We start from the raw sequence: 69,107 nt of genomic DNA, 5'->3' as shown, positions 1-69,107 counted from the left end.
CAGAACACTTTTGTCCCAGGTTGAATGCTTACCTTTTTAGTTTCCCACAACTTAATTGTATTAATTGATGCAATATTAACTTTGCTTGCCATCAGGGTTGATTGATTTTGCCATCCAGAAAAACTGTTTGATTGGAGGAGATGACTTCAAGAGTGGTCAGACCAAAATGAAATCCGTGCTGGTAGATTTCCTTGTGGGGGCTGGTATCAAGGTATATCAATGTCATATCATGGGTGTTTTCTTTACTAGTACAATCTATCCTTTCTATGTTTGGTTTAGAATTTATGTATTGTGCTAATTTTATGTGGCAAAAAAGTAGGAATAAATTGATTTCTTCAAGTGTTCTCTGTTTACCATTGACAGCCAACATCAATAGTTAGTTACAACCATCTTGGAAACAATGATGGTATGAATCTCTCTGCTCCACAAACCTTCCGTTCCAAGGAAATCTCCAAGAGTAACGTTGTTGATGATATGGTCAACAGCAATGCCATCCTCTATGAGCCTGGTGAACATCCCGACCATGTTGTTGTTATTAAGGTAAATGTTGTTTCACCTATTTTTCTTTATTTCTTTCTCTTGTCAGGTCTTTGATTCTGTCTGCTTTGTTGTTTCTATTGCAGTATGTGCCTTACGTTGCGGACAGCAAGAGAGCCATGGATGAGTACACTTCAGAGATATTCATGGGTGGAAAGAACACCATTGTGCTGCACAATACATGCGAGGATTCTCTCTTGGCTGCTCCTATTATATTGGACTTGGTCCTTCTTGCTGAGCTTAGCACTCGTATCCAGTTCAAAGCTGAAAAGGAGGTCTGCATGCATTGCTAAATTTAATTGCTTGATTGTGTTGGTCATTGTATTATTTGTAGCTTTTCTGACTTCGGAGTTCACTGTGTTGTGGTGGTTGCTGCAGGGAAAATTCCACTCATTCCACCCAGTTGCTACCATTCTCAGCTACCTGACCAAGGCTCCTCTAGTGAGTTTAATCTAATCTTATTGAATGTTGAGTCCACATGCTTATTTTTTAAATAGAAATTAAGTTTAGGGAAACATATGTAGTAAGCTCATTATGGAGATACAATCCCTCCAATTTCGAAGTTTGTTAAAGTGAATTTCCCTTTTATCCCGTGTTCATTTTCCTCAAAAAGTTTGCAAATTAACTCAAGAGATAACTATCACAGGTTCCACCGGGCACACCAGTGGTGAATGCATTGTCAAAGCAGCGTGCAATGCTGGAAAACATTATGAGAGCTTGTGTTGGATTGGCCCCAGAGAATAACATGATTCTTGAGTACAAGTGAAGCGTGGGATAGAAGCATCACTTATTGGGGTAGCCAGCTTGAATGTTTTCTGTTAATATGTTTGGTTATGTTTTCGCAAGTGTAGTTGATTGCATCTGCTTTCGAATGCTTTAGAGCGGGGCATGTTCTCTTCTTTCCTAGGTACATGAATGGATGTATAAATTTCTGTCCGTTATCCCAAATTTGTGTTTATTCTCCTACTACCCTTCTTCATTTTTATTATTTTTCAGAGGCAATCCCCAATATAATAATAACCTTAAAGCATTTTCTTATAAGAAAAAAAAATTCAGAGTTTACAAATTACTGTGTATTGTGTGTTGTCAAAATGGTTCTAAAATATGAATCCACATGCAACCACACTTTCACCATACTCATCTACTTCAAAGCATATTCTCACTTGACTCTGAATGGCCCAAACCCCTCCTTCATTAAAATCAAAGTATGCGCCATGCCACCTCCACCGTCACTGTTTCCCATTCATAAGGGGCTGGAATATTTCTGTCACAAATTTTGGTGCTTGGATTTTCCTATATGCCTAAGTATACAACATGTGTGTGGTGATAATTGACTATTTGGACCTTGTACATTTCATGGCAATATTACCCTTTTAGCAAATTGTTGGAGGACAATCCTTGAATTCTGACCAATCTGAGGAATCATGTGTTTTTTTATCCCTTTCCCTTTGTTTAAAGTTTATATCAGTGGATCCATTGGAACTGAACTATGGTTTTCAGAGATATTGAGAAGAAACAAGGTCAAAGTGAACTGTGTAGTGAAAGTGAGCCACGAGGTACAAACAACAAAAATAATTATTTAGGCTCTTTTCCTTGTGTCAACATCCATCACTGGTTGGTAGCTGTCACTGGCATCGAAGTCAAGAGCACAGAGGGTTGGGTGATAAATAAATACTTTTGCTTCCACCACCCCAAAACTTCCTTATTTGAAAACTGTTCCTTCTTCTTTCACAGTTTTCTTCCGGAAAGAACATTTGAGAGAAACAAGAGAGAAACATAACCAGCAAGGCGTCGAAGTTTCTGAGAAGCACCTTCAATCAACATTTCAACCAGAAAAAAGTCCCAGTTGTGGTAGTCATAAATAATTATCAATATGTTGTGGACAATTTTCTTAATTTTGCTCTTTCAACAGGATGATCGATAAAAAAGAAAAATTGTTCAAAAATAAAATAAATAAAAAACAGAAAAGAGAGAAACAAAATGAACGGAAATAAGTAAGAAATAAAGTGTATATAAGAGTTTCGTGTGAGAGAAATAAAATCATAAGTGGGGAATAAAAATAATATTGTTTTAATAAAGAATAAATTATTTTTTGCAAAAAACAGTTGTTTTGTAAAATATTTGATTGTTGAAATAAGAAAAACAATAAACACAGACCCAAAAACTAAAAAAAAATGGTTAATTTGATTAAATGCAATAAGCAGAGATTAATGTGAAGAAGAAAAGGGATAAACTTGATCCACTTAAGTGAAATTCTGTTATTAGTTTTGAAATGAATTCTTCAGAATGTGTTTTTCATATTTGAAAAGGTCCATTATAAAATGAATGAGAGGTGGTCCGCACGAGAGAAAGGAAAATGGGTTTTGCTTTCTGCAACCCCACATTACTAACTGCATCTCATACGTTGAAAAGACTAAAACATCCTCCTTTGCTGTACCACGCCCCCATTGCCGCCGACATCACACTACACCTCCGTTCTCCATGGCAGTTCTGGGAATTTCAGAAAACTTGTTTGGAAGATTTCACGGATAATCTCACCTTTTAAGAAGGGTTAAAATGGGAGTGCAGAAAAAAATAGGTAAATTTAAGTTGACTGCTTCCTGCACCTCCATACTTTCTTGTGACACCCCATAAATTTTTATATTACAAAAATATCATTCTTTAATATTTTGAATTATGTAATTCAGAAGTGTTTTGTTATTAGTTTTTGGATTATGTAATCCGAAAATCTTTTGTAATTAGTTTTTGGATTACATAGTCCATAAGTCTTTTCTATACATGAAATTAGTTTCTGGATTATGTAATTTATAAGTCTTTTTTTTTTCAGATGCTTAATTAGTTTCTGGATTACATAATTTATAAGTCTTTTCTGAATTGAGATTAACTCCGGATTATGTAATTTGGAAGTCTTTTTTTAAATATGTGATTACCTTATGGATTACATAATCCATAGGCTTTTCTAAGATCCAAAAAAGACTTTCAGATTTCATAAATCTAAAGAACACTTCCGGATCTAAAAACATCTTCGAAATTATGTATGAGAGATTATATGGGGGTGACACAAAAGGATAAAAAAGTATTTTCACATTTGGTATGAGATGGCACAAGAAAGTATGGAGGTGCAGGAAGAATTAGTCATTTAAGTTGGTCCAACAAATCAGTGGCCTGTACAAAAATTGGGCAATGGACCACAGCCCGTTTACACACGTCGACTCCTTCAGTGCTCCAATTTAATAGCACTAATGCAGAGAAACAAACACATCCAAATGATTGTCTCACGTGTAGAACTCTTAAGATTGTAGCTAAAAAGTTTATTTGTATACAAAAACATGTTTCTAAGGGTAGTTAAAGAAGATAAAAGGAAGATACATTGGGTTAAATGAAGCACTCATGAAGAAGTTATATGAAAATAGGAAATGAGGGAGTTGCATTCTGTAAACTCTGCATATAGGCACAAAATTGGAACACAGCTGCAAGACCCTACCTTCAAGGCTGCATGAAACAATTAACAAGATATCATTGAAGCTAGAATCTCTCATGTGGAAGCTGCTATAACTGGCTGCCAACCACAGACAGTTTGAGATGAAGAGAGATGGCCCAAGCAGAGGAATTGGTTTGTCCTTTTTGCTAGCAGGCGTAGGAATCTCAAAGATATCTTGTTTTGTCTTCTTCTGCAACTTATGTTATAAATGCCTTCATTTTTACTTTTCCTTCTAATTAGAACATGCATTTTTCTCTACAATGGTAATTGTGTAGTTGGCGTTCCGATGTACAAAGATTATTGTTAAGAAGGGACAAATGAAACAGGTCATAGTTTTTTTCTTTCCAGTTGAATGAAATCTGAGATGGATTCTGATGAAAAAATGTTGAAGGTTGTAATAGGAAGAAAGAGACAGGGGGGTGGAAAGAGAATCTGGGTGAATATTATTAGGAGATTGTGTCTGTGATTGAAGTATGAGATGATTGGAGTGCAGTTTAAAATGAGATGATGGGGTTTTTGAACTAGGTATCTCCTTCTCCTGTGTGGGCCTCCTAAAAAGTGAACCCTAATTTATTACCACATCTAGTGCGCTTCACACTCACACCTTTTCCTTTGCTACCTCGTTTTATTTTTTCACTTTTCAGCCACGATACAAACCATCACTCATCATCATTCATTAACACACTTCAATGCATTATTCCATCATCTCAAATAAACCCAAATGGGGGGACCTCAGCCTCAACTATGGCCAATTAATGTGAGACTTCTTCCTCCCATTCTGACAAAAAGACCTGTGACTTTACATGTGTTGGAAAGGACCCCCCCCCCCCCATGTCCCTACACCCTTGCCTTTCACCACAAAACCCCATTTCAGTTTTAATCATAATTCCACACATCTTGTCCTTTTCTCTATTTTCAAACTTTCATATCAATTCCATGGCCTCCCATATTGCCATCACCATCATCAGCTAAATTAATTTAACTAAACATACCAAACTACATTAATCTCCCCGGTTACCAACTCTCATCTATAATTGTTTACTATTATTACATGGCTAAGAGGAAGGAATTATTAGAAGTGGATTTTAAGTCTAATTTAATTTTATAAAATCGATTTATAAGATGATATTTGCATCTACTTATATAAATTTGAGATCTCCAATACATTTGTCTCACGTTGAGTTGAGATCTCTACCTCAGTGTAACTTGTGCATAAGACTATATGTTTATGAGTAGTCTGATAGTGAGTGACACAATAAGTCTAAAACTCTAAATGTTTTTTATATCATACTAAGAAGTAAATTTTAAGTTTAACTAAAAATTTATGTACACTCTATATATCTGTAATATCATGAAGTAAAATGATATTTTAAGATGTGAAATCTTCAAGTTTAAACACAAGGAATGTTGTCCACAAAAGAAAAAGGTAAGAATAGGAGAACCACGGGGATTCCATAACTTATAATGTCCATATTGCGGGGCACTAAATAAAACATGTAAGAGAAGAAGAGAAAATAGAAAAGAAAACACACGTTTTCATGATTTCGTGACATGATTAATTAAGAGGAGGAGGAGAGTGGTGGCACTTGGCATCACCACCTAACCAAGTTCACGCATGGATCTACCTTGTTATGCTTTGAGTTGATGTACCATCAATCTCCTTCATTCCTTCATCAAACTATTGAACTTTTTAATTATTTTGGAGAGAAAAAAAGAAGAAGAGAGAACATGCATGCTTCCGTGCCCCTCAGATCTACCATTCAAGCAGAGGAGATAAAGTAGTGGAATAAAGAAACAAATAAATAAATAAAAAACTTGAGATTCTTGTTTTTGTTTGGTAGCTTATGTCCATGGCTATTACGAATTAAAAGTGGGTCCAACATTTATGTCAGTATTGTTTCATTTATTTTTGTCAACTGCCTCTCCATTAGGCTCACCACTTTGAAAAAGTAGAGCAATAAGTTTATACATGCTGTTACCGTACTACGTCATAAACACTCAAATAATATTCTTCCCACTCATTCAATATTTACGATTACTATATTCAAACGGGATATTAATTGCTTTCATTCGTAATTAATATGGGGTTGCTTTAAAAAACAATGTTTCAATTAGTTTATGGGTTGAACAAGTAAACTCGCGTTTAAAGGGATAAAGTTTTTTAAGACCTATTCATAACTTCAATACCTACGCCACTTTATTCAAATGAAATTAAGTTTCTTCTACTTAAACCAACTTGCATTATTGAGACGCTATTATTATGAGCATGGAATAAGAAATTTCTTCAAGAATAATATATGTACATAATATTGGTTCAACTAATTATTTCGAGAGTGAAATAAGAAAGAACTAGTTTCCCCCTAACTATATAAATAGCTGTTCCAAACATGCTTATATAGAAAAGAATATCCTTTTTTTGTTATTGTATATATACGTGTACTTAAATCGGCAACACTATATATATTATTGTAAGAATTAATAGAGTGTTTCCATTTGCTTGTGTTGAGTTAAATGCAACAACAAGCACACCAAGGAAAAGCATGTACGTGATGATAGGGAAGATTTTAGATTGAAAGATTGAAATTGCATAGGCCATAATAGAGCAACATGTAGCACACCTTTTGTACAATTTGGTATCAGAAGTGTGTGAATAAGAACTAGTACCTTAGGTGTGAAATTAAGAAGAATATATATGTATGGAGCACCATGAGAGGTACGTTAGAAGAGGACATGATTAGGCACCAGTTAGCTCCTTCTTCAAATATATATATCACCTTAATTAATTATGTTTATTCTGTAATCACGTTCAATTACACGCAGCCGTTTCACTGTTGTTGGAAGCCTTGCGCGGTGGCGATGCACGGTGGTGCTCCTTGTTAGACCCTGCCTTCCACTTTTCTTTTCTCTGGTCTTGCTTCATCTGCTTCTCCCTGCACTCCAAACTGCAAAATGCCGTATCCCCCCTGAAATTAAACAAACCATTTTCTCAAATTCACTCACAAAACTAATTAATCAACAACATCCTGTAAACAAAACATTCATTAATTCACACCAATTTGATTTGAAAGTAAAGTGAACAAAAATTAATCACCAGAACCTCTGAATGAGCACGCAATTTAATAATCTGAGTATTTGAAGTCCTTCTGCCATTAAAATTGAAACTTTAGTTAAGAAGAAAAAACCTAATATACATACCTATACATATAGATGTCTCGTCGATCAGGTGCCAAGAGACACTTGCAGAGGCCACAAGTCCGAAGAAAGTGCGAAGTGTTTGACGTAAGGTTGTGACTGTGACGAGGATTATTTGAGGTTGTTCGGGAAAGTGGTATGACCGTGGCCATGCCCTTCAAAAGTTGCTCATATTTTTCATACGATGGCGCTTTGGCCTCAGAAACATTTTCCAGCAATTCATTATGTCTTCCCATGGCAACAAGATCAAGAAGTGGATCGAGTTTGATGTTGGGGTGATGATCATGGTGAGGAAGAAGTGGATCAGACACGAGTTCCTCGTCGGTTGTGGGCAATTCCACGGCCAAGCCACCACTCATGCTGGTAGTTCTTTTCATAGTTGGTGGGCGAGGGCGCTTTCCAAGCAGCATATCTTCTTCTTCCTCCTCCTCCTCTCGTGTTGTTTTTGTGTTAGAAAACGTTTGCCATGGAGAGATACGAACACCACTGCTTCGAAGAAACAATGAGAGAGAGAGAATGGAGTTGAGTTCAGACTTGACACAAAACGCACGAGTGAGTGAGTGAGAAGCAAAGACGGAAGATGAGTTTAGATGAAATGCTTTTAATCAAGTTATAAGAAAAAAAAAGTGGAAGATCTCATCTCAACCGTTGATTGTGGGGATGAACTTGTTATCATGATATACATCTTTTATATATCATTCCTTTTTTCATCTCTCTTCTCTTATTATAAATTTATTATTTTTTTTTCTCTCTATAAATTTCTCATCTCTTTAGAATACGAGATTATTTAGGATTTATAATATACGCTAAGGGTTTTTTTTCTATATTTTACTTAAATAGTACGAAACACAACTAATTAAGAAAGTCTAGGCCGGTTAATATCTTCTTCAATATAATACATGCCTAAATCAATTATCATACTAAAACAATGATTAATCAAATATTAAGAGTGTGATAATATATGCAGCAAAATCAAGACATTGGTTACTAATATTATTATATTATTATAAGAAATATTGATGTTAAACTCCTAAAAAAAACTCATAAAAAAATAGAAAAAAATACATTAAATTAAATGATAATTAGTGTGAATTTAGTATTTTTAATTTTTTTTTGAGATTAACGTCAATATTTTTGTAGTGTATATTTAAAATCTCAATGTTGGGATGTCGTCCACACGTTGCTTCTTTTCTATCAATCACTGCACAGTAAACCAAGTAATACAAGGATTCAAAGTCAAAAGAGAAGTGAAAAGAATGAGTTGACACAGTATTATAGAAGTTATCTCAACCTTCTAAAAAAGTGTAGTATGTAATTTCTTCTTTCCCATTTTACCAACCAAATAAATAATAATAATAATAATAATAATAATAATAAAATATAATGAGCTTTGTTAGCCACATGATGAGGTACATTAGGAATATACTAGTTTGGAATGTTACTGGTAATGGTGTTAATAAAGTAGTATTCTAATATTGCCAACATCAGAGGAAAAAGAAAGGGTGAGAACTGTCAATGAAGATAGTAAAGATTGTTAACAAAACTGAGAACAAGTTGGTTTCATCATGAACCCAATTTAATCTGACTGCAAAGTATGATATAAAAAACTTAACTAAATTTATTTTTTAAATTATTTTCTAAATATATTTCTATATAACTAAATTTATTCACGTCAGCCAAATTTAATATAGAATTTTCAGTCAGTTTTTAAATTTAAATAATCTCGTTTTCTTTTTCCATTCCATCTTTTTTTTCTCTCTTTCTCCTCAGCCCAAACCATAAATTCTAAACCATGAAAAAGTTAATTTTGTAGTGTTGTTTATGATTTGTTGTTGTAATTTTAGGGTTAGATCATGTTTAAGATTTGGCATTGACACTAATGAATGTGGTTGGACCTCACTTATTTTGCTTGTTTCTATACCTAAAAGTTAGTTACATTTTGATGAACATGAAAAGGAGAGTTAAATTAGTTTGATTGGACATAGGAGGATTCATGTTCTATGAAATCCAGATATTTTTGCATTCCAATCAAACTCATTAGTTATGCTGCTATTTCTCCACCCAAACAATATAAATATCATTACTTGTCTTTGGAAACTCACATTCCAATTCTTGCTATAATCAACTTAATTTGCTGCTTCACACTTTTTTTCTTCTATATTTTATTAACAAATATATGTGAAAATGCTTCACACTTTCTCTTTTCTATTTAATTTGATTTTAGTAATTTTTATTTCAATTTTTTTAAGGTGTGAGAAGTTTTGGGAATACTCTCGATCACATTCTTTTAAAAACATTTTCTTTCATTGGTTAAATTTAATGAAAATAATAAAATCTGGTAAATCTTATAATTTATTTAATAAAAATATTTCCTAATTTTATAATATTCAATCAATTATAGTAAAAAATAAAAAAGAATAGTAGAAGCTATATTATTAAAAACACTTTTTTTTAAGAATATTGGGCTTCCCCTAAATTTCAAAGACCAGAGAAAGAAGCATCGGCCTCCTAAGCCCATAAGAACTTGGGACGCTATTCTGTGGGAAGTTGGGTTATGAGGCCCAATTAAACACCGAAGGCAAAATAATTAGAAACAGGATAGTGAAAGAACCATTATACCTCGTTCATAAAATAAAATAAAATAAAATAAATCACATACGAGAGATTTTTTTTTTATTATTAACGACACTGCGAATGCCATTGTTTAAAAAAGGTTACTTTAGTGAATGAAACAACATATATTAATACAATAATTTTCTCTGAAATATATATATTTTTAAATAAATTCATTCTGAATATAATATTAAATAAGTTACATTAATTTTAATTAAAATAATATCTTGAAAAATAGCTTGTATTATTTATCACTAATATCATAAATTTAGTTATATATAAATTCCTAAATTTTAATATTTTTTTTATCAATATACACCTAAATTTTGAATTTTATTCTAACTCATCTTCAAATCTTTTAATTTTTTAATAAATATTTTTTTTTCTATAAAATAGTATTGAAAAAATTTAATCAATGATAAATATTAATTAGAATAAAATTAAATTTCTTAATGTCTATTTGTAGAAAAAGTGGAATTAAAGGATTAATTTGAATAAAATTAAACTTAAAAATGTGTACTAGTAAATGAGATAAAATTTGAGAATTAATTTAGACAAAATTAAAGTTTACAAGGGTTAAATATACTCTTTCTTTAATTTTAAAGTATAAGATTTTGATTTAAGTTATTGAAACTACAAATATGAAAATAACTCATTTGACAAATTATAGTGAAAAAAATTAAATTGACGTGAAAATTATTTATATTCTCATTTTATCAAAATTAAACTCAAATGATAGATATAACAAGTTAGGTTATCGAGTTTCTAATTAATTATTTTAATTATACTAAATTTAGAAGCTACTTAATTGAATTTGAAGAAAAAAATAAATTAATTGTTTATTGAACGTAAGTGTCTCCTTAATTGCTTAAGTAGGCAGATTCACGCACCACAAATTGAAATATAGATTAATATTTTTTTATGGACCTTTTTTCAGCATCTAGAACGGACGTGCCTTCTTTTTCTCTCTCTTTTTTAATGCGATAAATATTTAGATTCATATTAAAACTTAGTTTATTTTACTATTTACAGATTCATTTTTTTTGCTTGCAACTAGAAAGTTTTTTATTTCTAAATTAAATGACATTTATTATTCACAAATGTTGATTGCCTTTTAATTTCGATTATTTTAATTTTAATATTAATTTAACCAGAAACGGCTTGTCAATAAGTGAGAAGGAAAATAAGTTTTAATTTAATAGATAAGTGATATTTTTCTTAATGCGAGATTCTCTTTTCACTTGTTGTTGGGTCACACTGAATTATTACACATTTCTTAAACATTACTTATAATTTCAATTGATTTCCTTAAGTTATTCAAACTCTAGATTCTCAAAGTAATAATAAAATATCTATTTTTTATTTAAAAGCTTTAAACAAAACGCATTTTCTAGAAGTGCTTTTGAAAATTTTGTGGTATCCTTCAAATTTTCACGTATGATATTTAACTGTTTTGATAATTACTTTTAAAAAATCGTATGCTGTCGTATTAAGAATAGGAACTATCACTCGATTTTGTCGACTATTAATTACTTAAGTAATCATTTATAATAATTTATTTTCTCAATATTACACTCTTTTTTTTTCATATATAAGCCTCAGTTTCACAACTTTGGTTAAATTTATAATAAAATAATTAACATTTAATGTAAGGAAACTTTTTTCAGTAAAATAAATATATACTGTAAACAAAAAGAACACGGTTCATAATATAATAACATATGCCATAAAGAAGTTAGAAAGAGTGAAGAAGTGAAGCACTTCTCTGAGAGCACTAGGTTCCTGAAATGTGCAGGAACTCTAGTAACTCAGAGATGGTAGCTTCAAAGAAAAGCACGTTAGAGAAAAGCACGTTAGAGAAAATCACGTTAGAAGAGGTTTTGGACATTGAGAAGAACATGAGTCAGTGGGTGGTGAATCCTCCAGATCCACCCTCCATGTTGCGTCAGGTCGTGGACAACATCAAGGACATCCTCGTACCGCATCCACATCCAAACACATTCTCTTCTCTCAGGAACCAACCCTTTTCCAAACGCGCTTTTGCCTTCTTCAAGAACTTGTTTCCCATTCTTGCTTCATTCCAAAACTACAATGCCCAAAAGTTCAAGTGCGATTTCATGGCTGGCCTAATCCTCGCAATCTTCGCCATTCCTCAGGTTCACAATACATCAACAATACAATATTACACTTCCTCATGTCAAACTCATTTCATTTCTTCTCCTGCATTATTAGTATACCTATTATGTAATACTGAGTCCATTGAAATGATGGGTTTAATCTGTTACAGTGCATGGGAAATGCAACATTGGCGCAGCTAAGTCCAGAATATGGCCTCTGTAAGTTGCATGAACAGTGATTTTATTTTGTTTGATGAGTTGTTGAAATGTATCATTAAGAATGGATGATGATTGATTTTGACAGACACAGGAATTGTGCCACCTCTTATTTATGCTCTGCTAGCGAGTTCAAGGGAAATGGTGATTGGACCTGGATCTGTAGATTCACTGCTACTTTCCTCAATGATTCAGACATTGAAACTTCCAATTCATGATTCTATTGGATACACTCATCTTGTTTTCACTGTAACTTTTTTTGCGGGCATCTTTCAACTTGCTTTCGGCCTCTTTAGGTCAGTCTCCTATGCCATATATCCTCATGCCTTCTTAATTCATTATTTCCCTATTAATCAAGAGTCAAAAGGGTTATATGTATATATATAGTTTGTGATTTGTTTGTGGAATGTGTGTGACAACTAGATAAAAAAAGTTTGATGAAATGTATTTTTAACACTACAAGAAAATCATGAAATAGAAATAATTTTTAGAGATCAAAATAATTAGTTACAATAGGAATTAAAATAGAGACCATTTTAGAAATTAAAAAAAAATTGGTTTCTAAATTAGTTTCTATTATTGTTAAATAGTTTATTGGTATCTAATTAGCAATTAAGGTTTTAACTACCAATTATTTAATTTCTAAATTTAGTAGAAAAACCTTGGTGGCTAATTAGATACTAATTTAGAAATTATTTAACAATAATATAAATTAGTTTAGAAACGAAATTTCTTTTTAGTTTCTAAAATGATATCTAAGTTAGTTACTATTGCAACTAATTATTTTGTTTTTTATAAATTAATTTTTATTTTATGATTTTGTTGTAGTGTAGATAAAATAAACATTTTTAATGGTTATTAGTAAACAATAGATATATGTATTTTAATTATTTATTTGTTAGTCGGTGAGAATGAATATTATGTTTTCAAATTTTCCATGTACTGTTATTAATTTTTATTTAGATTTTGTTTTAAAAAGTAATCAAAATAAAGTTATCAGTAAAAATAATATATACTTTATAAATTTATGTTTCTTTCTATACTTACTAAATTAATTTTTTTAAATATTAATTTTTCAAAATTAAGATAATTATTTTATTTATATTAATTTTTTATTTTTAAATAATTTAAAACTAAATAAATGTGTAGATATCCATATCTACTCGTAGCTATAAAATCTCGTAAATAATTTTATATAAACGAGGCAGATACGTACTAGGATAAACTTTTGGAAAACAAGAGAAACTATAACCTGTTGTCACCTTAATTACAAAGTTATAAAATGCATGATTAAAAAAAACTCTAGAAAGTTATAAGTATCATAAAAATATATATTTTGAAACTATTCAAGTGCACCTAAAGTCAATATTTTCTACTAACGTTTTATTATGTGTCTTAACATGAATTATTATATTGTAGTACTATTCAATTTTTTTTTAAATTGTTTTTACAATATATAATAATAAAGAACTTGCAAAGGGTAAACTAATTTTATTTTGATAACCACTATATATCAATTAGAACACTGGATTCCCTATATTCTTCTAAGGGTGCCAGTCTGTAGATTCTAAATAAAATAAAGAAAAACTCATGAGTTATTTTGTACGACGTTATGGACATGAACTTTCGCACCTAAAACTGAATTCCAATGAATTTGTAAAGTAAAATATAAAAGGACAAGAAAAATGAAATATTGGATCTTCAACATAGCTCTTCACATGTCGAGAGTGACAACTCGTAAGTTGCCCGATAGCGGATGACACGATAGAATCAACAAGTACTCGCTAGGATAGACTTTAAATGACTCTGATACTATATTACGAAGTGAAGTTTAAGTCTAACTCAAGTCCATAAAATCGACTCATGAATTAAGGTTTGCAGTCACTTATATACAATAAAATATTCTCCTTTCTAATCGAGAGGTGAAATTTCAAATTGTTTATGTTTGGAAATTCATGTTGAAAAATTTCTTATGAGAAAACTATAATAGTTGACTAATTAAAAATGTGAGAAATTACTCTGTGAAACCAAATAGGGCATTAAATTATTATGGTATGGCTGAACCTCTGACATTTTACAGGTTTGGTTTTCTGGTGGAATATATTTCCCAATCCACGATCGTAGGGTTCTTGGCAGCAGCTGCTGTGGGCATTGGACTACAACAATTGAAAGGATTATTTGGGATCGATACCAACAAAACTGCTTTATTTTCTGTGCTCAAATCTCTTTGGACATCCTTCAAAAACCAAGTAATAATAAGATATACACTTCCATTGCAAATTAAACAAACCATTCAATTTAATTACAACTCAAAGTTCATTTTCCTACTTTTGCAGTCATTGTGGCATCCCTACAACTTCGTTATTGGATTCTCATTTCTATGCTTCATCCTATTTACGAGATTCCTGGTTAGTATTGCTGCTACTTTTATTTTATTTTATGAAAACTAACTAACTCTTACACTAAAGTTAACCTATATATATTGTTGCATATCCAAATAGGGTAAAAGGAACAAGAAACTTCTCTGGTTGTCACACGTTGCTCCTCTCTTATCTATTATTGCATCCTCTATTATTGCCTACAAAATAAATGTTCATGAGCACCAAGTGAAGGACTACAGAGTTGAAGTGTTGGGACCAATTAAAGGAGGAGGTAGCTTGAATCCAAGCTCTTTCAATCAGTTAATATTTGACAGCAAAGTTGTGGTTCATTTGATGAGAATAGGCTTGAACATTGCTATTATTTCATTCACGGTAGGTATCCCATATATATTCATGTTTTTTTTTAATCAATAAAAAATAATAAATAAATATGAATCAATTAAAGCAACTTAACTCTTATATAAAATAAAATAAAAAAATATAAATTGTTACGCTTCAACCTAAACTAATCTTTCAATAAAAGTTGTCGGCTAACTCAAAACTAAAAAATGTCGTTTACACAGAAATCCACCTTTAACGATAGTTATAGTATACTTTTTTTTAGCAAAGAATTAAAAAGTCAGAATATACTAACACATCAAAATTCAAAAGAGCACAAAATTATAAGTAAACCGCAAACATAAATCTTTAACAAATAGAGAAATTTAAAGAACTTAACAAACCTCTCTTTACAACTAACACAGCAATCTGATATCCCATTGCGTCAACACAAAATGAAGGAGAATCCTTTTTCAACACAAAAACTCCTCCTCTTTAGAGTTACTTAATCCAAAATTCAAAAGAATGCTCAAAACTAATCTATTTCTTAAAAGGAGTTAAATAATCAAACAAATTTAATTCATTGTATTATATAGTGTTTTGAATTGTATTAATATAGCTTATTTGGTGCACAACAATAGGGATCTATTGCTGTTGGACGATCATTTGCATCTCTAAAAGGACACAGTATTTATCCGAACAGAGAAGTGGTATCCTTGGGCATAATGAACATTGTTGGATCCTTAACTTCTTGCTACATTGCATCAGGTATAAACCGTAGCGTATTTTGGTATGTATTGAGAGAAATTTGGTGATGACGAAGGTTAAATTAACGATGCAGGGTCTTTGTCACGTAGTGCCGTAAACTACGATGCTGGGTCAGAAACAGTGGTGTCGAACATAGTGATGGCACTCACGGTGCTCTTGTCACTTAAATTTTTGACAGGGCTTTTGTATTTCACTCCCAAAGCAATGTTAGCAGCGATAATTCTTTCGGCTGTACCAGGACTCATTGACCTAAAGAAAGCACGTGAAATTTGGAAGGTCGATAAAATGGATTTCCTTGCTTGTGCTGGAGCCTTCTTCGGAGTCTTGTTTGCATCTCCGGAAATAGGCCTTGCAGTTGGGGTACGTATATTTTTCTTTTTTCTTCAACTTCAATTCAATCTTCAAACATAATTCATAAAACATTGATAAACACAACAATTTTTAGGCTAACAATTTTCTAAGACAGTATGCAGTATTATTGGTTGATGTGAGTACATAAATTGTAGCGCAGATCACGATATCATTCGCGAAGATAATTCTAACCTCAGTTCAACCAGCTATAGCGGTTATTGGAAGACTTCCAGGAACGGATTCATTCGGCGATGTTCAACAGTATCCAATGGCACTCAACATTCCTGGAGTTTTCATCGTCTCTTTAAAATCTGCATGGCTTTGTTTTGCAAATGCAAATCTTGTGGAAGAAATGTACGTATCTGTTGTTCATATCACCACCTTTTGCTTCTTTTAAACACAACTTTACAATGAAATTCTGAGATCACATTGTTGAAAGGATTGAGAGATGGGTGAACAATGAAAAAGGAGGAGAAAGCACCTTCCATCACGTCATCATAGATGCCTCAAGTGAGTATACAGTAACTAACCTTATGATCTTGCACCAAGTTTAACATTGTTCTACTGTAATAATGTGGATGAAAAATATCTGTCATGAATAGGTCTTACGAACATTGACACCACGGGAATTGCTTCTCTGGTGGAGCTCAATAAAAATATGACTTCACGTGGAGTAAAGGTTGGTTTCTCAATTCATTTTTGTTTTCTTTGCAATTGATAAATCTATTTCACGTGATATTGCTGTGTATTAATTCCTCTTGTCACTTTTACTTCAGTTAGCTATCGCTAACCCTAGGTGGCATGTAATTCACAAGCTAAGATTAGCTAACTTCGTCAGCAAAATTGGAGGAAGGGTTTTCCTTTCTGTGGGAGAAGCAGTTGATGCTTGTGTTACTACTAAAATGGTTGCTGTATAACCAACAACAATTGGTTTTCTTTGGATTCATTTTTGTTTATCTGGAGCAAATGGTCAAACGTTTGTTAGTTATTAATTTCATCACAAATATTTCTAAATTTTAACAATGTTAACTAAGAAACTATGTAGCACAAATATGGATACGGATATTGACACGACACAGAGATATACGATATACGTATAATCTTTAAAATGCAGGACACGGGAACACAAATTATATAAATTGATAATACATATTTATGTGCACAAGTATGTTTCAGATTTTTTTTGGGAGCAGAAAAATGTTTTTCATGACTGGTTCAAAAGAATTTGTTCCTTATTTTTATAATCATAATAAAAATTTATACAATAAATTTGAGTTTTTAAAAAATTATTGTATTTATTTTTTTAGAATTGTGTTAGAACCGTACTATAATTGTTAAAAATTCAACAAATATTTTTTGAATTGAACACTCCACTAGTAAGTGCCCTATGAGTGTCGACATTGATAAGTGTGGACAGACCATCATTTAAGAGAAGTGTCTAAGCTTTATAGCTAACAAATATTTACTATTAATTTGTAATTTTCACTGATCTTTCGTATACAAAATATAAATGAACCGTGATACTATATTTATAACTATTTTTTTAAACCTCAATGTATTAAGAAAGTTTTTATTTGAACTCAATTAATCTCTTCTCATATGGAGTTAGCAGTCTTAGAGTTAGAAACAACCTTTATAAGTAACAAAAGTGATCAACAACTTGCTCTTAAAAACTTTTTGATTTTTAAACTATTATTTAAATCATAATAAGACTTTTTTTTTTGTAACATCTAAAACCAATATTATAGAAAACATAGTATAATATTAACAAAATCCTTCAAATACATTATATTTAAAATAAAAAATATAGAAGTATAAATATTTAGATAACTTCTCGACGTATGTTTTAATGCTATAACGCTCGTGTTACAATCATCATAGATTTAAAAATAACATATAATATAACTAAAATTAATCAATGTACAAAAATAAATAATTATTCAAACTCATTTGAGGATGTAACTCATTTCATTAACAACATTTACATAGATATGGATAACATAAGATTGCATTGAGTATTAACATCATATTAATATGTTTATTTACTAAATATGTTTATTTACTAATTTGTTTGACCATTGTGTGACTTCTTATTTCAATACTTACTCACAATTTTCACAAAACACGACACTTATTTAAATCTCACTTAGTTAATAGAAACACTATTTGTTTTTCATACCTATATCTTCATCTACATGATTACGATTATAAATGGAACTTGTGATTACGATTGTAAATGGAATTTGAAATCTCACTATACTTAAAAAGTAACTTAATGTTTATACATTAATTATTACAAAATATAACCTTACCTCCGTAGTAATAGTCAAATAATATAAATTACCTTATGTGATTTAACGTCATATACTTAGTTGTAATCCTAACACTCAATCTCTCACCAATGATGATGTAAGTGACATCAATTGTCTCATGATGGATATTAAGTAAATCAAGTTATAATAGAATTGTGTCGTTTTGTTTGTTCTACTCTTATAGTGTTATGGTTAAAACCCGATCTTAGTAGTATTTTTGGTAGGTCTTAACCAACCATAAAAGTAAGGTACAATAATTAAATTCATTTAATCGATGAATCTCAATAATATTGCATCATGAGATTAACTAGGTGTAATTAGGAATATATGTAATGAGTGGAGACCGAAAAATGAATCTCATAAGATCACAAAGAAAAAGAAAAAGAAAAGTAAATAATAGATAAAACAAACAAACTAAATACTTTATCTTGAGATTTCCATACTTTCTAACTAGAATAATTCTTAAATAGAAAGAATTTCATTTTGATTATAGTGATAACTTTTAACTTAGTAACTTTATTATAGTTGTTTAAGGAGACAATATCCTAATAAAACTCAGGAATGAGTATGTAATCTTTATGCAAAATGTGGCTCCGTGTCATTCACTTGCTACTTCTCTCTTATTAAAATTTAGAGTTGTCTTGAAAACATGTCTGCATTCAATGTATCAGAATGATCTAGTGTTAGAGGCTACCTTAGTGGACCAAAACCAAAGACAAAGTGCTTGCTCAGATGCTTTAGCTCATTCATTTTTAATCATCACTTTTTACTTAGTTATATTCAAATGAGTGGCGTTGACAGAATAAAGCTCTAGGGAGAATATATGTTTTATTTTACCCTTTTGCGATCCTTCACACATTGCCTCTATCATGCTTTCTTGTGTTAATTATAAGTACTACCTGCTGATATCATATCATTCCACACGTGTCTCACTTTTCAAAACCTTTCTGCTTCTTTAATAATAGCAATAATAATAAAAACTCTACTCGCTAAGATATATGAGAAATACCAAAGTTAGAGTAAACAAATATTTTTAATGTGAAAAACTTTTTAATATAAGATAAAAATCATGAGCTTGTGTTGCAATTAGGTCCTGTTCGTCCAACACTTAGTGAGTAGAGCAAAACTGGATTGGTAGAAGATTGTTAAGCTGAAAAATATCAATTTGGGTGTACCTTTGAGCATGTATTTTGTAGGATGGAGGCAGGAAAACTGTAGAGGAAATCTAGGAGTACAGAGCACCAGTGCCACATGTTATGCAGGTACAGTTTTGCTGCATAATTTGTGTGCAGTTTGCTGCAGAATTATGAATGCAGATGCTGCTTAACCTGCTAAAAATCAATGCTAGTGTGGATCTGCCATAGAAGCATAGGCTTTGAGATGTTTTTCTTGTTGTTTTTATCCTTTCTATAAGGGTTGAGACACATACAAGGTGTCCCTTTTATTCATTTATTTTTTCTGATAAAAAAAACTTAAAAAACACTTTTTACATAATATTTATGCTATAAAGTATTCTTTTTTTTTTCACAAAATTTTGTTTGTGGCTTTTATATTTTGAAAGATTCATTTTGATTATTATTTTTAATTCTAAGTTAGTGTTATCCTTATAAAATAAGAATAGTTTTAGATTTTTGGGACACGATTTTAAGTTTTTTTTTTTCACTGTTTCAAGACATGAGACATATCCCACTAAAATCAAGAAATTCCAACGAATGTTTGAACCGAAAGAAGTTATAACTTATAAATGTGATATAGCTATAATGCTCCGATACTTTGCCACCAGTAACTTGGTGACAGCGACAAGACAAAAACACCTACGCACCAAAATGTATTGGTAAAGCAACTAACACACCAAGTACAAGTATAGATCCTTCGTATTCAGAAAAACTGTTTGTATGAGGTTTGATTGGAGAACCAACTACAATTGAACTAACTTAGCATTATCCTTTTTTTTATAGGCAAAAAATAAAATAAAATTAAAAGGGACACTTGTTTAGACCCTTATACAAGAACTAACATAAGTACAAAGATATAAGCAACCAAAACAACATTACAGTTATGAATAGAGCAGGTATTTGAGTTGCTATAGTTGCTGCATAATTATGCAGCAAAAACTGCATAAATCCCTTTTGACAGCAAATCTTTGCATTAACTGTGTTCACTTGTTTTCCATTCTCTCACTTTCGATTAATTAGGTAATGCTTACACCTTAACTAATGAGAACTTTACGTGTGTTCTTCACAGGCTCAAAATCCTATAAGGCAAATTAATTTTTCTTTTCGCTCATTATTTTCCATATAATTAAAAAGAAAACTGTTAGAAAATTTTCATTTTTAAATATTTATTATAATTGTTTAAACACAGATTCAATTAAAACAATTTAATGTTAACTGTGACTTGATTAGTGGTGAAATTTTTATTTCACAAGGTGAGAAACTCTCACTCTCTAGCCATTAGGAGTGTTGAATTGATGTCACTCAGTAAACTGTGAAATCTGTATCCAACTTGACTTCACGAATCCCTTTGTTGATCTCTTATTACATATTTTATTTGGTGAGAAAGTGACGCAAGGCTTTTTGTTGCTCTATATAAGTTTCTTTCTAACACCAAGTTCTTCAACTTCAGCTCTTCAATTCACAGGTAAGTCTCATGAGAGTGTAGTCGATCAGTTTTTCACGAGACAAAGTTCTCCCAAACACTTCAACATGGCTTCTTCAGCGATGGAAACCTGCAAATCAGAGGATTTGCACATGCAGGTGGACATTGAGAAGAACGCACAGGATGTAAGGTCTCAGTGGGTTCTTAACGCTCCTGAGCCCCCAAGTCCATGGCGTGTGGTTGCAGATTCTGTGAGGAAAACCATTTCCCACTATAAACAAAAGTTTTCCTCTCTCAGAGATCAACCCTTTACCACACTCCTCCTGTCACTTCTGCAGCTTGCTTTTCCTATTCTTGCTTGGGGCAGAAACTACACTGCTACTAAGTTCAGGAAAGATCTTCTTGCAGGCCTCACTATTGCTAGCCTCTGTATTCCACAGGTATGCATATCACATGTTATTCTAACTAAATTCTAACTATCTTGGCTTCAAATAACACTACTTCTACTTGTGTGGTGTTTCCAATTTTCCACATAGAGCATTGGATATGCAACCTTGGCACATCTTGCTCCTCAATATGGGCTTTGTAAGCAATTTCTTTTTTCCTACTTATCATTCATTACAACTTTTTAACATGTTTGATATTTGATTTTGGTTTCTTACTAATATGTAATTTAGATACAAGTGTGGTGCCACCACTTGTATATGCTGTGATGGGAACTTCTAGAGAGATAGCAATTGGTCCCGTGGCAGTGGTTTCTTTGCTGTTATCTTCAATGATGGAGAAATTAGTAGACCCTGCTTCTGATCCAGTGGGTTACACAAAGCTAATTCTACTTGCTACCCTCTTGGCTGGTATCTTTCAGACTTCCTTCGGACTCTTCAGGTCATCAATTATACCATATGCACATGTTTTTTCATAATTTTTCTAATCAGTATATATAGTAAAAGTCATTTACAAAATGGGTGATTGGTGATTTTTTTGTTCATTATTGGCTTTGAGAATTAACATTTTTGAACAGGCTGGGGTTCCTTGTGGATTTCCTATCCCATGCTGCAATAGTTGGATTTGTGGCAGGAGCAGCCATTGTTATAGGGCTTCAACAGTTGAAGGGACTCTTCGGAATCACTCATTTTACGACCAAAACCGACATAGTCTCTGTCATGAAAGCTGTCTGGGAAGCATTTCATAATCCTGTAAACTACTTCTCCTGTCCCTTTGCTTTTTCTTTCTTTTCCCTATAAATTAGAGCTGCTGGGAAACTAAGAATAAAGATCATTTTGGGACACCAGATTCCAATTCACTACACTTATTATAATAGATAATAAAAAAAAATCAAATATCTATCTTCATAATAATAATTTTAATTATTGCAAAAATATAGCACAATATTCATTTTTCCTATTTAAAAATATCATGAATTCGGATTGCGTTTACACAGGCCAAGGACTCATTTTAAAATTTTTAAAAACACTCTTCATTTCTTCTAATTTAGTAAATAGAAGCACTTATCCATATACATTTATTAGAAAAGGTAATAATAATAAATAATGCTCCTGCTAATTTCATCTATCCAAGCTTCCAAGCACAAAATTTCCATTTAAGAACTAATTCAATATAATTTGTTAATGCTTAATTAATGCTAACATATACATGTTGAATTACAGTGGAATCCTCGAAATTTTTTCATTGGATGCTCGTTCTTGGTGTTCATCCTAACAACGAGATTTGTGGTGAGCAATAAATGGAATGAGCTTTGAATTCCCTCCCTCTGATTGGGTTCTGGTTTGAACATTCTAATTGATTATTCACTTGGCAGGGTAAAAAGAAGAAGAAAGTGTTCTGGTTGGCATCAATTTCTCCTCTTGTATCTGTTGTTTTGTCGACTCTATTTGTGTTTTTGACAAAAGCTGATGAAAATGGAGTTAAAATTGTGAAACATGTGAAAGGAGGATTAAATCCAATCTCCATCCACCAGTTAGACTTCAGCAGCCCCTACATTGGAGAAGTGGCCAAAATTGCACTGGTTGTTGCTGTCGTTGCCCTTACCGTGAGTAACAAATTATAATTATATATCAAACCATCAACTTGTTTGCTTATTTTCCAATTTATGTTGATGCACTACAACTGGTGGCTTACCCATTATAGGAATCTATTGCTGTTGGGCGATCTTTTGCATCCATCAATGGATACCAACTTGATGGAAACAAGGAGATGATGTCAATAGGTTTGACAAACATCATAGGATCTTTCACCTCCTGCTACGTTGCAACTGGTATATATATAATTCTTTTACTGCACATATGAAAAAGGAAAAAAAATGGAGTAGAACATTTCTAAAGTTTTTTTTATCACTAAATTAAATAAATAAATATGGTTCGTAGTCCTGAAAACCAAAGCATAGTGAAAAACATACTACTCACCCTATCAAAACATATCTCAAAAAGGTGTCTGCACCTACATACCAAACAAACAATCCCAACCAAACCGTTAAAATAATAAAGCGTCTTCTACTTAAAGTTCCCTCAAACACAAACTCTCCTCAACAACACAAGAAAGACCATTCAACCGATCTAAATCGGTCACAAGCTTTTAATCCAAAACATATATACCATATATTCAAGTTACCAATCAAAGAAGGAGAAACATATTGAATAATCTTTAGAAGAAATACGCCCAAACCTTGAATTAAACCGAGAAGAAAAATTCAAAATATTCAAAACTTCACCTGTAAACATACATAGAGTGAAAGATTCTTATAATACTCATGATGAAATGTTTACGTACTCACACGTATGTTGAATTTCGCTTACCAGTCTTTTATCACCATTTTTGGAAAGCATATATGACAGCTACATTCCAAAATCATTGCATAATTGAATTAACCAATTCATATGACGCTCTCCTCTTATTGGAAAAACAAGTTAAGTTGTTTTTGTTTAGTTGATTAAGCAAGATTAATTTGTGGCAGGTTCGTTCTCTCGCACTGCTGTTAATTATGCAGCTGGGTGTGAAACTCTGGTTTCAAACATTGTGATGGCCATCACGGTGTTGGTATCGCTGCAGTTTTTGACAAAGCTCTTGTACTACACTCCTATAGCTATTCTTTCTTCTGTGATCCTATCTGCTCTCCCAGGACTTATTGACGTCAGTGAAGCTTACAAAATCTGGAAGGTTGATAAGATAGATTTTCTTGCTTGTGCTGGTGCCTTCTTCGGAGTACTGTTTGCTTCTGTGGAGATTGGTCTGCTAGTGGCGGTAATCATTCACACTCATCTCTTCTTTCTTCTCATCATCACTTCAATCCCAACCAATTATAACCATCACTATAAACACAGTAAAGATATTCAATAATTAATTCCTTATTTTAAAAACATGTAAATACTTACATATATGCATGATAATTAACAAACAATCAGTCCAGATAAAACTATATTTCTGAAGATATTGATAAAGTTCAAGTCTAATATATAGATTAATTGTCCATAAAACTATATATATGTCATGAGTTTTTCTGATGCTATCTTTGTTGTAATGGGGTTACTGGTTTACATCTTGCCGCAACTGTTACTGTTTTAAGAACATCACAGTATATATGGCTAGTGATAAGCACCATATGTGCTAATGTAGCATATATTTTTCACTGAAAGAGTTCTTAATTAAATTTCTTCTATATTCTTGAAGAATCAAGATTAGCATCATTTTGCCACCTTATTATGCATTTAATGTTTCAACTGTTTGTGCGACCCGAAATAATAAACTATTTAAGAATGATAAGTATAAATTCATATATATATAGGTGTGTGAAAACACTCAGATGTACTGTTGAACATTATGAAACGCAATAATATTTCAACTGTTGTATATGTGAAGGAAACACTGTGAGTGGATGGTTATCTAAAACCTTTTAAGTTGCAAGCTATATTTGTAGTGTTTAAGAGTATGGTTTTTAGCAGAGAAAAGAGATTGTAGTATTCATGAAAATGAGTGATGGCGTAGGCCAAAAGCCTGAGTTGTATATTACATAATAAGCAATCTCCACCACTTCACTGGACCCACATATTTGGCACTAAGAGTGATGCAGAATGTATGTGCACCGTTGAAAACTGCATATTCTCTTTGGTTGGGACATATTTATACCTTGAAAATTAAAGCCACCTAAAAAATTCTCTATATGGAATCATATTCCTTGCTATGTTTGCAATCACTAAGGCTTAACAAGTTATTAGGTCAAATTGTTTCTTTGTTCTAAATGGCCTACTTTCCTCTTCGAACTGACAATTATATACAAAAATTCGTCGACAAATTATTAATTAAGGCTTGTCTGGAAGAAAATAAACAACCTCCACACTTGCCACAGGATATTCAAAAGAAAATTAATGAAAGGAAAAATATTTCTAAGGCTAAATGGATACTTGGTTTCTTTTTAATTAAAAATAATCGTGTATAATAATTTTAAATTTTTAGATATAAATAGTTTGGATTACTTCTTATTTTGCTTTTACTTGTTTTTTTATTTTGATTGGTGTCTTCATCTGTTATCCCGTTGTCATGTTTGCTTTTGATTTAAAGTCTTTGTTAGTATGTGGTATTGTTTTTTAAGTGTCTTTGTTGGTTTTGAATTGGTAAGTTTTAATAAAGTTATCGAGTATTTCTTTTTGAGTGTAGTGTATACCGACTATAAAAAAAATCATGAAATAAAAACTAATTTTAGAGATAAAAAAATAATTAGTTGTTATAGTGACTATATTAGAGTCCATTTTAGGGACTAAATAAATTTTTTTGTTTCTAAATTAGTTCATATTATTGTTAAATGGTTTCTAAATTGGTATCTAATTATAAACCAATGTTTTTGCTACCAAATTTATAATCTAAATAATTGGTAATTAAAGCATTGATTGCTAATTAAATACTAATTTAAAAATTATTTAACAATAATAAAAACTAATTTAGAAACCATTTTTTTTTTCTAAAATGATCTCTAATTTAGTTACTATTGCAACTAATTATTTTGGTTTCTAAAAATTAATTTTTATTTAATGATTTTTTTGTAGTGACAGGTTGGATTACTTCTTAAGTGATTCATATTTATTTATTTTTTTAGTGATAAAAAAAATATAAATAGTTGTTTATATGAAATAATTTTCTTTATTTGTAGGTGGTGATATCTTTTTCAAAGATCATTCTGATCTCAATTCGACCAGGCACAGAAACTCTAGGAAAACTTCCGGGCACTAATTTGTTCTGCGATGTGTATCAGTATCCCATGGCAGTTAAGATTCCTGGAGTTATGATAATACGAGTCAAATCTGCGTTGCTTTGCTTTGCAAATGCCAATTTCGTTAGAGAAAGGTATTTTTCATATACAACATATCTAAGTAGTTTCCCTGGTGGGAAGGATCAAATGAGAAATCAATGTCAGAAACATGCATAATGTTCTAACAATCTTCAATATATGTTTCAAGGATCATCAAATGGGTCTCTGAGGAAGAATCAGAAGATGACAAGGGAAATTCAAGAAGCACCATTCAACTCGTAATTCTTGACACCTCCAGTAAGCCTTTCTGACTCTATTTATTAGTATAGTATTGATCTTTCTAAGAAAAAAAAAAAAAAAAAGAAAATGAAATCATTAACATATGAAAAAAGAAAATGGATTTGACCAGAATTTGCTTTTTGAAAACATGCATGGTTTTTTAGAGATGAATATTAATACTGAGCTCTGAGGTATAAAAAGATACCAAAAAAAGATCATATCACAATCCTAAATTTTTGTCTCAAGTGGGAATTGAGATAGGAAAATAAGAGAGAGAAAGACATGCTAATGTGATATTTTTGAAAATTCTACTCCGTTGACTTTTAAATTTTGTTTAAAGTTTATTTGAAGAAGAAAAATATTTTTATTTTACTTTTACATCACAATAAATTTATCATGTGAAAAGTAGGAATATAAATGACAGGAAAAGTTAATATTATTTAAAAATTGAAAAATGATAATTAAATGGAAATAAAAGCCTTTCAAAAATGTAAATACGATTTTAGTTTGATTTTATCTAGTTTTCGATTTACTTATCTAAAATTTTAAAATAATAAATAACAAGGATAGCGTAAATGCTCAAATATATTTTTTATTTTTATTTTAACTCTACTTTATTAATTAAAACAATTATCAAGGATAGCGTAAATGCTCAAATATATTTTTATTTTTATTTTAACTCTACTTTGTTAATTAAAACAATTAGATTTTATTTTAGACCTGAACATGATCGCTGAATGATGATGTATGTTTTCTTGCTATAGATTTGGTGAACATTGACACCTCTGGAATTGCTTCTCTAGAGGAACTGCATAAGAGTTTGTCTTCACAAGGAAAACAGGTAACTTTATTTTGTTTGTTCTAGTAATTGGATGACAAACACTATCAAATTTTTTAATATTTTTTAGAGGTAAAACAATGACGAGGTAGTGGTTTTTGTGTTGTTCTCAGCTAGCCATTGCGAACCCTAGGTGGCAAGTGATACACAAGCTAAAAGTGTCCAACTTTGTCGCCAAATTCGGTGGCAAAGTGTTTCTGACTGTGGAAGAAGCTCTTGGCTGCAAGAGCCTGTGCTAAGTTGGATGATCCAAGCTAGCTAATTCAACTGTTAACGCCTCAATCTGTGGTAAAAAAGAAGAAGGTTAAGAACAGTTTGTAATAACCATTTCTCTTTGTGAAAAATGGCAACAGTGTTTATGATTTTGCTTGTATTTCCAGTCCCAAAGTAGTCAAGTTCGTTGTGTACAAACGGGACATTAGAATAAGCATCTTGTAGTTTATCTTGTGGAGATGCTGCAAGTTTCTGCTCATCTGTGTGCTTAATAAAATTCCAGTTTTAAGTGTGTAAAAACTGCTGGAAAATACTTTTGTTAAGTGTTGATGGAAGTTTTTTTATTTAACTGCTATTTAAGTTTAATTAAATCTCATAAAATCGGTTTATGGGGTGAGATTTGTATGTATTTATATACTATAAAATGCTCTAATCTTTAGTCGATGTGAGATCTTCAATACACCTTTTCACGTTAAGAGTGAGAACTCGTGCGTGAGACAACATATTATGAATGGTTTAATAATGGTTCGATGTGGTCTGATAAGCCTAAGTTAGAAATGATTCAAAATACCATATTAAATACTCTAATCTCTAAGATGTTAGATTCAGTGGCTTTTTATTTTAACCTGAAAAGAAGTTTAGCACGTATATAGCAGCAATGAGCATCATCGTTTTAATAAAGAATTCACTGTAAACTTTACAAATACATTTTTATAAAACTATAAAAGTCAGAAAGATGATAGGTGGTGTGTTTCCCATTTTGTCAGCAAATAATGAGTTAAGTTAACATAGAACACTTGAAGTTGAACCCTTTAACAAAAGAGATAACTAGCTATCATGCATACCCTAGAATCCATATCTACATTCTCAAAGAGTATCTGTTAACAAGTGAGAAGTAATATAGTAAAAAGTGAGTGAAACCTACTTTTAGCCACTGATATGCTTTATTGAGTAGTAGTGGTTGATGTTCTTAGACAGTAAGAAGGGTAGATTCATAGAAGTAAGATGATGACTAACACTATATGTTTAGTGTCCTGAAAGCACTAACTTTATGCCTCTTTGTCTCTCCAAACTAACATTCATTACACAGCTGCACGCCTCCACATTCTACATTTTACTAACTTGTTATTCTACTTCTCTAAAATCTTGTCCAGATTCAATGTATATCCACTTTTCTCTTCTTCTACTCCATTATTTTTTTTTATATGAAAATGATAGTTTTACAATTTTTGGAGCTTTATCCAATCTTTAATATGATGGATTTAAAAATAAATAAATATAATAAAAGATAAATTTATAATTAAATGATATATAACATTGAAAATTGTAGTGTGATGGTATAAAAAAATTGAGGTTGTCAATGTATTATTATTTTTTTTTATGAAAGAGAAAATGCTGTAAACATTAACACTTTTTTAGAAATATCTAATGTAAATTGATAATTACTTCTTAAATTTAAAACTAAGTCTTGTAAAATATTTCGGTTAAAACCTTCTGAGATAACGTAAGAAGATCTCAATTTAATAAAATTTAGATTTTAAAAATAAAAAGATTAATTGTACAATTATATTAATTTTTAAGTTACAGAAAAATAAATTGGAAATAAAAAATTTCAAATATATGTAGATCTCATAAAATGTGATCTTTAGAAAGAAATTTATAAAAGTGTTGTAAAATAATGCGATATAATCAAATCCATTTAAAATAAAACAACACCTGAATAGAAAGATATAGTAAGATTTTATATTAGAGATTCTCTTTAAAAAAATTTCTAACAAATTAGATAGTTATTTTACAACAACAAAATTGGTGAAGTTACTTTTTAAAACTAAAATGAAAAAAAAAACACGTATATAATATAAGAAGCACATTGCTCTATCCACAACTGGATTTAAAAGATTTAAATGGGCTCTATTAATAATGTCTACAAAAATATATGGACCATTACATTCTGCACCCCAGAGTTCGAAAGTGCACCTCCATATAAGGACTATGAGATCTAAAAAATAACTCGGGAAAAATGTTTTTGTCACCTACTCTTTTTTTTTTCAAACTTCCCTATGATCTTTTTATTTATACCTTTAAATTGATTGATCTAATCCCCCCATTTTTAAAAATATTTAATTTTATTCATTGTTATACCAAAAGTTATTATCCAGTGATAATCTTTTACTGTGGCAAAATTAATAGAAGAACTAAATTCATATAATGTGATATTGATTCTTTTTTATACTGGAATTTAAAATTTAGTTACATTTTTCTACATTATAAAGTTCATAAAATGAGTAAATCTACATACTTCTTTAAGCTTGATGACTAATTAATCAATTTTTAAAATATAAGAATCAAAACCAAATTTAATAAAAAAAATACAGAATCAACAACATATTTAAGCTGTAAATTGGTAATAATTGACCTTTAATTTACGTATTTTATTTTTCTAAACCAAATAATTTTACTTGGTTCATTGTAATGTTTAAACATAAACTAGGCTGTTATTTTAGCTGTGGAATCACTCACAACCCATTGTTTCATAAAATAATTGAACATATTTTACATTTTCAAGATATTATAAACAATTACTCTTTCATTTAACAATAACTTGCAAAGTATAATGAGAATATGGTGAGAGAATGTGGCATTACCCGTTTTCATAATAAACATATTAACCATTGTAAAAATAAAAATAAAAATAGAACACAGATGAAGTGGAATTGACTAGTAGGCTATGAGTTTGACTAAATTTTTGAGTTTGAGTAGACTCTCGAGTCTGAGTAAACTTTCGTTAGACTCTCGAGTTTGAGTAGATAGTTTGAATAGACTCGAATAGATTTTCTCGTGTCTGATAACCTTACTAGTAGCAATTAAACAAAGCTTAGAGGGATAAGGGCTTTCTTAATTCTCTCTACTGCTGTCTTTAAAACAGTAAGGGATTCTGCATAAGAAATGCGGATGCAACTATCATCTCCAAATGCACTTCCCGGCACCACTGCAACCTGTTGTAAATCAAAACACCAAAACATCAAGTTAAGGCTTAGGCTACCAAGTATCTGTGGTTCAACTTTATACACACAGATGATGATGATCAATGATGCTTTATTCAAAAGAGACATTGATGAAGCCTTACAAAGATATTTTAATCTTTTATAATTATGTGCATGCATATAAGAAATCTTGAATTTATGACTTCCTTTTAGAGAATATGGTGGGGAAAAATCACTGTTAATTTTTCAGCTGATAAAATATGTATAAAATCTTAAAAGGTCATTCAAATGAGTATACCAGGCCCTTGTCCAGCAGGTATCGACAGAGGGAATCAGAATTCTCAATTAAACCAAACCCTTCAGCTTCTCTTCCATAGTAAGAGCTGAAATCAATGAACAGATAAAATGCCCCCTGAAATTGAAAAAGAATAGTAGTTTTTTTAGTAAAATGAAAGAAGTAAAACCGGGAAAAGGGTGAAGCAACATGCTAACAAGTTCACACCTGTGGTTCAGATATTTTCACTCCATCCATTTTTGAAAAGCTTTCAACCAAGAAGTCCCTTCTTTCCTTGAAGGCTTTCACCATGGTAGAAACAGCCTCCCCACCTGCATAACCTAGTCCTAATGCAGCCACACCAGCTTTCTGAGATATACTGCTTGCCCCTGAAGTGAACTGTATTCAATAAAAAGTATTTGATTCCCATATATCAGTAATCACTTAAGAGTTGGAAAAAGTAGAATAGTTAGAAATATCAGTTTTTTTTTATGAGCAAGAAAATATATAATAAATGTGACTCATTTTAGGGATGGTCTAACCTTTTTACAAAACAAAAGAGACATATACCTCAAGAATACTCTAACTACCTATCTTGCCACAACTAGTTAAAAATAGACTGAAAATTCAAAGACTAACCCCACTACCCTATCAACAACTATTAATCGAGTACATACATATCGGGACTTCTAGACACTAATCAGAAAATGAAAAACTCGATGAAAATATCTTTGACGAGATCCAAGAACAAATCTTAATCTGTGCTAAGGAGAAGAATTCACCTTGAAATATCAGTTAGTTAGTTTACTTAGACAGGTGGGGTTCAACCTTGTATCATCTGAGAAAGCTAAGCTGTAGCTCTTTTCTCATTTTTTTCTAATGTGCCCCTGACAATATGTGTCTCACATTATATGTTACGTGTAACATAAATAGCAACACTAGCCCAAAGCCTCCAACCGAATGGTGGAAATTTTCTTTGAAAGTTTCCACTCAATGGCAAGTATGGTAAAACTTAAGCATGTATTAGATTTCTTTAGCAAAAGGAAATCAAGAAAGTTTGATTTTGAGTTGTGCATAATTCACAAAAAATGAAATGAAAATGCAGCCTACCTGACTTTGAATCTTCCCACAGGCTGCAACAAAGTGTCTTGGACCAGCAATGTACCCAAGACGCCAGCCAGTCATGGCAAATGTCTATAAGGACAATTGAAAAGCATCATAATTCAGACCTGGGGCTTCTACATTTATCATAATTTACAAACATTCTAAGAAATACATAATTTGCATGGAGCAGAAACAAAAAACAAGAGGTTAAGAACAAAAGCACCAACATGCCCAAAAAGAAAATATATGAAAAGTAGAATTTACACTTTATCCGTAAGAGCATATAGCATTATGGACCAACCTTGGAAAACCCATTCACGGTTAGTGTTCTGTCCCACATTCCAGTTAAAGATGCAAAGCTTGTGTGAGTTGCTGGTGCATAGATTATGTGTTCATAAATTTCATCGGAGAGAACCTGTTTAAAACAGCCGTAGAGATCTTGAAATGAACTATCACTGAGGAAAAGGGAAAAAGACATTAAAGCATAAGGGTGCTTGTTTGTACCAGAAGCCTAGGGTGCTTTGCTACAATTTGGGCTATTGCTTCAAGTAATTTTTTAGAGTAGACAGATCCTGTTGGGTTAGACGGTGAACAAAGAATAAGTAGTCTTGATCTTTCTGTAAGGTTGGCTTCAAGCAGTTTTGGATCCAAAAGAAAGTTATTAGATATGTGGGTTGGAATAATCACTGGATTTGCATCTGCTAGTCTTGCCATTTCTGGATAACTCACATAGAATGGACCTGGAATAATAACCTGAAACATTCGCACCACAAGAAAGAAAATAAAAACCTCAAATGCTTCATGTGGTTGGATGTTAAGGAATTAATTCTGGCTCTCTTACTTATTTTTGTGTTGAAACAACTTTGAATAGCTCATATCATATGTTAGATAGAAAAAATTATACCAAATTTTTTAAACATATATCAATTTTAACCAAAATCAATTTTGTTAACACTCACCAAAACACAAACTAAGCAATTCTAGAGTTTCATACCTCATCTCCTGGGGAACAAACTGCAAGCACCGCTTGAACTACACTCTGCTTGGCTCCATTACTGACCACAATCTCATCTGGGGTATATGTAATTCCATTCTCCTCTACAGAAATAGTCATGTAACATTGTTAAAACTCCTAATAATAATAATGAGAAATGCACTCGTTAAGCATCTAAATTCTGAAGTAACCTTTTAGCTTGTGACATATTGCTTGGCGTAATTCTAAGGTTCCAGCATTAGGAGTATATCTAGTGTAACCGTCACGAATTGCATTCATTCCAGCCTATCATCCTTATGCATGTCAGGTCATGATCATGAATTCATGATACAATATAACAAAGGAAAGGGACAAAAGAAAGAAGAACAAACACATTTATTCACAACTTTTCCAATCAAATGGATATTTAAACAGAACTCGCCTGAGCTATAACAGCGGGTGTGTCAAAATCAGGTTCTCCAGCAGCTAAGCGAATAACGGGAACTCCAGCTTGAGAAAGAGCAGTGGCATGATCACTTATAGCCATAGTTTTGGAAGGCTTGACAGCATTAACTCTGTGGCTCAAAGAAACATCAACTTCTATGTCATCCAAATCACCCTTATTCTTTGCCTTTACCACTACCACCATTTTGTTCAGCTCTACGTGATTTCTTTTTTGCATGGATCTACAAAGGCAATGAAAGCATTAATTAGCCACAATAATAATAAAGCCATGTTGAAGTGGATGGCACAAGATTTAAAAAAAAAAGAGTAGATTTTAAGCTTAATTCTAAGGTGAGGTTTCACCCACTTATATACTATACATGTCTTAATTTCTAGACAATGTAAGATCTCCAACACACCCCTTACACCAAGGTTACTAACTCTTGTGTGAGACTATATATTATGAATGGTCTGATAACAGGTGATCTGATAAGACTAACAAACAATCACTCGGATAGGCTCGAAATGATTTTAATATCATATTAAAAGGTGAACTTTAAACCTAACTCAACTTTATAAAATCGAATATATTATGAAATTTACTAAGATAGTCCATGGGATATTCAACACAAGAGAATTGAGGTAACCTGACAGGAAGTGTGGAGAGGGATGGAAAAAGGCAACGAGAAATGGAATATTGGTCTCCAAACGTGATTGTGGAGATGGCGGCGTTATGCAGTGCACTGGCCATGGAAAATGAATGAGAAGCTCTGTATGCAACGTTGAAACGCCGAGAAAAGAAGGAAAGTGCATTATATAAGAAGAAGATGGTAGAGGAAGATGTGAGGATGGAGTTGGTGGAAGTGTTGGCGCGTGCTCAAGTGAGAGGGAAGAAGCAAAGCTAAGGGTAACTTCTCTGTTTTCTTCACATCTTCTTCCTCTACCCCTTCTACCACCTCTTTCTTTCTGTGTGTTGGTCAACAATGTACAATTCAACTTCACCAACTTATTTCCTATTTATAAGTGTTTTGTAATAACAATTATTTTATCCAAAGTGACGTTATCATAATAAACATTTTTTTTTAAAGACAACTACATCAACATCTCTTTTAATAACAATTTATTAAATTGGGATAAATCATTATTATTTAAAATAAAATAATAATATATTTAGCATGTAAACATTTGTAAAGTAGTTATATATATAGGTGTGTTATTTTATCAGAATTAGAATCACTTTACTACATGACATAAGTTGCTGCTACTTATCTTAATCATATTTATTATTCTTTTAATATTAAATCTTACTATTTTTTAGAAGAAATTATGAAAAAATAAAAATAATTTTATAATAAAATATAAGTATAATTACCTTATTCATCCTTACATTTAGGATTTAGGGTCAATATTAAATTCAGGTGATTTTTTTTTAAAAAATTGTTCTCAACATTTTTAAAAATGTATTCAAATTGATCATTTCCGTTAAGTTACACCTTACTTATGTAACAAGATAATTACTTATGTGACAGGGAGAGATGAGATTGAGAGATGTGAGGTGTCAAAAAAAGACTTCCGGATTACATAATCTGAAAGCTAATCTTATGTATAGAAAAGACTTCTGGATTATGTAATCCGAAAGCTAATCACAAAAGACTTCCAGATTACATAATCCGGAAGCTAATTCTGAATCTAGGAAAAAACTTCCGGATTATGTAATTCGGAATATTGAAAAGAGTATTTTTGGAATAAGAAAAATTTGTGGGGGTGGCACAAGAAGGTATGGAGGTGCAGGAAGAAGCAGCCCACAACAAGCCCTTTCCTTTGCCGATAAAAAAAAAGGGAAAAAGGTTCAAAAGATTTAAATGGGCTTAAAGCCTACAAAATATATGGACCATTACATTCTGCATCCCACAGTTTGAAATCTAAAAAATGCAACGAGAAATGGAATATTGGTCTCCAAACGTGATTGTGAAGATGGCGGCGTTATGCAGTGCAGTGGCCATGGAAAATGATGAGAAGCTCTGTATGCAACGTTGAAGAAGAGGGTAGAGGAAGATGTTTTTCTACCACCTTTATGTTTGTTTCTGTTGGTCAACAATGTACAATTCAACTTCACTAACTTATAAGGCAACCTTAAAACTTCCTATTTGTAACTGTTTTCTAATAACGATGTATCCCACACAATCCAAACATTATTTTATCCAAGGTAGATTAGTTAAAGAAACACAGAAGAGCTTAGAGGAATGACAGAGCTTTCTTAATTCTCTCAACTGCTGTGTTTAAAGTAGAAAGGGATTCTGCAAAAGAGATTCTGATGCAAGAATCATCTCCAAATGCACTCCCTGGAACCAAAGCAACCTGTGATCACTCAAAACATCAACTCAAAACGTACTTTTGAACTTAATACGCTTAGTTTGGATTATGATTAATGCGTTACTCAAAAGCAATTAAATCATAATACCTGGCCCTTCTCCAGCAGATAGCCACAGAGGGAGTCAGAATTTTCAATTAAGCCGAAGCCTTCAGCTTCTCTTCCATAATAAGAACTCAAATCAATGAATACATAGAATCCCCCCTGAAAGTGAAAACAATAGTACATTTTTCAAGAAAAGGAGAAACTGACAATGGAGAGGATGAAATAAAACACCTTTCACACCACCTGTGGTTCACATATTCTCGCTCCATCCACATCTCTAAAGCTTTCAACCAAGAAATCTCTTCTTTCCCTGAAAGCTTTCACCATGTTAGAAACAGCTTCTCCCCCTCCATAGCCTAATCCTAATGCAGCAACTGCAGCTTTCTGAGATATACTACTTGCTCCTGAAGTAAACTGTGTTTGATAAAATGTGTTAGATTAGATATCCCAAAAGTTAATTATTCAGAAGTTAGTTCTACAGAGTATCAATACTTTGTTAGAATAATCAGTTAGTTAGAAAAGGCAAAAGAATAATATTAAGAAATGTAAGTCTAACTCAATCTTATAAAATTGGATAAGTCCACTTCTTAATATGGTATGAGAGTCATCTTAAAAAGAATTTGTTTGTTGGGTTTATTATGCACCTGTTATCGGACCACCTATAATATATAGTCCTACTCACGAGATGGTAAGTCTTGACGTGAGAATAAGTTGGTTTTATAAGGTTAAGGGGAAGAATGGGGACTTTGACTTGGATCATTAGAGAGTACTAAAGAGTAACTTTCATTGTTCTGTACAATTTCATTAAAACATATGATATTTTTTTTCTTTTCTTTGAACATCTATTAGAAGTTTCTTATTTGGTTGTACATAATTCATCAAATGGAAATGAAAAATACAGCATGCCTGGCTTTGAATCTTTCCACATGCTGCAACAAAATGCTTTGGACCAGCAATATACCCGAGCCGCCAACCAGTCATTGCAAATGTCTACAAGAAGACAGTTGTAAAAGCATCATAATTCAGACCTGAGGCTTTCTGCATTATCGTAATCTACGAACATTCCAAGAAATACAGGAAAAGTAATATGAACATTCCAAGAAATACAGAATTTGCACTGAGTAGAAAACGAAAACAAGGGATGAACAATACAAACAACAACATGCTCAAAAGAAAATCTGTAGTAATTAGAATTTACACTCAATATCAGTAAGAGCACATATCATCACTGAAAAACCTTGGAAAGTCCATTCACAGTTAGAGTTCTGTCCTGCATTCCGGGTAAAGATGCAAAACTTGTATGAGTTGCTGGTGCATAAATTATGTGTTCATAATTTTCATCAGAAAGAACCTGAATACAACAGCCATAGAGATCTGTAAGGAGGTATCGTTGAGGAGAAAACATTCAAGTATCATGGAGGTATGTCTGTACCAGAAGCCTAGGGTGCTTTGCTACAATTTGAGCTATCTCTTCAAGTAATTTCTTAGGATAGACAGACCCTGTTGGGTTACAGGGTGAACAAAGAATAAGCAGTCTGGATCTTTCTGTAAGGTTGTCTTCTAGCAGTTTGGGGTCCAAAATAAAATTATTCAATATGTGGGTTGGAAGAATCACAGGTGTTGCATGAGCCAGTCTTGCCATTTCTGGGTAACTCACATAGAAGGGAGCTGGAATAATAACCTGAAACATTCATCACAACAAAAGGTAAATGAAAGCCTACACAGTTTGCAAAAGGATAACATCTATGTAATATGTTTTCTAGAACACAGTAGAAGCAATTTTATAAATGTAAACAGGTGCACAATATAGACTAAATTTTAATTTGCAGAATGGTGAGAACAAGATTTGTTGGACCTGGAATATATGACAATCATCTAGAGTTAGTAAAACGGAGAAATAAAACATAGAAGATGAAAATATTATAGAAGTATGGAAATGAATGTCCAGCTGCAGAACAATTTGAACAAAAGAAACCATGTCAAGAAGCTGCATATTTCGATGTTGTATCACGATTTTGTCTTTACATATTGGTTGGTTAAAGAAAGAAGGTTCTTGATCTCGACTTGTGAGACTATATTGTTCATACCGATACCGAAACACATTAGACAAATTCTTTGACTTTAAAATAATTTAGTAGCATAACTAATTCTAGATGCTTATGGTAAGGTATAAAGCTGTTTCATACCTCGTCTCCTGGGGAACAAACTGCAAGCACTGCTTGAACAATACTTTGCTTGGCTCCATTGCTGACCACAATCTGATCAGGAGAATATATAATTCCATTCTCCTCTACAGAAACAGTCCAGTCACATTTTTAAACTCACGATCTCACATAATATAATCATAAATAAAACACACAAACACGCGAATCATCTGAATTCTGAAGTAACCTTTTAGCTTGTGACATATTGCTTGGCGCAATTCTACTGTTCCAGCATTGGGGGTATATCTGGTGTGACCATCACGAATTGCATTCATCCCAGCCTACCATTGCCATACATGTCATGATCATGACTTCATGATGCATATAAAGAGGATAAAAAAACAGAGAAGAATAAATACTTATTGTCACTTAACAAAGTGAAATTTACGAAGAACTCGCCTCAGCTATAACAGCAGGTGTGTCAAAATCAGATTCTCCAAAAAATAAGCGAATAACAGGAACTCCGGATTGTAAAAGAGCAGTGGCATGATCACATATGGCTAGAGTTTTGGAAGGCTTCACAGCATCAACTCTGTGACTCAAAGAAATATCAACGCCCGAGTCATCAAAATCGCTGTTATACTTTGCCTTTATCACCACAGCCATTCTCTTAAGCTCAATGTGTTTTCCTTTATGCATGGCTCTAGAAAGGCAATAAAAGCATTAGCAACAAGTGATGCTGAAGAATAACGAGTCAAGGATCTTGAAGTCACCTGAGAGTGGATAAGGATGGGAAACCAGAAGACAATGCACCGTTATGTAGCAAGTTGGCCATGAAAATCAGAAGTGTAGTTGGATTGGTAAAAGAGAAGAATCTCTGCAAAGGTCAAACAGCAAGTAAAGAAGGAAAGTATGAAGTAGGAAGATGGGGTTGGAGATGTAGAGTTACTTAGTGCAATACGAAGTAGAGGTCAGGGGAACATGTCTTTTTCTTCAAGTTGTTGTTCAATAGTTTCTTGTTTGTGTTAGTTAACAATATATATTTCAGCTTTCACCAACATATAGGGAAAACCTCCAAATATAAAATAAACTGTAGTAGGTAGCAGTGTTTTTATTAAGAAAAAAGTCGGTGCAGGCTGTGTTAGATAATATTTTTTTTTAAATTACTTTTTTAGAAGAAACTTAAGAAAAAAAAGGTATCTCAGAATGTGCTTACTTGCACCTGCAGCTATAGTATCCTCCATTATGTAAAAATTGTTGTGACAAATTCTTTAATTTCTAACTTATATTTCAAGATTTTTGTTATGGTGGAGAGTGTGGTGATTTTTTCTTTTATTTTTAAGTAGTGTTCGATTGTTTGTAGTGGTAGGTGATAGTGGTAAATCTTTTATTATTTTTTTTTATTTTTTTTTCATATATATTGGATTGTAAAATCCATGATACTTCATGTATTCACATGAATATGTATTTTGGATTGTATAATGCATCTAAGAATATTTTTTAAATTTTATAATCTATAATGAATTTTTATAAAAAATATATATATATATTTTAGATTGTAGTATCCGAAAGTAATTTCTCCCAGATTCCACGATCCAAGGAATGAAAATAGAAAAAATAACATTCAGTAAAATCAAAAATCAAGAATATGTTTTTTAAGAATAAAATGGTCTTTCACCTGAATTATAAGAGTGCCGGGAGGAAGACACTGTCAAAAATTGTTCGACTTCTAATGTTCTGTGTCGGGGTTGAGAGGAGAAGAACAAGAAGTATTTGGAAGCGAATGAATGAAGAAATTCATTAACAGTTCGAAATCTCTTGATCAAGAAAAAGAATAAAAGTTAAATTGAATATTTTTAAGAAGATTAATTTTTTAAAACTTATATTTTATGGTACAAATTTATTTGATTTTTTTTTGGAAAGATTAAATTTATTCACATTAATGTTTTATTTTCAAATTTTAATTGAATTGTAGTTTAGAATTACTTTTTATCTGAATTAATATCTTAAATAACTTTATTTACATTTTAAAAATATATATTTGTAGGCATCCTTAAGTATCCGTAGGTATAAAAAAAATTCAAAAAATAAAATCCGAATATGTTTTCAGGGTGGCTGAGCAGATAATAGAGAGATATTTTTAGACAAATCATTGGCATTTGCAGTTACTACTGAAAAGAATGAGAACAATAGTTCAAAAACATAAATAGGAATAGTCCGCTATTTAGAAAATTATAAATTTTCCTAATTTCTCTTGCTTCTATGAAGGGTATAGGCCATCTTTTCCCTTCAAAATGCCCATTTGTAAGAAATCTTACATCAACTAGAAATTATGATATATCAACTAGAAATTATGGTATTTCATAATATATAAGTAGATACAAATTTCATCTTATAAGTCAATTTTATGAGATTGAGTTCATTTCTTAATATGATTCCACTATCTTGATTTCCTTTAAGAAGCATTCAATTGCATTTTCCATTTCACCACTTCATCATTAACACATAATCAAATGGGAACACACTCAATTGCATAAGAATTTGATATTACATTTTTATCTCATTTTCTAGCAATCATATTCAATAAACAGAAGCGAGGTCTGATGAGGAAATAAAAGCCATATGCAAATATCAATCTGCAGACTTGAAGCAGAGTCAACAAGAATAAGCAAAACTAAAATACAGAGAGATCTTCCTTTTGGGGGCAGGATAATGTCATGTACAAACCAGCACTACAACAATATAATGACCTTTATTAATTGAATGAATGTAATGCAAGAGTTTTGTTATAATCATTAGCCTCTCAATCGTATAGAATCTTGACCCTGTCAGTTAGGAACATACAGCTGAACAAGATGTGAACCAGACAGACCTAATTATTTTGGTCCATATTTGTACCTATTCTCCAGGCAACATACTGCATGACCAGCAGGGATGAATTCACTGTCGAATGGTTTAGCAGAAATTACCAGTGATTCTTCCTTCCTCATGCTGTCGAGTGGCATTTCTAGGTATTTTAATCAAACACATCACATCTCCACTAATTCTGCATATAAATAGATCAACATGATATAAGAATATTTCTTCCAAATGTATTCAAAAATAAATCTTCCAAATGTATAAGAATTATTACAATTATCTTCTACTCAAAGAGTAAGAATGAATGAAGAATCTTGCAGCCATCAAAAAGGCACTACAAATACCCTCCCCCATCCCCTCTTTTCAACAGAAAATAAAGTCAACCACCACCGCTTTTGTCTTGTAATCAGTAACTCCTCAACCAATTATATTCATACTTTCCACCAAACATTTTATTAATTTACATATAAACATTTGTTCTAAGAGGATCTCCATTGCAAGAGTCATAGATTGGGTCATAAGATTAAGGCTTGGGGTCTTATAAGATCTCCCCATTGGAGTATGTTAACATGGCATAAAAAATAAGAGTCTCTTGTCATAAGAATCAAAAACTATTTTTCTGTCTCGGAAATATATATTTCTATCAACAACCAAACAAAACATTAATAAGAGTGTGGATCTTATAAGACCCTTGCATTGGAGTAAAAATTGCAAAAAGATCTGAAAAGTGATGTGGCATAGTAGAACTCACAAAAATCAAATTAAAACCTCATAGAATGACTCCTACAATGGGGATGCTTTAAAAAAACACCTTAAATAACACATAAAAGATGACAAGAAGGAGCATTTTTCTCTGATTTTACAATTAGACTGATCATTGAACCGAGATTGAACAAATATTGATCAAATTATTATAATGATGAAATTCATATTAAAAAATAATATCATAATTTTATGATATTAAAAAAATAAAAATGTAAAATTTATACATCCTTAACAATTAAAATAATATAAAAGTACAAATAAAATGTTAATATACTTAAATTGAAAAATCAATAATATTTACTAATAATAACAAGTTTACATGTAGAACAAAAACAAAATGACAGAATATTTTCATTTGAATTTTATTTTAAAGAAAAATAAATGCATTATTAAATATTTTTAATTGACTGGCCAGTCCGGTCCATTTTTTTAAAAAAAAGGTATGTTATACTCGCAGCTAAGTTATAATATGCTGATACCACTGCCATTCACAAATACAAGCACCAGTGCTGAAAGTAGCATCAGAAAACTAAAGACTGTTTTGTGTTCCAAGTGCATCTCCTAAGCACCAATCTAAAGATCTGACTTCATCTAACACAATGACTCAAGAGAGACGAGGAAATTTAGCACGGAGCCAACCCATGACCTTAACCAGAAATCACCTATTTGCCGCATGAAAGTTCCACCACCAAAAATAACTACAAATAAAAACTCAAAAGACTCAATGGAATGTTACATTCAAAGGCCCCCTTCATAAGTATGACACTGTAGAAGCCTTTGCTGCATACAGAATGACAGACAAATTCGGGACTACAGGAATATCAGAGTTTACTGCACCGACCATGATATTCGGAAATCTTGGTATTTTCAAGCTGAGATGGTTATTTTGCGTCCCTCACGACAAACCAAAAAGAAAAACCAAGTGGAATCCAACTTATACTAGGCTTAGGGAGAAAACAAAGGATGAGAAAGGTGAAGATATTGCATAATTAACCCATGCTTCAATTGCATCGAGATGCAACGAATTATTATTCAAGAAAATCCATCAAAAAGGCACACAAACAGGCCAAAGAAGTTACTGAAAGGTATGCAAAGAAATGTAGCATCTAGCATTGCATCCCATAAATTATACGGCAGAGAAGTTAGAAGTTGTTTCGTAGATACTATTGGTACTATTCTCCAATCAGAACTAGAGTTTTGACTCGATAATTGGCATATTAAAAGTTTGCATCAAAGGTCAACAAAAATTACCCAAACATAACTCCAATTATAATGAAGATTGCACCTAGTCAATGAATGTATATTTAAGTTTTGTCCAATGAAAAGAAAAAACAGATCGGTGATACATTAGAAGAACACAAGTTAAAAGCATAGCGGAAAAAGGAAAGTAACTACCTACTTACCTCATGTACGAGTACAAGATGCATCAAAATCATCCGGTGCAACACGAGCAATCCAATTACTAAGCGTTCTCTTAATATCAGAGTGATTAACATACGCCAATTCATACATACTACACAAATTGACAACAAGCGTCTCGTTGAGAGCCACAGTGGGAACTCTCTCAAGCGCACTCTCCAACACCTTTATAGAATCCGACAAGTCCCTAAGATACATCAAACACAGAGCCTTGTTATTCACAGCCACGATATCTGCGCTGTCCCTCTCAATGCACTCCTCGTACTCCCTCACCGCCGACACATAGTCCTTACCAACCAAATACACCAACGCCTTGTTCCTATTCACAAGGTTGTTAAACTCAACCTCGCTCAACGACCCATTATTCTTTCCCTCACTCTCCACCTTCAAAAAAGAAACTTTCGCACCCTCCAAGTCCCCAATCTGCAACTGCATATACCCAAGTTGCGAAACCAACACAGGGTCCGAACCATCATCGCGAGAGAGAAGCTCCTTCATCAAACTCAAACACACGCCGAATTCTTTCTGACTCAAATGGTGCCCTATTATGCAATTCACGACAAAAACCTCTCGTTTTCGCCACAGTTTGAGGGAGACGCCTAGCTTGTTGTCATTCCCCTTTTCCCTAATCTTCCCGCGCACGAAATCAAGGAGTGTGTAAAAGCGATCCATGCCCTGCTGACGTTGCCCTAATTTGATTGGAATTAGGGCGTGGAGCCACCGTAGGGAGAAAGGGACCATTGATCCGACCCGGTTCGGGTAGATTTTGGGGTAGGTTTCGTACTGGTAGTGGGAACTGTCGAGGTCTTCGAGGGAATCGAGTTCCGCGGAGGCTTCGTTGAAACGACGCAGTTTTGTGAATGCGAGGGCGTTGAAGGCGAGGTAGGTGAGGTGGTCGTGGGGCTTGTGGAGGAGAGACAGAGCGCGGGCGCGGGAGACCTTGTCGATGATTGAACGCCACGCGCCGCGGTTCGCGAGGTCTTCAAGGGAATTCATGTCGTGGCACGCGTCCACAATTTGGTTCGAGAGAGGGTGCGGTTGAGAATCGGTGATTTCAGATTCCGATTCCATGACGGAAAGCGACGCCGGAGATGGGAAACGGATCTCGCCGGAGTCAGTGAAAAATAGTTCACAGTGGAGAAGAAATTAGCTGGGTTTGTTGGTTAATGATTTCTTATTGGGCCTAGTCCACGTTTTTAGGCCCATGAACACAAATAGGGGAAAAGTAATATGTATATGAAGGTACAAAGTCAGAGAAGGTATTAAGTCTCTTTGAATATCTTCTGGAAAAACATAAAAAAAAAAATTAATATATATATATGATTTGTTCATCTATTTAAACTGTGTTCATTTCATGATGAGATAAAGTTTTGGATTTAACTTCAACTCAATTTACTTTATAAGTGTTTTTTTTTTCTTTAAAATTTCCATCTTTTCTAATAAAATAATTTTTTGTTTCGTTAGTGAGGTGGGACTTGGCAAGTTATTTTGTTGTTCTAATTTATTAAAGCATAATTTGACTCTTTGTAATATATTTTTTGTACTTTAGTGTATTTTTGTTTTAGTGAGATGTCACATATTATTATATTAACATTGATAAAAAAAAATATCATTATATTCATACAAAAAATACTTTTTTCAAATTATACTATTATAGTGGACTGCATTTTTTATTGAATAATTTTGTGATATATTGTCAAATTTATTTCATGTGTTTTTGTGTTTTTATCTTTAAATAATATTTATTTATTTATTCGTTTTCTCTCATCTGTCTCATGTGAATATGACATGTAAATTAAATTCACTCAACAATATTAACATAAAGAAAACTTGGAAATTAATTATCATAATTATAAACATGTTGATTGTTCAAAGGTAAAAACTAGCTGATACTTTACATATGTGTATCATTTAGATTGTATTATGCATAGTAGATAATTTCGTACTGCTTTAGTAAATTAAAAAAATGTTTTCAGAGTTAGATTTGTTAAATTACTTTCACCAGTGTGTAATAATAACAGTATTATTGGTTTAAAAAAATTATACATAAATAAAATAATAGTATCTTTAATAACGATAAATTATATTAAGTAGTTTTATTAAAAAAGTATAATTATTCTTTAGTTTAGACTTAAAAAAGTATGTGTAGTAAGAATAAAATTACATAAGGTAGTTTTATGATAGTAAAGTTAAATCCTAGAAGTGATAATTACACAAATATTAAAAACAAAAATCCATGCTGAAATAAAAAACTAGTTCATACACAGTTTGTATTTCTTAGAAAGTTGCTGATATATTAACACCTTAAAAACACACCCATAACATTTTAATAAATTAATATTTTATTAATTTTTATTTTACTTTTTCATTTAAAAATATTATTATATTTTTATAGATGGTGTTAAATGCATGTTTTTTAGTGTTTATGTTTGATGTTCTCGACGAAACTTTTCTCTTCTCAGAAATAAATGCAAATTTGTGATTCCATAGTTCAAGGCAAAGTCTACCTGCAGTTCTGTCACTGCATAAGCTTCAATTTTCATACATAGACCTGCAAAAACCTAAGTTTGTCTCCTTAAACAAGGAACAACCAAACATCAATGAAGACAACACACTGCAAAACTACCACAAAGTACGGTTCAAATAAAGTTAAGAAAAACAAAGGATCAATAGAACTTCTCTTCACACCATATGCCATGAAACAAAAGCAAACTATATTCAAAACTTGAAAATATACAGTGCAGTAAAGCACCACTTTTTCTAATTTATTTTTCTTATAATAATCTGTCTCCACTCTACATGATAGAACATGCATTTGGGTTTTCATCACTGAACATGGTGGTGTATGGATCTTCATAAGCTGCTGTCACTGTTCCAATGGCGGCAGAGTTATCCACTCTCCTCACGTATCCTGGAGGAGCCTTCTTGTCATAAGCTTGAACAGTATAAGGATTTGCCACCATGTTGTAAGGCACGTAAGGCCATATCTCAGCCTTTTTCCCTGTTGACTTTGCCTTCTTTAGGACCTTGTTTGCTTCCACATAACCAGTTACAGTCACTTTCTGCTGTTTCCTGTTTATCTCCACTGATTCTACTCCTGCACTTACACCACCACATTTTTTAGCTTCATCACCTTCATAGTTATAATTTCACACTACTGTAATTTCATCTTTACATGTTACACATTCCAATATTATTGTTATTTTCTTATTAATTGAAATTCTCTATAACATATCCGATAAAAGTTAGTCAAAACCACAGGTGTATATGGTAACCTTCAACAATTTTCAGAATACTTCATAATAACAACTGAAATATGTTAGTATATGGTTTATCATCTAATAATGCAGCAAGAAATATATGGTTGGTATTTATCATATAGAATCTGAGTAAGGATAAAACTTACCATCTAACGAAGAGAGAGTTTTCTTAACCTTTAGCACACAGCCATCACAATCCATCATCACCTTCAGCTCTACGGTCTGTAATTGCTTTCTGTTCTTGGTGTTGTGTTGGTGGTTGCCACTGCCAGTGCCCATTAGATCAGACAAGTAATCACCAACTCCCATTTTTGTGTATTTAGTATCAAAACCAGTAAAAGGGTTTGCTCTTCTGCACTTCAGAAAAAGATTGAAGTTCCTGAGTGGAGAAAATTAATGAGAAGGGTTGAACACTGATGGTGTTGGAGATGAAACTACTCTATAGGTGTGTATATATAGAAAAAGCAAGGTAGAAAACCAGAATAAGTTACAGGGAACTTTCTCGCAAAACAGAAAAAGATTCCTCACTTACCTTCTAATGATCAAAAACCAATGCTGCTCTTTGAACAACTTTTTTTACTTACCTTAGATATTTTTACCACAGGCCAAGTAATTATTTATAAGCCTTTCACGAGATTGAATCATAGTTATGAATGGAAAGGTATAGTGGCCCTACCTACAGCAGCAGTGGAACAAGAGGCTTAAAAAGGGTTTTAGCTTCTGAATGGGGAAAATTTAGACGTGGGGTTGAAGAAAGCAGATAAGAAGAAAGACGTTGGTGCATTATGCATATTTGATGCGGAAATAAATAGTAAAAATAATTGCAGTGCTTGTGGTTCAGTTGACACTTGACAAAGTTATGTATTATATGTATAAAAAGAAAGAGACATTTGAAATGACAGCTATGAGAAGCCTGTGATTGTGGCTTGAATTCAAATGGAAGTGCAATAATTTATGAAGGACGAAAGTGAAACTGTGAAAGCAGCCACCGACTAGAAAACCCGAATGAACAACATAATGTGTAACATAGGATTATGATGGAGATTGAATTTGAAGTGTGGCAAGTACATGCATTTCCCACTTATCACAGATCAAATGCCTTTTACCCTCCATTCAAATTTCACTCAGATTAAACCCAACAATGCAAACCTCTTTTGAATTTGAGTGATGGTATATTGAGAATCATGTTTGAGAAAGAGAAACAAGTTTGTACCAAAATGCAACAATTTAAGAAAAAAAAATTGTATTAATCAAATTAGTGTATTTTGATTTAAAGTTGTCAAAAAGTAACATTTTTCTTTTGAATGTTATCTTTGATATACAACTTTAAAATGAATAAATCATACACTAAAGAATCTTTTTTCTTTTTCCTTAGAATCTTAGTGCAAGACTTCATTTATAAAATAACATAAAAGGGACCTTACTAGTTTGATTTTATATAAAAAAAAATACAAAAATATAATGGGTTGAAATTTGCTTCGCATTACAACTTTAGGAAGAAAAAAAATTAGTAATATACTTTCTTGATGATTTTATCTTTAAAAAATGTTTTGATATTAAGAAAAAAAAAAGGTATATTTAAGTTGTTATTGACTTTAAGCTATATATATTAACCGGAATAATAATTTTTTCATTTTGAAATCCAAACTCATTTTATAGTTCCAGTTTTCTATAACTATAAGGAGTTTCCCATTTGTCTTAATTTTAACTAAAATTAGTGATATGACACTATTTTTTTAATCTCGTACCTTTTAAACTCATTGTGGCAATATAAATAACACTTTCTCAGACTCATTTTACATTAAATTCTTTAAACAATTTTCTAAAAGTATACTTGTTAATGTTATTATCTAAAAGAGATATTTGATTCTCAATGTGAAGCCAACATTTCTATCAAGGGAACCAAAAGAAGCAATTTGAATCATTTAAGTAACTCGTTGTATTTTGTAATTAGCAAAAAACTGAAAGCTCAGTCTCGCTTTTGGAAAACAAAACTGATAAGAAAATTAAACTAAAAGTGTGTGAAGAAAAAAGGTTAAATTCCATAAACATATTAACAAGCAATAATTTGTAGAATAAATAAAATGAATTATTTTTGTCCTAAGTAAAAATTAATTTTTGGCTTAAATAAACTAGAAGGAATTATAATGACTATATATCCATTAACTTAAAACATGTATTAGATTTATCTAAAAGGTTAAAGACTAATATGTATTAAATTATTTCTAATATTTATAACAACACTATATTTACACAGAAAAACAAGAAGATAAACCATATGTGAAACGTGAAATAGAACCATGATTAGTAATATAATATTGTTCCTTCTTGCTTTTAGAAACTTGATGTGAACACATGAAAAATGAATTTTCCATTTTTATTAAACTCATCCATATATATCTCCTGTTTAAACACTTTAATTTGGACAAAGAAGCATGTGATTGATATATTTATGTACTTTCTTCTTCCTTTTTGATTGTATATAATTCTCAGTTTATCATACATGAACAGCTTTAATTAGGAAATGGAGAGCTATAGAAGTCGTTGCATGTTATTATCACACACAAAAAATCACACTTCTTCTTTTTAGTGTGTATGTAATTTTCTTGTATCTTAATGAACTCTAATTCAACCTAATAATATGTTATTACGAATTGTCATTTGATAAATATTAAAAATTAGCAGCTATATAATAGCTGTCTGTATAATTTAATTTAATTTAATTTCTCTCTTTGGTCACGATCATGCATTTTTAGCAACTCCCCAATGCCAGCCAACATATTAATTATTAATAAATAAAGGCATGTTTAATAATATGCTGAGAAGTTGGCAAAACCAACGTATTGTGTTGTTTGATCCAAAGGACAAATCTCCATTAGGATCCGATACTCTTATTAATTATTAACATGACGTCTTATATCCATCATTCGTTCCAATTAAAAACTCATCAACACTTCAAAATGAAAATACTCTCTTTTTTCTTTTTCCTTTTTTTCATCTATGAGATTATCTCTTTAACTATTAAGAAATTTATTTATTTAAAATAAATTGTTGAAATTTACTGAATCAATATATCACGTTAAAGTGCACCATGAGATAATCCGTAGGCCCTCAATTTCTTTAAATAATAAAATAGTTTTTAGTTTTTCAAATTTTAAAAATTCGCGTTTGTGTACACATTTTTTTTTCATCATATATCGACTTATGAAGAAGTACTTTTATACGATTTTTATGTTTTTAATATAAATTTTAGTAATGTTTTTTATTTCAATAATTATCATAATATCTAATTTTTTTAATTATCATAAAATGTAGATCATAACAAAACATATATAAACTATTTAAAAAATCATTATAAAGACTAAAAAGTATAATAATAAATAATAAATACATTATTCAAATTCTAAAGAAAAAATATTTTTTTTCAGAATTAAAATAGGTTAGCAATGAATAGAAGTCAAATTTTAGATGGCATACAGTCACGCACAGTGAGATTTTTTTAAGGGAGCTGCGTCAAGAAAAAGAAAAAAAAATAACAATTATAACAACTTCAGAACTAGATACCATGCATATATGATATCGTTTCTATCTTAGAAATAATTTATCTATAAAAGATTTCAAAACATTAAAAATAAGAAATTTTATACATAAAAGTGAAATATTTTACGATTTGTTTTATCTGGCCATGCTTAGGATGTTAATGTTTTTTACTTCAATATTTATTATTACTATTTTAAGTTTTTATATATCACCAACTAATTAAAAAAAAATTATATCATTTTTAAGATAATAATTATCAAAATTAACAAAACTTAATTTACGTAATAATGTGTAATTAAGTGTATTTGGACACATCTAATACACATAATCATATCAAATTTTCAAATATGTTGTTGCTTTTAGACAATGCAAGTAAAAGTGAGTAACATAGAAACAAACACTCAACAAATGATATCATAAAATTATATTACCTGTACATACATTTCAATGTTTAGAAAATTTTACTCATTAAGCCAATCGGTCTATTACTTTGATGTTTCACTAATCATAACTAAGATAAACATTATATCTAAAAATTAGCAGCTTGTAATATTACACTTTGTGGCTCATTATGTAAAAAATGGAAAACACCAGTGCACCACGACTACTAAAAAAAACTAAATATGCTCTTATTAAAATTTGCATTGTAACTAGCTCTCTTAGCAAAAACCATTAGCTTTGATTATCAATCTGATTTTCATACACCGAACGACAAAATGATTCCGTGATTTTTGGATAAACAAGTCCAGGTTTCATATTTATTCAGAGCATTTGAATTAACATAATCAACAGAGTGACATATAAACTAGTTGATTGAAAAATGAATTAAATTAAAAGGCAGTCTTCAGGATAACACCAAGCAAATTAATTTACATAAGCTCACCCGTCAGAAAACGGGGTTACCATAGTCCAGTACGCGTTTAAGGAATCTAACATGCTGGTAAGGTTGAAAATAACAGCATTGGATGGTGTGAGATCTAAAATACTTACAAAAGCTAGGGGGACAAAATGGATACAATACAGACTTGGGTATACATGTAACGCTATCTAGACATATATAAGAATCAGAATGCGATGCTTTCAGTAAGAGGTAGACACAAGTTGAAATAGAAGAAACAAATAGCAGTGCCAATATACCCGGCACGATGAAATCATCCGCGATAAAGCTGCTGAAGATTTGTGGGGAGCTCTTCCAGCAACAGCTGGAGCAACTGCATGCCCGTTCGTTCTTTGTTGCTCATCTGAAGGCAATGGGTTTGGTGAAGTCTCATTTGGAGAAAGGGGCATCCTCTTACCTATACTCAGATCCTGACCTACACATCCATTGAAACAATGTATAAGCAAAATGAATAGAGAGTTAGGGTTTTGATTTGAAAAAATCCATTAAATCAGTTAAATGGCTAAGAAACCAAGTCAGGTTCACTGCCTAACAAGAATTATTAGAACTATAAAATATATTAAGCTCATAAACTCAAAAGTAATATGACTCACAATTTGAGCGTGACCACGCTAGCTTCTTGTTTTCCCTATCAAATACCAAACGGTATCCAGTCATGAAGTTCTCTGCAAAAATATGTTATTGGTTTTAAGATTAAAGTATCTTTTAATAACTATACTATATACTATATTTCAGAGTAAGGGTAATGAGTAGACATTGACTAGGAAAATAACTTACGTCCAATTGTTCCCATATCCCCTTCTGTTGGCTGTATGGCTAAACAAAATCCAATGACTCCCTGCACAAAGAGAACCGGTCTACCTAATTTAGATACACCAGTTACAGGAGAAATAGCCACTTTTTGGTTTTATTTTTTCTTCTATAAGTATTATTCTAAAAACTGAGTTTTCCTTTTGCAGAGAACATTTTCTATTAACATATTAAATGGATGCTGCACATTCCAGGAAAAAATAATGTTTACAAGAACACGTTTTCACTTGCTAAATCGATGCAACAATCCCTATGACAATAATATTAATCCCAAAAAAACATAATAGAAAACATTTTAACAAGGCAACAAATGAACTGTTGGCTTATGCATTCGTATAAAGTTAGTTCACCGCCTAGGAAAATAATATAACCAAAAATTGTTACAATTCAATTTTCCAAAAAATTCATGCACTGCGTCCTTAGAACAATTGGAGATAGAGGTGATTCAAAGCAGTTCACAGCTGTCTGGCCTCAGTAATGAGCATGAAAGTTAGATAAAAAAAAGGCCAAACTTGGGAATTGGGACAGAATGGTGGTGAAAAACATTCTGTATAAGTAAAACTATATTTTGATACAAAATCCATTCTGTTCTGGCAAAGTGGATAGAATATATTCATTAGGTGTCCACATACAAAATATAAGTTCAAACAGACAGTAGGTACTTTTTCTCTCATGGGCTACACAAAAGGGAAGTACTTCTCAGCAAAAATTCGCTGCAAATAATTAGTTGATACAATAAAAAATAATGGCATGTCCTCTTGTATTATTAATCCTTCTGATAATTTATAAAGAAAGCAATAAGTTAAAAAAAATAAATGCATTTAATTTCTTAAAAACATTTAATACCTTCTTTGTTAAATAGGTAGGAGGATTAACAAGAAAATGTCGGAGGAAGAATTAGAAATATTCTAACACTAATCATGATTCATAGTTAATTATAAATTTAAAAACCTTAGTCCAGGATCACTTCATTCACACCCACCTTCTTTGTTAAATAGGTAGGAGGATTAACAAGAAAATGTCGGAGGAAGAATTAGAAATATTCTAACACTAATCATGATTCATAGTTAATTATAAATTTAAAAAACTTAGTCCAGGATCACTTCATTCACACCCACCTTCTTTGTTAAATAGGTAGGAGGATTAACAAGAAAATGTCGGAGGAAGAATTAGAAATATTCTAACACTAATCATGATTCATAGTTAATTATAAATTTAAAAACCTTAGTCCAGGATCACTTCACCTCATTGCCATAGAATACAAACACGGGATTATAGACCACAAAACTGTTATTCTGCTGGAACATGAGAGTTAAGCTGGGAACCTTTGGCAATTCTTGTGAACTGTCCGAAAAAAAATAATAAATAAATAAAGCTGTCAAAGAGACTAGAATTTCCAGCAATTACGAAATCATGGACCAAAGAGACACAGGCAGAGGTAAGAGAGAGAGACAGATAGAAATCTATCAAGAAAACTCACCTGGGTACATAGCAATACTCCCAAGGAGATCCTTCAAAGCTAGATCTTGAACCATTTACTTGTTGATCAAACTATTACAAATAAAATCATATGAAAACACTGAGGAAAAAATTATAATTACGGATCTCAGAAATCTAAAGTACCTGCTCGGCTATTGCTCCATAGGCATGGCCAGGAAGAAATGTAAAAGACGTTCCGCTATCAACCTGTGCTTTAAAACCTGTCATTTTAAGACAAGTGTTCCCAATACAAGATGACTCCACTCCAACAATGTACGTTGAACTGGCCAGGAGATTTATCATCATTAGCATGATACCATTTTCTACGTTTTTTAGTTCAGTGAAACATGGTAAACTAATTTAAAGCACATACTATAATCCATCCAAAGGCAAGAACGGAGTAGACTGTTGGATGGTTGATCCCTGGTCCCCAAAAAACATTCTACCAGAATCATCTTCATTAAAGCACAAGGAAAACGAATTGTGGATTAATCCGGACTTAGCAAGAAGACTCGGAACTGAACTCTCCCCAGGTCCCAAACCTAATAGACCATCGGGGGCAACCCCATCCAAGTAACCGCCACTTTGCTTCATACCACACCTACATTCAACAAAAAACAGACATCAGAGACAACCAGGAAGAAACTTGCTTTTCAGAACAAGGAGGGAAAAAGACATCATCAGGCAAAGTGATTTTGAAGTGAAAAGGACAGGGCAGTCAGCCACACCCAAAAACAACTGGAGCCTGAACAGACGAGTTTGATAAACCGCCACCAGACTGAAGATGCAGTATGTCCTCAACTAACAATCCAGAACTCGATGTATTATCTGACAAGTAACTGACCATGTACGGACACTGCTGCTGGGAACTTTTACAATTCGAACTATTATCACACAAGTGATGGCTGCAAGATAGATGCTTGCTGGATAACGATCGAGACGGACTATATTCATTCAGATCTCTATCCTGCATAATAGATGCCCCATATGTGAAGGAGCACCTGCCATCAATTATTGGAAATAAGTGCTAAACCTGTTATAGACTCTAAACCTCACTGAACAATTGCACCCATAAAGGTGCCAGAGTATCATATTCCACTCCAATTGACACCTTATCCTTATCCAATCAAGGATTTGCAACTCGCATCGATGAATATTTTCTAAACAATCACTAAAACAAACTAATACAATCAAATACTGTATCAATAAACCTTATCCGATCAAGGATTCACAATCATCATTAACTAATTTTTAAACAATCAATAAAACAAGCTAATAGAATCAAGTATTGTATTATTACATTAAGTTATTAAGACTACATGATACATAGTAGCGTAAATCAACATATTAGAAAGTGTATAGCCAAGTAACATTAGTCCTCGAACAAAATACATGAAAGTTCAAACACCAATCACGTCAGTGCAAAGTTCAAAAAACTGCGAGTTACATTACAATATTAACATATGTTTAAGACTAAAATGTCGAGATCAACCAACAAGAAATTTCATAGACTCATTTCAAACTTCCTTAGTTTCTAGAACTAAGTTAACATTATGCTTAATCACAGCTACTCAACATAGTAAGAGAAATCAGAGAAGAGATAGATTAGGCACCATATTCATACCAGATTGGAATAGTAACTCGATGACAATGGAGCACACTGTACGCAATCACACGGAATCCAAAGAAGATCACTGCCTGCGTCCAACGCCACGAGAAACGAAGTACTCGGTGTTCCAATATCAATCCACGTGTAATGTAACCTAATCACCAGAGACACATACATTATCAGATTCAAAATCACGTCGTTTCGCGCGACTAGAAAAAAACAGAAGAGAGACGAGTTAGGGATTAGTATTATCACCAGCCGAAGTCGTTGCCTAGAGACAACGTTTTGCTACCGTGAGTAGGAAACAGAAGCTGGTAGCGAGCGCCTCCGAGTTTGATCTTGCGTCTGAGAATGTCGTCGGCGAGAAGCATCTGGTAGTAGCGCAAGCTCCGCCGCTCTGGCCAGTCGCCGGTCGGGATTCGAACCGGTTTGATTTCGTCGGCGAAGCGGTGAACGAGGCGCGCGGAAAACGTGATGGAAAGCGGCATTGCGCGTGCCGTTAGCTCCAACAACAACAACAGTAGCAGCAACCGCCAACGCATCGAGATCGAGATCTGGCACGGACACTTGTTCTGATGCCTCGTTGAAACAGATTAAGTATGACGATTGGTGTTAACTAGTGAGGCGAGAGTGCGCAGTGTGCATCATCATCATCTATAGTTTCGTTTCGTCCCTGTGTGGCTGTGTGTGAGAGCGAGAACGAGAGTGTTAGTGGATAAAGCACAGAAAGTGGCGCATTCGCGTTGGGGATTGAAACTTAACTGTTAAGCGCTTAATTAACGGAGAAAGTGGTATGAAGTGATATGATTAGTGTTTGTTATAGTGAGGGTTGAAAATGATGATTAGGATAGGAGGAGTAAGCGTACAACGGTAACAGGACGAAGCGAAACGTCACGCGCGGTGGCCCCACCGTGTCTTTACGTGTTCGAGATAAAACGGGCTTTTATTGCCAGTGTTGATTTGTCTTTGCCACTGTGGCCCCGCATTTACTTTCATTCCTTTCCTTTTACAAAATAAAAAGAATAAATTATATAATTTAATAATAAAGATTTATATATATAAATATATTTTAATTTTTTAAAACAGAAAATTATTTGTTATTGTTGATTAAAAAACTTTTTCTTTATTTTTTAATTATAATAAAAATTTATATAATTAATTTAAAATTTTAGAAAATTAATATATTTCTTATAATAGAAGGCAAAAGTTTCTTAGCCAGACATAAAGAGCCTCATAGCATACAAGCCAAAAGTTTCTTAGCTAATCTCATTACATCAAGAATAAACTTAAATAATTGCTCTACATGGTAAGAAATCACAAATGTCTGGTGTGGACAGGGGATAAAATCTCTCTCACACCAAAGAAAAAATCTTCAAAGCTAAACAGAAATAATTATGAATCCCACTCTTTGTTAAGTAATGATAATTATTGGAAGTAGAAAATTTATACTAGATGTGATTGATGTAACTGAAAATAATTTTTATTTTATTTTAATAATATTATATTTATTATAATAAATAAAAAGGTAAATATTAATTAATTTCTTCTATTTTATAATATTTTATTTTAATTATTTATTTATTTTAACATAATATATATATATTAACAAAATATTAAGCTTTTTTATTTTATTAATTATTTAATATTTATTTTAACTATTCATTTTATTATAGTATAATAAAGTATATTTATAAATATTTAATTCTTATTTATGTTTACATATTCGATTGCATTAAATTGTATAATCAACTATTTCAATTTCTTCACAAATATTTACAAAGTAGGGAAGAAAGTTTACGAACATATTTTTTTTTTCTAGACTTCTGTTTTTTTTAATTTCTAATGCATTTATTTATGTAGTTTCTCTGTGTTTTTTGTTATCCTCTTCTGCTCAAGTGCTCCAATCATAAAAACAGCCCCACAAGAGCGGTGGTGGAATGGTCCAAGATGTGAAGGCAAGTTGGCTCTCACCTTTTTTTCATACTCTTAAATGCTAAGTTCACTCCACCTTTTTAAAATTTAGTATTGTCTCCCAATATATGGAAATTAATTTGTTTTATGTACATTTAATGGTGTGTACATCGTCTAAGTGTCAAGTGATTTGTATTATAATTGCTTCTTATTTTATGTTTAGTTTGTTCCGAGGATGATCTCATCTTTATACTTTGTGTTTATGTGAATTACACAGTTATACGATAACGTTGAGTTAATTATTAGTAGCTATATGTGTGTGAATTTTTCAAATCTTGATTATTCAAATATAATCTTATAATCTAGATTTATTGTGTACAAAACTAAATTGTGTGACTAAAAAGTTTCAAATACCTAAAAAAAGTCAATTTTATCTTAATTGGAGAATGTAACTTGGTGAGGATTGTGTGTTCTACGGTAAACGAGATTGTATTGAGAAAACAAAGGACCTCTCCTGCTGAGAGGAAGAGTATAAAATAGAGAGTTTAATGTATTTTCTTACTGAGAGAGTCATCACCCATTTATACGTCGGGTCAATCACCACATCTAAAATATTGTCTACTTTGAAGATCAGTACTCTGTCACGGTTTTGTCCTTAAAAGACGTCTCGATGGATTGAAGAAGGAAGGACTGTCATTGACCTCGACTCCTGAGTAATATAAGACTATATTGATAGTAGTGGAACATTAATAATTATTACAAAGTTGAGTCCCATAATTCTATTGCAGCAGAATCTCGATCAGAAGGGCTCGAAATATATTATTTCATGAAGTTAGATATTCTTCTTATGTTGTGCATTGATTAAATCTCATATGGTCCTTTTGACTGAACTGTGGATAGATTTGGTGAAGTTCCCACCTAAATTTTGGAAGTCCTTATAACATGCTCGATAAGAAGGTAGCTGGTGGGAGTGCGGCTATTAAGTTCCACATAGTAAAAGCTTTTCATACTTTTTCTTCTAAATGTCTTGCCTACTTTCTGTTCCATGATACATTTTGCAATTGGATAAAAGGCTATACTTCATTCTGTAAAGTTATCTATAGTTTGAAAAAGAATACATGTGCAGATAGTTTTGCTTAGTCTTTGACATTTGCAATAGGTTATCTTTTTTGCTGTTTTACCACCTAGTTTTATTAGAGAGTTTTTTAGAAACAAATATAGTTGATGAGTACCAATTTTGCTATCTCACCTTGATTTAGTTCTCTCACGTAACAGAAGAAAAAAAACATTAAGTCATTATGTAATTCAAGTTGTTCAAATAATGAAATTCATAAATATTATTCAGAGACTTCAAAAGGATTTCCCATTTTTTTTTTAAATTCTCATTAATCTTAATTATCATCTAATAATTAATAGGATTTGTTGTTTTTCTTTCAATCTAGTTTTATACTTTTAGTTCCTAATCTAAGCTTTAACCCGTCAAAAAGCACCTTTATATATAACCCACCTTAATTGACAACGCGCAAAATTCATACAAGATTGGAAGCAGGCCTAGCACTTAACCAAGGAAATGAAGGATCAAGTTACAAAAGAATGTTCTTTTAAAAGAATTTATGTGCACTAGCAAGACAAATCAAACTGTACAAAAATTTCTTTTCAACCGTGTATCCTGTGTTCCAATTTAAAAGCTTGACGCTAAAGACGGAAACAGGTATATATATCACTTGTTAGACCACTGGAATTCTATTTCTAAATTCCTCGAGGGGCCACTCTTACTTTCTGGCAACAAAGTGTACTCTCCAGATACTGCTCCTAGCATTACTACCCGATCGATCTGGATTGTCACTTTCCCAAATGAACTCTGCCATCAGATAAAAATAATAGAGGGGTCAAGCGGAAGTGTAAAACTAAAATAATTGAAGATGAATAGACTGCATTTAGTATAATAGTCCAATTTTCCCACATTCATTACCTTTCCCATTTTGCTCTTGTTTTTGCAAGATATGTGAAGCTTCTGGCCTTTTGGAGGACTCTCAAAGGACCATGAAAAGCTCTCTTCCCACTCCGGATTAGGGCCAGTTGAGACCACCTAACCAGCACATTCTCATGATAATTAGCACATTCACTTGTCGAGGAGGAAATCAAATCAAAGGAGAAATTGTATTATATTAAGAATAAGACATGATGTTCCTCAAACTGTATAATAAAATGACAACCACATATTTAGGCTGCAAATCCTCGTCCCTTACGTTTTAAACTGGAAATAGCAAAGAAATTGAAGTGGGGCATGGCCCTCCACAAGATGACAAGTGACAACCAAATTCTTTCATAAGTCAAAAACTACTTCAAAATGAAAGAAAAAAAATCAATATGGGTAATTCTGGATTCTAAAATCTGGCAATACAACTGCAGCAGAATATGTAAATGAGGTCAAGTGATTTTTTTTTCTAGGAACTAGGAAGCAACTATAAAGGTCCATATCCTAACTGGGAATTTTCTAATATTGGCATAATTTCCAAAAGGACATAACAGATAACATTAGTATTTTGGCATTTATGCAAGATTGACATGGAGATACATGTCATATATTAGTCTCACATAAACAAGCACTCGCCCATTTCAACTAATCCTAGTACATTATAGAGGAGAAGATCACAAAACAAGATAATGGATATGAATTATTATTATTATTATTAAAAAATACCTTGGTTTGCCTTGGAGGAGTGTTTCCAAGCGTAAGCTTGCAAAAAACACTTGGGTTTCCAACAGATTGCTTCATATTGTTACCACGCTTGATGATCACCACCAAGGTTCCAGGCAAACACTGCAATAAAAACTCTGCCTTCTCCTGAAAGCGAGGAGGGGCAGACTGGATTAAGTACTGCAGCAAAGGAATAGCATCTGCAGCTGCTATTGATTGAGCTCTTGAAACTTCTGCTGAACATGCTGACCAAGCTTGCCTAAGCAGGAAAAGTGCATCCAAGGCAGCTTCCTGAGTAGCCTCAGAGCCTGTCTTTAAGGATGTAACCAGATGGGGAATGCTAAGTGTTGCTGGCTCAGTTGCTCTCAGTCTAGGGAAGTTGCTAAAAAGAGAATTTAAGGCTTTAAGATACTCTTCGTTCACAGTTCCAGTAGCCCATAAGTCCTTTTCAATAGCAGCTAAAAAAGATCACAAATTAAAATAGGTCATATTTACGTACAGGAGTGAGGTTTGAATTGTGAAGCAACTTATAGTGAAATGCACAGAATCAACATTGCTCCCCAATGAATTCATGTTAGAAACAACACCTTTATTTAGAAGACAACTTTCAATTTCAACCTATCCATCTTCTGATACATCAATGAATATTTACAGAAGACTAGGTGCCTATTTTAGCTAGAAAAGGCTATGTAGCACAAATAAGAGTCTAGCTGTTCAGCTCATCAAGAAATTAAGTGTACAACAAAGTTTACAATTCATCTGTTCCTTCCCCAAATTTTTGGTTTCAAGACCAATAATCAACAAAAAAACCAGCTCGGCCATTTCGTTTAAAGGTGCATTAATCCATGTGTACCAGTTTTGAGATTCTTTATAGAAAAAATATTTTGAAAATCAAGCTATGCTTCTGCTTATAAAAGCAGAGAAAAATGCTTTACAAGGAGAATCAAATAATTAGTTTAAGAACAAGAAAACCCATGTAAGAAATTGCCATGTGAAAAGCAACAAACACACCATTTTGTATGAGAAAATATGAAGATAAGATATACCGTAGTGGGTCCAGCATAAAAATAACAAGTATTTAAACACTGCCCAATGGGAAAATAGCTCACCAGTTATTGCTCTGACTGTTTCACTAGAAGCATACTCTTGAATGGTATGATTTGAAAATAGAAGTTTAATAAACATTGCAGCCTGAACAGATGTTTCAGGATCACTTGAACCTATCAGATCCAGAATAACCTGAACCCCACCAGCCTCTGCAACTGCTCTTTTATTTGATCGACTGTTCATCACAAGGTTTTGTAGAGCACATATGGCTACAACTTTCATTTCTTCAGTTGGTTGGTCTTCAAGCACATTCACTAAAGCACGACAAGCTGAAACTGCATCACTTGACCGGGCAAGACCCTCGTTCTGAAATAGATCGCCAAGAGCCAATGTTGCTAATAACCTTGCTTGTTGTGCTTGGGTTTGTGGGTCCAATAGATAATGGGATAATGGTAAGATGGCTGATTTAGTAACTTTTGTTTCTCTGATCTTTACATTGTTCAGCAATGCTTCTAAGAGTCTTGCAGCAGTTTCCTCGCACTGATGAGATCTTAGGAGCTCTAAGAGAGCCTCTATGGCACCACTTTCAGCCATTGCTTCGGCACTAGTTCCATCGTCACTTTCCAACACAAGGAGAGCATTTAATGCACCAACAACTGTGCTTTCTAAGCCAGATCTAAGCAGCCTAACCAAAACAGCAACTGGAACTTCCAGGTAGTATTCAGAACTAAATTGCAGAATACTAGCCAAAACAGATGCCGCTGATTCCCATAAAGCATGAGGAATGGAAGGATCTGCTTGCAATATAACTTTTGAAATTTCAATAACACCACCCTCTTTTGCAATTTCATTTGGCCATAGCAGTGCAATACTGACCAGGGCCTTCACAGCTCTCTGTTGCAATATATGTATACCAGAACCAAGAACTCGTATAAGAGGGCCAATTACATGCTGTGTTACTGGATCTTTCTGAAGGTGTTCTTCTAAAAGAAGATGTGAGAGAAGCTCAGCTGCCAACTGTTGCACTGCTGATATTGGAGAATCAAGCAAAGGGATAAGAGGTTCAATAGCTTGGTGAGAAGACAGTGTGTAATCAGCACGACACTGTGGGTGTTCTAAGATATTAACCAAAACCTGCAATGCACTGTGTTGTCCATCTGGTCCAAAGTCTTGTCTTATTAGCAACATAAACAGCGGTTCAACGACTTTAGCAGCCGGTGGTCCTTTAGCTATGCTAGCATTATTGGTCAATATACGCAACAATTCAGCAAAAGCTGCACATAGATAATCAGGTGCTTCATGAAGGATGTCAAGTATGCTTTCAATAATTCCAGCTTTCACCATTTCTATTTTGCAAGCTGGCCTGTCTTTTCCCAACTTGACCAGAGCTCTGGAAATGGCCTCATGAAGTACATAATTCCTTCCGTAAAGTAGCCCAACAAGAGGAATAACTGCACCATGTGCAGCAACTAATTCAGCTAGTTGCTCATCATCAACAAGTCTATCCAATGCCCGCACAACTGAATGGTGAGAAGGACCAAACTCACTTACAAGGAGAGAGACAAGGGGTTCAACACAACGTGCAGCAGCCATTGTGGACCGAATCCTTGTATTTCCAAAAAGAACAGAACATAATTCAGCAGCATCCCTTTTGAGATCCATTGAACAATCTGATGAAAGAATCCTACAAAGAACATCCACTGCATTCATCTCTACATCTGCAACAGCGAGTGCTTTTGAAGGGTTTTCACTCAATAACCTAACTAATGCAGCAATTGCAGCATGCTGCTCTCTCTCTAAACCAGTATTAAGAATCTCCACCAAGGGTTGGACAGCTTGTCGAGCAGTCTCTGCATTTCTAATGTGGTCAGAGGAGAATAAACTTTCCAAAGCTTTTGCAGCCCTATACCTTGCAGCTCTTCCTCCTAAACGCAGTACAGCTACAAGTTGAGTAACAGCTCCAAATGCTGATTCATGTCTCCGTATTTCTGCACTGCTAAACAGAATCCCTAACAGATCCGTAGCAGCTTCTTCCGTTGCATCTTGTGGACCTAGTGAAAGATACTTAGAAAGTGCCTCTAGGGCACCTGCCTCAACCATTACAATCTTATTTGATGGACAATCTATAGCAAGCTGAGTCAAAAGCCCAAGTGCTAAAAATGGTGCACCAGGACGTTCTGGAATTGGTTTGAGCAGATCAACTAGAGCAGGTATTGCCTTCCGAGAAGTGGCACCAACTCTTATGTCATCAACTCTAAACAACCTCTCAAGAGCAACTTGATCAGGATAATGCACCAAAGAAAATTCATCTGACAATTCTAGAAGATCCTGTATGTCAGTATCAGCACAGCCAAGCAAGGAGATAAGTCCACCTGCTGCCCCAGAATTTGCCACAGACAGGAGTGTTCCCCTGCTACCATTACAGACTAAGCTAGCTATTGATTGTGCAGCAAAATATCTGTTTGCTGATTCCTCTGACTTCAATAAATTGGCAAGTGCTGGTATAGATTTCATGGTTGCATGTGCTCGTATAATATCCCTGTCCTGAAATAATATTGCCAACAACAAAGCACAAATCCACATGCTGCTATCTTCTTTGTAGTCAATCTGCATATCACCAAAAACAAGCAAAAATTTGACATAAAATAATAATTGTATACTAATCTATTGTCTAACTACTATACAAACGAGGAGAGGTGTATTTGTGAACAGCTTTGACAAAAAAGAATCCATTTACGAAGATGAGTAAATAAATATGGAAAGAATCAGATGCCACTGTATACTTCAACTTGACTGAAAACATAGCACTAAAATACCTGACTGTACAATGAGAAACAATTTGCAATCCTGTCACTCAGAAACTCAATTGCACCCGTCTCCATTATTGCAGTTTTACATTTTTCATCATGGCAAGCAAGAACAGTTAGTAACCATATAGCTAAGTTGGCACCGGAAATAATAGTGGTGCCAGTGCTTGATTTACCCTCATTGGCTTCTTTTGTATGCCTGCAAATTCTGATAACGTCCCTGCTGTCGTCACGCTGACCCAAAGTAGCCTGTGAAGAAATAAGTATGTCGACAAGAGACTGAACTAGATTACCACACAAGTTTGATAGATTGAGATCCTCCACCAGCCTCTGGTGATTTACTTTAGCAGCACAAATAAGAACAGCAACTCCTCCAATTTTGACCTGTATATTTTGAGAAGTGGAATTGATTATCCTCTTAGCTATAGAAGATATACATCCAGAGGCAGAAACAACAATGTCTCCCAGAACAAAAGGTTGATCCATACATAATCGAGATAAAATTTCAATAGCTTTATCCTGCAACACTGGCGTTGAATCGGTAATGGACAGAACTATTGGGCTGATGCTTTTAGGAAATTCAGCCAAAACTGCCCAAGCAGGCTTACTGTGTGCACCATTCACTTCTAACCTGGACAGCATGGCAAGTGCTTCTAGAGCTTCTGATGTGGAACTAAGTCCACTGATAGCAAAGTCTAAGAAAGAAACTAATGCAAGAACAGTGCCAGCTCGATTCACACAATCAGTTACAGCATAATCAACTTGCCTCTTAGAATGTAAAAGGCGAGCAATTGCTGCAGCAGCATGTGATTTTCCAGAAATTGTGCCTTCACGTAATACTCTGGTAGCAGCCAATATGACTTCTTCTGCAACAGCTTTCTCAGCAATTTCACTGTCCAAAATAAGATTTGCCACAGCACATGTTGCCAGCTCCGCCACTTCCAAAACTGAAGAGTTAGCTAGTGAAACTAGGGAGGGTAAAGCATCTCTAGCAATAGCAACCACATCCCTGTTCTCTTTGATGGAAAGAAATATTGCAGCCAAGCAGCGTGAGGACTCCATTAAGATACTTTCTGATTCAACATTAAGCAACTTCATTGCCGACCAAAGAGTTTTAACAGCAATGCTGCTTTCACGCACATCTTTCCTCATTTCAAAAATTCCCGCCAGAGCAGACACAGACTTTGCCTGAGTTTCTTCCTCGGTTGAGCTCAGTAATTTTATCATTGTATCAACTGCATCACTGGCAGCACTACCTTCACGTAGAAGATCAGTAAGAGAAACAACTGAAAGCATACTTTTCAAAGCATCTAAAACATAAGCCTTAGATTCAGGTAAATCACTGGTCAATAATGCTGTAAGCTGACTGATAGTTGCTGTATCAGACTTATGAATTAAGTGATTCAAAGTCTTTGCTGCAATCTCCTTCCCATTTGAGCTTCCATTCTTCAACAGCCAAAGCAATGCAGGAACAGCATCAGCACTTTCAACACAAGCACGTATATCCTCACTGTGATCACATAGGTTCCTAAGGATTGACGCTGAGTCTTCCTTTGCTTTTGCAGATCCTGACTCCAAAATTTGAACAAGAGGAGGTATACCACCAGCAGCAGTAATAGCCCATTTACTTTCATCATTTTCATTAGATAAAAGGCAAAGGAGGGCAACAGCACATTCTTGCTGCTGTTCCGATGAAAGCCCCAGAAGAGATATTAACAGCTGAACTCCTTCACGGCCTTGAAGTGCACGCCACAGACTGCATTCAGTATTGCACAATGTCAAGAGAGATTTTAGAAGTTCATCTTGCACTTCATTGGCAGCCATTGTTATTAAACCAACAAGCAAACGCTTTGGATCAGAATTTGCAAGTTTGATTGACAGTATAGGATTGCTATACAAACTAGCTAGGGCTTCAATGGTCCGTTCCTGTACAAGGAATGACAAGCCAGGTTTAAATTGTTCAAGTAATGTCTGCTCAACTACCAAAGGATCTGTGGCCCTGGTAGATTCTGCATTGTCATCATAAATCATAAGAGCTGAAGCTAAAGCCCCCAACGTGTCAGCAGCTTGGGCAGGCGAGGAGCATGATTCAAGGCTTTGACCAAGACTGGAGATGACATATGACAAACCACCAGAGATGTTTGCTAAAGCACACATTGCATTCTCCTGTAATGCTTGAGCATACTCACCCTGCATGAACTCTTTGGAAGGAGCTATGGTAGCATTAATCAAAGCAGGAATGCCATTGGAATTGGCTATCTCTTTTCTTGCATCTTTGCACTGAGCAGAAAGAGATTTAAGAGCACCGGCTGCTTCAGCCCTGACAGGGGCATCATTACCAGGGCTTAAAAGTTTGAGGAGTTGTTTAGTTTCCTCAGAAGTCAACAATTTTGAACAAACAGATGCATCCTCCATCATCATACAGCCAAGTAAAAAACACACATTTGCTAAAGTGTTAGACTGCCCTGTTTTCAGTAACTTAATTAATATGTCCACCCCTCCAGCTTGTATTGTGGCATTCCAGAATCTATCAGTGCTGCTGGAGAGATTTTTCAATGCCCCAGTTAATAAATTATCAACTACATTTGTCTTCAGGCCTTTCTGCAACTGCTCCCATAGAACTGGAACCACTCCTTCAGTTGAAAAAATTTTTGATCCAACATGATCTTTGGCACCACCTTGAGAAACAGCAAAAATTGTCTTTGCAGCAGCCACTTGACCTTCAGCAGAACTGGACTTGAGTAGACCAAGCAAAGGTGGAATGCATCCTCCAAGCAAGACTTTCACCCTCAACTCATTTTCTTTACAAAGTGAACCCAATACAGTTGCTGCCTGTATCTTCACATTCGAAGACCCTGACCGGAGAAGGGAAACAAGTACTGGAACTGCCTGAGAATGAGATCCAACAGCACTGAAAGCGTTTTCTCTAATATCAATAAGCTCCAATAACTGCTTCAAAGAATACTCTTTCTCCTGCATAGAAGATGAGCTCTGACGCAGCTGCTCAATGCATTGGGCAACACTTGCTAATGTCCCATCAGGATCCTCCATGCTGCTGCTGTTGCTACGTTCTCTGCAAACAATTATGCATGTAAGATACAAAAGTTATGCTCAAATTCAAATTTCCATAAACCATATATATAACCATCAAGTTAGGTAGTTCTCATTATCTTGATTTCTATGAGACTCTGAGAGGGTGAGAGAGGAACATGTTATTTCTGTCTTGGAACTTTTGACACAGTGTGACACAACAGGTAGGATTCATAAGTCATAGCTTATTTAACTACAAGCAAAAGTACCAATGTAACTGCAAGAATTTACCAGAGCATTACAAGCAAAAAATTTGATGATTTAAAGGCCATAAAATATTCTTTTTTAACATAATTTACAGGCATATATCCTATGTTGTAACCAACCTCAATCCCATCTTTAAAACAGAATGGGGAGGTAGAGTCTCTGAATCTTGAGCCCTCCCATCACCATTTCTTTCCTGCAATCAGACGAACGACAATGAGAATAAACAGAATGTTTGTATATCTCCAAATGATGGAAGTAACAAAAATTAAAATGAATATATTAGACTTAGTAAAATATGGATAAGGATAAATCTTGAAGTTCTATGTGAGAAGAAATGGAAAATCAATTTGAGAAGGAACATGGCAAAACCATTTATCACTATCACAACTTGATTTTTTTTGTGTCAAGAAATTTAAGATTTTCAAAGCATTAAATGTACATGATTGCCGCTTCTGTTACAGTTGACTAATTATTATGCATAGCATCTTATTGCACAAAACAGACAGGAGATATAAAATGGAGAAAAGAATATACGGCATTATATTCTTCAGCAGAAAGCCTCGGTATAATAAACTCCAGTTAAGGATAAACACTACAAGTAACTCATTAAAACAGATAAGAAAATGTAATAATGCCACCGTTTTTTCATTTTCTAGCATTTACCCTGCACCCACATGTAACCAAGGATATGTAGAAGGATATAGCAAATGATGGTAGAGTGCGTAACTAAAATAACGCTTCCTGTCTATAATAGAATAGTTCTCATCATCTTCATATTTTTATAAAACCATGGACTTCTCAATCGAAGAACAGTAACAGATATGTTCCAATGGGAGAGAAGAAACAAATAGTAGAATGAAATAACAGACTTCCATGGTTCACAATTATGCTTTCTAGAATAGTTTGGCACAAAAGAAAAACACAAATCAAGTCTAGTTTTAGACAGCTGTTCAGAACCACAATTGTGGCTACCATATTGCAGTTTAAGAAGTCTCCTCCACAACCACAACTGCCATTGCATCATCCTTCCATCGTCCAAAATTTCTATAACCACGACTAAAATTTTAAAACATATAGGACTGCCAAGCAACACGAAGAAATGGTATCCAATATGTGCAGGAGAACTTAAGGTTTCGTAAAATTACAAGTATATCCTAATACTCAAACACTTTTCCACTACCAGTAATGATGATTGTATAGCATAAAATGAAAAAGAAAAACAATGAAAAACACGAAGTACCATATCATTAGCAGCAAGTGTGCTGCCATTATGGGCAGCAAACCTCCAAGTCCGTGTGGTCGCCAGCTTCGCTTCGCGTAGACACTACCAAACTGATAAATCCAGGACACTGCTCCTATACAGTCTACACTGGAGAGTCCAACAGAACATCAAATCCACCCTGTCGAAACCGAAATTCAGATTTAAATCAATCACCAGTCTCAAACAACACTAATTGCACCAAAACCGCAAATGCAAATTCCACAAGTTCAAAACAACAACAAACAATAATAATAGGTACACGGTGACCTAACCAAAAGGCACTGAAAAATCAAGCAAACAATGGAATCGATTAAAATTGAATCGCGGAGACAGTTAGAGAGGTAGCAGATCAAGAGCTACCGGCGAGAAATGGAAGTGCAGAAAGCGTGAAGCGTGTGAGTCAACGAAAAAGTCAAATCAATTACGACGAATGAATGCGAGAGTATTGAAGAATGGATAAACGGTGCTTGTTGAAAGAATGCGAAGAGGTGAGAGGGAATGAAAAAACACCTTGAGAGAGTGAAAAGCGAAGCCGGCGTGTGAGTGTGACGGTGACTGGTGGATTGGTTTTCTTGGGTTGGTGGTGGTGCGAGATAGATTTGATTTGAATAAAAGTGAGGATGGTTCGTTAAGAAAACAGTGCGGAATGTGTGTTTTGGGTTTTAAATGGGCGTCTTGAATGGCTGATTTTGACGGAGGGGGAAGTGTGTGACAGTGAAAGACAGTGAAAGGAAATAGGCTTTGGGTGTTTTCAGTTTTCACTGTCATACACCATTAGGAGCACCGACAACAGCTCCACCCTCTAAGCTTTGTGGCTTAATGGCTTCGCATTCGCTTGAGCCAACGGTTTAGAATGGAATCACGTGTGCAAATAATGTACCTCTATGCATTCTTATTTATTGCATATAGAAATAAATAAATAAATAAAATTGGAATGTTTAATAATCACTTACAGAACATGTAACAAAACATACTCTATCCAACAACATAGGTGACAGAGATAACTGTAAGTTATTACCCCTAAATGTCAATATTCGCATGGATTAAATTTGCATTCGCATAAAATAAATAACGGTTTGCTAAGAAGTTCTTTCTTAAATACTCCTGAACCAAACCACTTCAATCAAGCTTTTAATGTTCCAGCTATTGTAGTATATGTTATGCGTACGGATTTTGTAAATAAAATGGTTTTTTCTTGGTCAGAAATAAATTGTATTGTTAGAAGAGAAAAATAAAGTGATTACATTATGGACTGTCTTAAAATATGCATGCAGAAAGGATGAGATCCGCAAAAAAAAAAAGTCAAAAATCAAATATGAATATTATTGAAAATATTATCACATAAGTATTGATAAGAGATAAGAAAAAAAATTAAAATAATATGACAAGTAGACGCATTAACAAATAGTATAATTAGATAAAATATTTAATTATTATTAATAAAAAATAATAATTTAATATTTTAACTTTTTTTATAAGATAATTAATATAAATACTGACTTAATCTTCCTAATATTTCAGCAGTATTATCTCCTGAGAGATCAAAAGATAGTTTAAAAATCGAAAAAAAATATATGAAAAAAAAAAATAAGTAACTAGAAGGAGGATATGAATACAAATTCTAGAAGTGTTCT

The 69,107-nt window shown here is 33.1% G+C and overlaps 10 protein-coding genes across 16 annotated transcripts in view; 3 read left to right on the top strand and 7 right to left on the bottom strand.

Moving 5' to 3' along the window:
- LOC137815151 (inositol-3-phosphate synthase) overlaps positions 1-1,485 on the top strand; it is a 2,890-nt gene extending 1,405 nt beyond the window's left edge. Inside the window, exons 5-10 of the mRNA XM_068618216.2 lie at positions 1-19; positions 96-211; positions 364-540; positions 624-812; positions 916-978; positions 1,184-1,485. The exon at positions 1-19 is cut by the window's left edge and continues 208 nt beyond it. Coding sequence (XP_068474317.1) covers positions 1-19; positions 96-211; positions 364-540; positions 624-812; positions 916-978; positions 1,184-1,303 — 684 coding nt within the window. The 3' untranslated portion in view covers positions 1,304-1,485. The remainder of the gene's footprint in view (positions 20-95; positions 212-363; positions 541-623; positions 813-915; positions 979-1,183) is intronic.
- A 5,095-nt stretch (positions 1,486-6,580) lies between these two features.
- On the bottom strand, positions 6,581-7,966 carry LOC137815136 (FCS-Like Zinc finger 5). The gene is made up of 2 exons (XM_068618193.2): positions 7,214-7,966; positions 6,581-6,981 (listed from the first exon to the last, which is right to left on the bottom strand). The coding sequence occupies exons 1-2, from the start codon at positions 7,618-7,620 to the stop codon at positions 6,825-6,827; spliced, it is 564 nt and encodes a 187-aa protein (XP_068474294.1). The 5' UTR covers positions 7,621-7,966; the 3' UTR covers positions 6,581-6,824.
- Positions 7,967-11,524: 3,558 nt separating this feature from the next.
- On the top strand, positions 11,525-16,966 carry LOC137815135 (early nodulin-70). Its single transcript, XM_068618192.2, has 12 exons — positions 11,525-11,979; positions 12,111-12,159; positions 12,245-12,452; positions 14,237-14,405; positions 14,493-14,564; positions 14,658-14,909; positions 15,497-15,623; positions 15,697-15,983; positions 16,135-16,328; positions 16,414-16,484; positions 16,577-16,653; positions 16,751-16,966. The coding sequence occupies exons 1-12, from the start codon at positions 11,611-11,613 to the stop codon at positions 16,889-16,891; spliced, it is 2,016 nt and encodes a 671-aa protein (XP_068474293.1). The 5' UTR covers positions 11,525-11,610; the 3' UTR covers positions 16,892-16,966.
- A 4,006-nt stretch (positions 16,967-20,972) lies between these two features.
- On the top strand, positions 20,973-27,771 carry SULTR2;1 (slufate transporter 2;1). Its single transcript, XM_068618215.2, has 12 exons — positions 20,973-21,324; positions 21,421-21,469; positions 21,562-21,769; positions 21,906-22,080; positions 22,552-22,617; positions 22,704-22,934; positions 23,033-23,159; positions 23,856-24,142; positions 26,043-26,236; positions 26,350-26,438; positions 27,185-27,261; positions 27,372-27,771. The coding sequence occupies exons 1-12, from the start codon at positions 20,992-20,994 to the stop codon at positions 27,495-27,497; spliced, it is 1,962 nt and encodes a 653-aa protein (XP_068474316.1). The 5' UTR covers positions 20,973-20,991; the 3' UTR covers positions 27,498-27,771.
- A 2,326-nt stretch (positions 27,772-30,097) lies between these two features.
- Positions 30,098-34,239, bottom strand: LOC137815147 (bifunctional aspartate aminotransferase and glutamate/aspartate-prephenate aminotransferase). Its single transcript, XM_068618209.2, has 10 exons — positions 33,898-34,239; positions 33,249-33,492; positions 33,019-33,112; positions 32,828-32,931; positions 32,338-32,586; positions 32,135-32,248; positions 31,840-31,923; positions 30,958-31,128; positions 30,754-30,867; positions 30,098-30,467 (listed from the first exon to the last, which is right to left on the bottom strand). Exons 1-10 carry the CDS (start codon positions 33,999-34,001, stop codon positions 30,336-30,338), a joined length of 1,410 nt encoding a protein of 469 aa, XP_068474310.1. The 5' UTR covers positions 34,002-34,239; the 3' UTR covers positions 30,098-30,335.
- Positions 34,240-35,261: 1,022 nt separating this feature from the next.
- On the bottom strand, positions 35,262-38,844 carry LOC137815148 (bifunctional aspartate aminotransferase and glutamate/aspartate-prephenate aminotransferase). The gene is given in 11 exon segments (XM_068618210.2): positions 35,262-35,495; positions 35,498-35,608; positions 35,712-35,825; positions 35,910-36,080; positions 36,573-36,656; positions 36,904-37,017; positions 37,099-37,347; positions 37,853-37,956; positions 38,058-38,151; positions 38,270-38,513; positions 38,584-38,844. Coding segments are annotated over 11 exon segments (1,377 nt in total). The 5' UTR covers positions 38,646-38,844; the 3' UTR covers positions 35,262-35,465.
- A 1,567-nt stretch (positions 38,845-40,411) lies between these two features.
- LOC137815133 (Tetratricopeptide repeat (TPR)-like superfamily protein) lies at positions 40,412-44,004 on the bottom strand. Of its 2 annotated transcripts, none has more exons than XM_068618191.2 (2): positions 42,830-44,004; positions 40,412-40,856 (listed from the first exon to the last, which is right to left on the bottom strand). In XM_068618191.2, exon 1 carries the CDS (start codon positions 43,922-43,924, stop codon positions 42,839-42,841), a length of 1,086 nt encoding a protein of 361 aa, XP_068474292.1. In that variant the 5' UTR covers positions 43,925-44,004; the 3' UTR covers positions 40,412-40,856; positions 42,830-42,838. The 2 variants fall into 2 exon arrangements, with proteins under 2 accessions (XP_068474292.1, XP_068474291.1); XM_068618190.2 differs by having other exon boundaries at positions 42,838-44,003.
- Positions 44,005-45,343: 1,339 nt separating this feature from the next.
- LOC137815149 (heavy metal-associated isoprenylated plant protein 23) lies at positions 45,344-46,862 on the bottom strand. Of its 3 annotated transcripts, none has more exons than XM_068618214.1 (3): positions 46,646-46,699; positions 46,260-46,492; positions 45,344-45,950 (listed from the first exon to the last, which is right to left on the bottom strand). In XM_068618214.1, exons 2-3 carry the CDS (start codon positions 46,420-46,422, stop codon positions 45,649-45,651), a joined length of 465 nt encoding a protein of 154 aa, XP_068474315.1. In that variant the 5' UTR covers positions 46,423-46,492; positions 46,646-46,699; the 3' UTR covers positions 45,344-45,648. The 3 variants fall into 3 exon arrangements, with proteins under 3 accessions (XP_068474315.1, XP_068474313.1, XP_068474314.1); XM_068618212.2 differs by lacking the exon at positions 46,646-46,699 and adding an exon at positions 46,790-46,862 and having other exon boundaries at positions 45,551-45,950; XM_068618213.2 differs by having other exon boundaries at positions 45,551-45,950; positions 46,698-46,827.
- Positions 46,863-50,462: 3,600 nt separating this feature from the next.
- Positions 50,463-55,273, bottom strand: LOC137815146 (Eukaryotic aspartyl protease family protein). 3 transcript variants are annotated; one of them, XM_068618208.1, is made up of 10 exons: positions 54,705-55,270; positions 54,465-54,603; positions 53,569-53,807; positions 53,214-53,441; positions 52,985-53,123; positions 52,842-52,912; positions 52,606-52,705; positions 51,329-51,389; positions 51,145-51,216; positions 50,463-50,966 (listed from the first exon to the last, which is right to left on the bottom strand). In XM_068618208.1, exons 1-10 carry the CDS (start codon positions 54,989-54,991, stop codon positions 50,734-50,736), a joined length of 1,569 nt encoding a protein of 522 aa, XP_068474309.1. In that variant the 5' UTR covers positions 54,992-55,270; the 3' UTR covers positions 50,463-50,733. The 3 variants fall into 3 exon arrangements, with proteins under 3 accessions (XP_068474309.1, XP_090150801.1, XP_090150802.1); XM_090294675.1 differs by having other exon boundaries at positions 53,569-53,841; positions 54,705-55,265; XM_090294676.1 differs by lacking the exon at positions 53,569-53,807 and having other exon boundaries at positions 54,705-55,273.
- A 2,615-nt stretch (positions 55,274-57,888) lies between these two features.
- On the bottom strand, positions 57,889-68,318 carry LOC137815132 (protein CELLULOSE SYNTHASE INTERACTIVE 1). 2 transcript variants are annotated; one of them, XM_068618188.2, is made up of 8 exons: positions 67,984-68,318; positions 67,453-67,612; positions 66,332-66,405; positions 62,925-65,988; positions 60,171-62,715; positions 59,065-59,519; positions 58,333-58,449; positions 57,889-58,221 (listed from the first exon to the last, which is right to left on the bottom strand). In XM_068618188.2, the coding sequence occupies exons 2-8, from the start codon at positions 67,453-67,455 to the stop codon at positions 58,081-58,083; spliced, it is 6,399 nt and encodes a 2,132-aa protein (XP_068474289.1). In that variant the 5' UTR covers positions 67,456-67,612; positions 67,984-68,318; the 3' UTR covers positions 57,889-58,080. The 2 variants fall into 2 exon arrangements, with proteins under 2 accessions (XP_068474289.1, XP_068474290.1); XM_068618189.2 differs by lacking the exon at positions 67,984-68,318 and adding an exon at positions 67,834-67,955.
- Between the last annotated feature and the right edge of the window lie 789 nt (positions 68,319-69,107).

Source organism: Phaseolus vulgaris, chromosome 1 (genome assembly GCF_051622355.1).
Source record: "Phaseolus vulgaris cultivar YP4 chromosome 1, ASM5162235v1, whole genome shotgun sequence".
In the NCBI taxonomy this organism is placed as follows: domain Eukaryota; kingdom Viridiplantae; phylum Streptophyta; class Magnoliopsida; order Fabales; family Fabaceae; genus Phaseolus; species Phaseolus vulgaris.
This window is presented reverse-complemented; position numbering and strand designations above follow the sequence as displayed.

What these genes read in the sequence shown, in the direction of transcription:
- LOC137815133 (XM_068618191.2), bottom strand. Translation starts at nt 43,924, where the DNA reads ATGGAATCGGAATCTGAAATCACCGATTCTCAACCGCACCCTCTCTCG.
- LOC137815132 (XM_068618188.2), bottom strand. An exon ending in GTTTTAAAGATGGGATTGAG is followed by an intron (nt 65,989 to 66,331) that starts GTTGGTTACAAC and finishes AATTGTTTGCAG; the next exon opens with AGAACGTAGCAACAGCAGCA. An exon ending in AACAGTCAGAGCAATAACTG is followed by an intron (nt 59,520 to 60,170) that starts GTGAGCTATTTT and finishes GATCTTTTTTAG; the next exon opens with CTGCTATTGAAAAGGACTTA.
- LOC137815146 (XM_068618208.1), bottom strand. Translation starts at nt 54,991, where the DNA reads ATGCGTTGGCGGTTGCTGCTACTGTTGTTGTTGTTGGAGCTAACGGCA. An exon ending in ATGGAGCAATAGCCGAGCAG is followed by an intron (nt 52,913 to 52,984) that starts GTACTTTAGATT and finishes TATTTGTAATAG; the next exon opens with TTTGATCAACAAGTAAATGG. An exon ending in GAGTATTGCTATGTACCCAG is followed by an intron (nt 52,706 to 52,841) that starts GTGAGTTTTCTT and finishes TTTTTCGGACAG; the next exon opens with TTCACAAGAATTGCCAAAGG.
- LOC137815136 (XM_068618193.2), bottom strand. Translation starts at nt 7,620, where the DNA reads ATGCTGCTTGGAAAGCGCCCTCGCCCACCAACTATGAAAAGAACTACC. An exon ending in CGAGACATCTATATGTATAG is followed by an intron (nt 6,982 to 7,213) that starts GTATGTATATTA and finishes GTTTAATTTCAG; the next exon opens with GGGGGATACGGCATTTTGCA.
- LOC137815149 (XM_068618212.2), bottom strand. Translation starts at nt 46,422, where the DNA reads ATGGGAGTTGGTGATTACTTGTCTGATCTAATGGGCACTGGCAGTGGC. An exon ending in AACTCTCTCTTCGTTAGATG is followed by an intron (nt 45,951 to 46,259) that starts GTAAGTTTTATC and finishes GTGTAAGTGCAG; the next exon opens with GAGTAGAATCAGTGGAGATA.
- LOC137815147 (XM_068618209.2), bottom strand. Translation starts at nt 34,001, where the DNA reads ATGGCCAGTGCACTGCATAACGCCGCCATCTCCACAATCACGTTTGGA. An exon ending in CACCCGCTGTTATAGCTCAG is followed by an intron (nt 33,113 to 33,248) that starts GCGAGTTCTGTT and finishes TAAGGATGATAG; the next exon opens with GCTGGAATGAATGCAATTCG. An exon ending in CAAAGCACCCTAGGCTTCTG is followed by an intron (nt 32,249 to 32,337) that starts GTACAAACAAGC and finishes TGTTTTAAACAG; the next exon opens with GTTCTCTCCGATGAAATTTA.
- LOC137815135 (XM_068618192.2), top strand. Translation starts at nt 11,611, where the DNA reads ATGTGCAGGAACTCTAGTAACTCAGAGATGGTAGCTTCAAAGAAAAGC. An exon ending in TTGCTATTATTTCATTCACG is followed by an intron (nt 14,910 to 15,496) that starts GTAGGTATCCCA and finishes GCACAACAATAG; the next exon opens with GGATCTATTGCTGTTGGACG. An exon ending in TTCTTGCTACATTGCATCAG is followed by an intron (nt 15,624 to 15,696) that starts GTATAAACCGTA and finishes TTAACGATGCAG; the next exon opens with GGTCTTTGTCACGTAGTGCC.